The sequence below is a fragment of the Chenopodium album genome, chromosome 6, assembly GCF_948465745.1.
Source record: "Chenopodium album chromosome 6, dcCheAlbu1.1, whole genome shotgun sequence".
Lineage (NCBI taxonomy): Eukaryota > Viridiplantae > Streptophyta > Magnoliopsida > Caryophyllales > Amaranthaceae > Chenopodium > Chenopodium album.
This window is the reverse complement of record NC_137839.1, coordinates 32687921-32760009: the sequence shown is the minus strand read 5'-3', so window position 1 is coordinate 32760009 and position 72089 is coordinate 32687921. Positions and strand designations below refer to the sequence as shown.

General features: G+C 38.7%; 3 protein-coding genes across 3 annotated transcripts; all 3 read left to right on the top strand.

Moving 5' to 3' along the window:
• Positions 1-3971: 3971 nt before the first annotated feature.
• On the top strand, positions 3972-4493 carry LOC145636863 (protein FAR-RED IMPAIRED RESPONSE 1-like). The gene is made up of 2 exons (XM_081688401.1): positions 3972-4073; positions 4164-4493. Exons 1-2 carry the CDS (start codon positions 3972-3974, stop codon positions 4491-4493), a joined length of 432 nt encoding a protein of 143 aa, XP_081544527.1.
• A 20044-nt stretch (positions 4494-24537) lies between these two features.
• LOC145636861 (protein FAR1-RELATED SEQUENCE 5-like) lies at positions 24538-25922 on the top strand. The gene is made up of 3 exons (XM_081688400.1): positions 24538-24763; positions 25214-25457; positions 25565-25922. The coding sequence occupies exons 1-3, from the start codon at positions 24538-24540 to the stop codon at positions 25920-25922; spliced, it is 828 nt and encodes a 275-aa protein (XP_081544526.1).
• Positions 25923-44106: 18184 nt separating this feature from the next.
• Positions 44107-54292, top strand: LOC145634811 (uncharacterized). Its single transcript, XM_081686178.1, has 9 exons — positions 44107-44258; positions 44396-44609; positions 44914-45002; positions 45087-45225; positions 48331-48405; positions 51025-51146; positions 51251-51326; positions 52091-52150; positions 53943-54292. The coding sequence occupies exons 2-9, from the start codon at positions 44472-44474 to the stop codon at positions 54069-54071; spliced, it is 828 nt and encodes a 275-aa protein (XP_081542304.1). The 5' UTR covers positions 44107-44258; positions 44396-44471; the 3' UTR covers positions 54072-54292.
• Positions 54293-72089: the final 17797 nt, after the last annotated feature.

Here is a 72089-nt window from a genome sequence, read left to right as displayed (position 1 = left end):
CGACTGTTTGTCTTTCGCACGATATTGTGGTAAGATTCGATTTCATATTTTTATTAAATTCTAAATCTTCCGCAAGCGCATCACTAGCAGTTGCGCTGGGCGTTGCACGCAACCTAGTGCGTTGCGCATGCCAAACCTGCGTGACTCATTGAGATGCTCGCGAATTTATTTGCGACAGCATTAATTTTAACCTAGGCGCCTCTAAATCCATCATTTTTAAGGTTTAAGCTTTGGCTTAAGCCTAATTATTATTGGGCTTAGTTGATTGGACCTTAATGCTGTGGTTTTGGGTTAGGCTAGCTTATTTTTATGTTCATGCAATTCAATCAGTTATCCATAAGTGTTCCTCATGGGAATATTTCAAGCATCCCACACTTGAGCCCCACTGTGATCATACACTTAAGCATGGTGGCGTCCAAAGGGAAAGAAGCTAGAGGAAAATAGTCGCCAACAAGTTTTAGAAACTTGTAAACCGTTCACAAGGTGAAGGTTACACCCCTTCACGATCCATGAGATCGCTAACTCCATAGTGTTTTGGAACCATGACTGGATATTTAGGGATGAAGGTACAAATTCAACCTAAAAGAGATTAAACCTGCCCTAAAATAGGCCTCTACTTTATTCTTCTCATATCCATGTGCGCTTTCTGACTGACATACAATCAATATATTAACCCTAAACCTGTTTATCTATGTTGGTTGAATATTAATGCACAAACAAATCTATTATTGACGATCACTTGAATTATAATCATATTAGCCTAAACAAGATTATTAATTATCCTATTAAGCGTGATTGCAAGTACAAATTCTCTTTAATCATGCATCAAAGGCGTGATCAAGCAATAACAATAATAACATCAAGCAACATAATAATCACAATCATTATAATATTCTCTATCTCAATAAAGCATAATAATATTATTAGCAAGATCCTAGGCAATATACTAACAAGCTTAATAACAAACCCTAGCATGTCACTAAACAATAAAGATCAAAGCTTTATCCCTAACATGATAGAAGGAAAGAATAGGAAGCATCATAGAAACATACATGATATTATAAATCTTAGTGATTACCCTAAACATGATACTAGGAACATAAAGATATCCTTACATGATACTAGGAATTAAAATAATTAAAGCATGATTTCTATATCAAAAGAATAATTAAAACAACTTACGTGGATGCCTCGTATCTCTTTCTAATAACAAAATACATGCGTTAGTAACTTCAAGGAAAATAATAAATCAAACAATTAATTCAAATAGTTATTGAAACAGAGATTTGGGATCAAACCCTCATAAATTATCAACCTTTCACGTCTAGGGCGAAGGCAACTTCGAACTTGGCTAGGTGTGTCTAGAACTAATGTATGTGGAATTTTGTAAAAGTGAAGGTTTAGAAAAAGAATAGAGAGAGAATAAGCTTCTAGCTTTTAGAGAGAGATAAATTGTTGGTGATTGTCAATGAGTAAAATGGAGGTCTAGGACCTTATTTATAGAAAAAAATAGTCCGGAAATGATTGAAAATACTCCAAGTTCTATACAGAATAAAACTGGCATCTTTCGTCCGGCAACAGACGTTAGCGCCCGGCGACAGACGTTAGCGCCCGGGGACAGACGTTAGTGCCAGGCGACAGACGTTAGCGCCCGGCAACAGACATTAGCGCCAGGAGACAGACTTTATCGTCTGGTGACAAACTCTGTCGTTTGGCGCTAATTAAAAGATAAAACGCGCTTTGTACGCGTAATCCTCTTCTTAATATGATTAAGCAGCGAATCCGTGTTTATCAAATTAAAATCGGATTTATCATAAAACACTTATTTTATTCCAAATAAAACTCTTTAAAATATAATTATCAATTCTAATGCTATTAGAATTTAAAAGAACCTTTTTTTATTATTCTAGAAGATTAAAGTCAATCCTAATAACTTTAAAAAATAATAATTAATAGCCCTCCTCTAGATCATTGGGCCGCATATAAAATTCATTTCAGGCTCAATTAAGTATTTTGGCCATAACTTCCTCATTATTCATCGGAATTGGGCTTATAATGTATCGTTGGAAAGCTCTTTTCGAGCCCGATCCAACTACACTATTATTGAACCCTTATCTGGACCAAAATAAATTGGACTGGCCGTTTTCCATAAATAGAGTAAGAAAATAAATATTTTCAAAAAAGAAAGTATTTTAATTAAAACAACCGCATCACAAGACTTTTCACATTTTACCTTGTTCGATCATAAAATAACGTGAAAGGTATTCAACACTGGGTTTGGTTTTGGGGAGACACATTTGGGTGTTTACAGGAATGACACGTGTCAAATGGAGATTGGTTCCATTTGGACTAATCTAAGTCTGACATGTGTCTGCACCTGGTTGGCCCACGTGGCATGGGTAAAATTACCTAAAACACCACTAGTTATTTGAATACCATTACAACTACTATTATACCATTGAACTCCCATGGCACAATTTCACAATCTAGTGGTACATAAATTAGCTTCAAGAGTATATCATTGTAACAATCTTTAGTATAATTTTAACAATTTACAATATTACTATAATAACAATGATACATCTCACATCTCATTAGTACTAATGTTAATTTTTAAAAAATTTACCAATTGTCATGTTATGTACCAATAAATACATAACAATCCTCCATTTATACTTCATAAAATTTGAGGAACGAACTAGAAATGGAGGAAAGTTAGGCATTTAGAAATGCCTAACATAGGAAACGGGGTGGGTAAATAACGAGGGGGGACCCAAGAAAGCATAAGAGGTTAAGAAAAAGTGGGAAAAAAGGAAAATTAAAGGTATTTGGTTAAAGGGTATAATACTTGTATACGTAGAAGAAAAACACTTTTTGACTGCTTCTTTTTTACTTCCACGGTTAGGTTTTGTTCCTTATTCCCTTCAATTTTTCCCCCTATTTTTGAGAAATTGAAAGTAAAATTCTTTATGTTTCGAAATGGCAAGGAAGATGTTACTCTTAGATGATCCGTTTTGACAAAATTGTATAGAGGTTGAATCTGGTTTAGTAGGGGGACTTTGGGCATGTGGTGTCGGAGTCAGGGAAGAGGTTGCAGCTGAAAACGAGGACGTTGCGTAGGATATCAGAGGTTTAGTGGAGAAAGACGTTGATGTCGGAGATGCAGCGGAGGAAGTCGTGAATGTCGGAGGTTTAGTGGAGGAAGACGTGGATGAGGAAGAAGAGGCTCAGGCAGCAGCAATTGAAGAATTGCTAAAGGAGGTCACTTTCTCGACCTTTTTATTTGATTTATTTCGTTCGTAAGTATATAAATTTGTTGGAGGTGTTTTTTGTTGTCTAAATTTTAAAATGTCTGAAATTAGGGCTTTGATTTTTATGCACATTGGGGTTTGATTTTTATGTAATCTGTTGATTAGCGTGTAAGCATGCAAATCTGCATTGTGGTGTAATAAATTTCAGGTGTTGTTAATAGATATAATAATGATGTAATTATGTGTTTATTACCCCATTAAGTATCGATTAATCTATTGGAAATGATGTTGAATGGTTATTTTTTAATCAGTGTTTGGAAATGATGTTGATATTATTATAATCATGACAGTAATTATTATATTCACTTCATGTAATTATTGTATTGAATCTAGGTGAATGTTGGGGAGGAGTCCTATAAAACTCCTACAAAAGGAAAGAGTAATGTGTCTATTAGTGTGGAGATTGAAGAGTTTGCGAATGTGGAGGTTTCACTCCCCCCTCCCCCGGCTGTGGAGAAAATTGACGAGTAGTTTAGGAATTATGGGAAACAAGAGGGTTTTGGTGTAGTGTGGTCGTGTGGAGCAACAATTGGGAAAGGATCTAATGCAAGGGATAAGAGGAATGTCACATGGACATGTGAATGTTATGGGTTGACAGGTAGAAAGAGGAAGAAAACGGGTTTGACTTTTGTTTCTGATTCACATATATGTGATGAAGTAATGGTTAAGCGGAAGAGTAAAAAAGTTGGATGTGGTGTGAATTTGAATGCAATAGTGAATAAGGCTGGTGAGTGGTTGATTAAGAGGGTGCATCTGGAACATGTTGGTCACAATCCTACTTTGAGCAAGTAAAAAGACATTACTAAGTTTAGGAAGAAGTTCCTTAATGACAACCCCCACCTTGTGCAACAGTTGTTGAATGATCGGAGAGCTGGAGTTCCTGTAGCTCAGTTTTTTAACTGTATGGCTCGTCAAAGAAATGGCAGGGAACAGACGCAATTCACTCAACATGATTTGCATGAAGAAGTGGCGAAACAAAGAAAGGTGACATTTCAGGAGGGTGATACGGAGGCTATGTTTGATTACTTTAAGCGGATGGTAGATGACAATTCTAATTTTTTCCACACCGATCGTGTGGATGAGATGGGTCGATTACAAGATGTATTGTGGGTTGATGCTAGGAGTAGGGTGGCGTATGAGGAATTTGGTGATGTCGTGTGTTTTGATTCTACATACCTGTAGACACCCATTTGTATCTCCCCAAAAACAAACCCAGTAATGAGTACCTTTCACGTCGATTCATAATCGAATGAAGTGAAAGTGTGAAAACTTTAGTGTTGCGGATAGTTTTAATTTCTTTTCTCTTCTCTCTGTTTTTGAAAACTTATTTTAAGAAAACAGTCAATCCAGTTTGTTTGGTCCATGATATGGGTCCAATAGTAGTGTATTTGGATGGGGCTTGGCAAGAGCTTTCCAACGATATATTATAAGCCCAATTCCGATGAATATTGAGGAAGTTATGGCCAATTTACTAAACTGGGCCCGTTTTGAGCCTTATATGCGGCCCAATGATCTAGGGGAGGGCCTAATATAGATTTATCATTCCTAATGCAATTAGGAATGGTTTTAGTCTTTTAGATTCTTCTAGAAGGTTCTTTTCATTCCTAATTCAATTAGCATTGATAAATTGGCTTTTGTTGACTTTTCAGAGTTTTAATTAAAATCAAAGAGCATTTTTGAGGGAAATACAATTTTATCCTCCTGTACGGCAATTTTTATCTGATTTTAAGAAAACGCGTGAATTTCTGAAAACAGCACTAAACGCCAGCTATAGCGCCTGGCGCCAACAGCCAGCATTGGCGCTGGTTCAGTTTTGTGTGCGCCAGACTCTGTTTTGATATTTTATCTTTTTGGCTGATTTTCTCTATAAATAACGTATTAAAAACTCCGTTTTCGATAATCAGTTTTCATCTAAAAACCAGTTTTAACGAGTTTTCTCTCTTCGATTCACCAACTCTCATCAAGATTCTCTTGATTACTCTCTCTCTCTCTCTTTTTCTAAACTAGCTTTTCTCAAATACAAAATTCCGCATTCATTAGATTTAGATACACCTAGCCATATTCGAAGTTGTCTTCGCCCTAAACGTGAAAGGTTTAATTTCTGAGGGTTCGGTCCCAAATCTCTATTTCCTTCATTTAATTTAATTGTTGATTATTATTTTCCTTGAAGTTACTAACGTGTGTATTTTGTTATTAGAAAGAGGTACAAGGCATCCAAGTAAGTGCTTTAATGGTTTTTATTGATGTTATTATGTAGAAATCATGCTTAGATTGTTATTATGATTCCTAGTATCATGTCTAGGGTAACTTTAAAATCAAGTATGATTAAAAGTATGATGCTTCCTATGTTCTTCCTAATATTTATGATTGTTAGTATCATGTTAGGGTTAAAGATTTGATCTTTATTGCTTAGTGACATGCTAGGGTTTGTTATTAATCTTGTTAGTATCATGCCTAGGAACTTGCTATTATTATGCTTTAACATTATTATGATTATTCTTTATGATTTATGATTATGAATATTATTATTTTGATTATTATTATGTTGCTTGATTATATATTGTTATTGCTTGATCACGCCTTTTATGCATGTTTAAAGGGAATTTGGTACTTGTAATCACGCTTAAAAAGATAATTACTAATCTTATTTAAGGTTATATGATTATAATTCAAGTGATCGCCAATATTAGATTTATTTGTGCATTAAATTCAACCAACATAGATAAACAGGTTTAGGGTTAAACCTATTGATTGCATGTTAGTCAAAAAGCGCACATGAATACGATCAGAATAAAGTAGAGGCCTATTATTAGGGCAGGTTCAATCTCTTTTAGGTTGGATATGTACCTTCATCCCCGAACCCTTATTTAGTTCAAGACCTTATGGAGTTGACGATCTCTTGGATTGTTAAGGGGTGTAACCTTCACCCTGTGAACGGTTTACAAGTTCCTAAAACTTGTTGGCGACTCTTTTGCTCTATCTTCTTCCCTTTTGGACGCCACCGTACTTTAGTATATGATCACAGTGGGGTTCAAGCTAGGGGATTAACACTTGAAATTATTCCCTACAGTTTTTGGCGACTCCACTGGGGAGGATTTCTATTTTAATTCCTGAATTTGTTTCGATAATGATTTAGAATGAGTGGATGAGACTCGAAACATTCTAAGTATTTCATGTGCGTAATTTTGATTAACATTATTGTCATATGCATAAAAAAGATCTCATTGGAAAGACCATCTGTAATGAGTTAAAATATAGGATTTTACACGTAGGAAATTTGAGAAATATCTTTCACAACTAGGACCGAAATAGCACTGCGCGAAACTGGAAAATTTTATCGAGCACAGAAAGCTGCTGAGGCATGTAGGAATTAGCGCCAGGGGCCAGAGCATTGGCACCAGAATTATAACTGTAGCGCCAGATGCCAGCATTGGCGCCAGGCGCTACAGCTAAAACCTGGCGCCAAACTCTGTTTCAAGGCGCCAAATTCCTCCAATACCGAGCCAGAAATATGCGTTCTAATTTCGACCAGTTTTTCGTATTGTTTGCTTGATCCTACTTCCTAATTGAGTTTTTCTCACTTTTCTGAAACCCATATGTGTTCTACCTATGGACGTAACCCTCTGGGAATTCATGCTCCATCTACCTGATTGAACGCTCTGAGCAACAAGGGGTACATTCGAGAATGTTGAATTCACCAAACCATGGAAGCGAGTTTTTTCTAAAACTCGCAGTGTCCCATCCACTCGCGCCAACCCTTCACGGTTAGGCTTCCGCGCGGTGCATCCGGACAATTAACCATGGACCCTCTATTGACTAAACCATATCCCAAACTTTAGAGAACCAGAGCCATGGTTAGGTTGCAAACTCATTGCATCATATTGTGCCTACTTGACTAATTGTGCATTATTTGTTGTGCATATACTATGTTTTCTTAACCGTTTGTTTGACTTGTGTTGAGATTAAATGAATTAATGACTTAAAGAACTTTTCCTAATTAATTAATTAATTTGAGTCAATTAAGTCTAATATTTTAATCAGAATTAACTTAGTACGACTTTAGGCATACCCCTGTTGATTAATAACACCGAAAACAGTCTCAGATCGAAGCTCCAGCATTGGCGCCAAAGTCTGGACTGTAACGCCACTCTGTGAAGTGTGGCGCCTGGCGACAGCTCTGTCGTCTGGCGCTACACTACACAGTGCGACGCCAATCCTGCCGCTTTGCCGACAGTTCGGATTATTGATTGAGTCATCACCTAGTGTCTAATTAACCAGTTTGCTAATTAATTCGGTTAATTTTCGTTGTCAATAACACCTTGTCGAGTCATTAATTGAGTCTAGTCACATAGTCTAGCCACATGGTCATGACACGAGTCTTAACATGTCACCTATACTCACTAGTCTTAGCACACACTTCGAGTATACGTCACCATGACCATGTCTTAGGTTCATGCATGAGTCGGTTTTTTCCGTCGTTTAAGTTGGGGGTACATTCTACTCCTAATTCTTCATATCCCTCCATCTATATCATTCTTCTTCACATTTTGTTCCATCTTTCTTCACTTCCTCCATCCATTGCATGTTGAATAAAGGTTGAGTCAAATAATTAACAATAAATATCCCCAAATTCCTTTTCCACAGTACTTGGTCGAGGAGAGAAGGGCGATTAATCAAGGGGACAACCTCTTTATTCAAGTTTCACTTTTTGATAAACCAATTCGTCAAAAGAGGAAGGCTAAAAAGATAATGGCAAGTCAAGAAAAGGTCAATGAACTTATGAGTCAATTGAATGACGTGACTGAGGTGTTAAAGGCTTTAACCCTCAAAATTGATGACCCTGTGAAGCAACAACAAATGAACCTCATGCAAGAAAGTTTGAGAAAGCTATCTAGTGACTATAAATTTCAGGGCATGAGTTCACAAGGGGTCTCGCTGGAAAAAAGAACTTCTTCCGCATAAGTTCAACGCCACTGACATCCCAAAATTCAAGGCAACAGATAACCCTTATTTCCATCTAAGAGCTTTCGAAACCATAATGAGTATTAAGGGTATCGATAAGAAGGTTTTTCCCTCTCTGTTCTCATTATCTCTTGAAACCGTTTGCCAACAATGGTTCTTCTCCCTTGACAAAGAGAAAACCTCTACCTGGGAATCGATAGTAAACGCTTTCATTGATAGGTACAAGTGCAATATTCAAGTTGAAACCGATCATAGACAACTTGAGATGCTAAGACAAAAAGAGAATGAAGGCTTTACTTCTTTCTTTAATAAATGGAGAGAAACTTCCGCTAAGATGTTTGAGGTGCCCACTGAAAAAGAATTTGTGAGGACGTTTATCAAGAATCTCCAAGAGAAGTATTCGAAGCATTTAAAATATCAACACAATCTGAATACTTTCAAGGCCGTTTATGACATCGGAATTGAAATCGAAGATGACCTCTGTAGGGAATAATTTCAAGCTTTAATCCCACTAGCTTGAACCCCACTGTGATCATACACTAAAGTACGGTGGCGTCCAAAAGGGAAGAAGATAGAGCAAAAGAGTCGCCAACAAGTTTTTTAGGAACTTGTAAACCGTTCACGAGGTGAAGGTTACACCCCTTAACGATCCAAGAGATCGTCAACTCCATAAGGTCTAGAACCAAATAAGGGTTCGGGGATGAAGGTACAAATCCAACCTAAAAGAGATTGAACCTGCCCTAATAATAGGCCTCTACTTTATTCTGCTCGTATTCATGTGCGCTTTTTAACTAACATGCAATCAATAGGATTAACCCTAAACCTATTTAATCTATGTTGGTTGAACATTAATGCACAAATAAACTATTATTGGCGATCACTTGAATTATAATCACAGTTAACCTAAACAAGATTATTAATTATCTTATTAAGCGCGATTACAAGTACCAAATTCCCTTTAAACATGCAATAAAGGTGTGATCAAGCAATAAATATCAAGCAACATAATAAATAATCATAACAATAATTATAATCGTTATCAAAATAATAATATTCATAATCATCATAAATTATAACAATTATAATCATAATCATGTTCATGTTAATATTAAAGCATAACAAAAGCAAGATCCTAGGCATGATACTAACAAGGTTAATAACAAACCCTAGCATGTCACTAAGCAATAAAAATCAAATCTTTAACCCTAACATGATACTAACAATCATAAATATTAGGAAGAATATAGGAAGCATCGTACTAATCATACTTAATATTAAAATTACCCTAGACATGATACTAGGAATATCATAATAATAATATAAACATGAATTCTACATCATAACATCAATAAATCAATTAAAGTACTTACTTTGATGCCTCGTACCTCTTTCTAATAACAAAATACACACGTTAGTAACTTCAAGGAAAATAATAAATCAAACAATTAAATTAAATAATTGAAAGAGAGATTTGGGACCAAACCCTCATAAATTAAACCTTTCACGTCTAGGGCGAAGGCAACTTCGAATATGGCTAGGTGTTTCTAGATCTTGCGAATACGGAATTTTGTATGAAAACAAGGTTTAGAAGAAGAAAGAGAGAGATGAAAGATTAAAGAATGCTAATTAAAAACTGATTATAGATGAGAACTCATGAATGAGGAGAATTGGTGAGAATTCGTGAATGAAAACGGAGTTTTTAATACGATCTTTATAGAGAAAATCAGCCAAAAAAGATAAATTAACAAAACAGAGTTTGATGCTCAGGAAACAGAACTGGCGCCAACCCTGGCTAGCTGGCGCCAGGCACCAATGGCTAGCGCCTAGCCAAGCCTGGTTCCAGGCGCCAAGGCCTGGGGTTGGACGCCAAGCTTGATTTCGACGCGTTTTCGAAAATCTGATAAATTTACCGTACTGGAGGATAAAATAATATAATTTCTTCGAAAATGCTATTTGATTTTGATTAAAACTCTGAAAAGTCAACAAAGTCAACTTATCAATGCTAATTGAATTAGGAATGAAAAGAACCTTCTAGAAGATTCTAGAAGACTAAAACCATTCCTAATTACATTAGGAATGATAAATCATATTAGGCCCTCCCCAAGATCATTGGGCCGTACATAAAGCTCAAACCGGGCCCAGTTTAGTAAATTGGCCATAACTTCCTCAATATTCATCGGAATTGAGCTTATAATATATCGTTGGAAAGGTCTTTGCAAGCCCCATCCAACTACACCACTATTGGACCCATATCATGGACCAACCAAACTGGATTGACTGTTTTCTTAAAATAAAGTTTTCAAAAACAGGGAGAAGAGAAAAGAAATAAAAACTTTCCGCAACACTAGGCCTTCCACACTTTCGTTTCATTCGATTATGATTCGACGTGAAAGGTACTCATCACTGGGTTTGGTTTTGGGGAGACACAAATGGGTGTCTACAGAAGCCCCCACTTTGACTGAGTTTGGAGAAACGCATGTTTCGAAAACAAAAGTCAAAGTATCGATAGGGACGGAGAATGATTTAGAACATTCTGCGATCCTAAATCAATCTTGTAACGCCGATACCTGCAAAACTAGCATTAGTTAAACAGATAAAAGAGTTAAGAAACACGTATCTTGCACCGTCGAGCACACGTCTATGAAAGTAACTGATTGTTTTGATGACCTCCACAAGCTAGAGAATGCCATCCCGCTTGAAAACCGCTACGCCCGTAACTGCTTCCAAATTAGAAGATTGCTTCGCCTGAAACTATCCTCCTCCACAATGATAATAATTCCACATCCTAGGGAATACTATCGAAGATTGCTTCTCTTGAAACAATCTCCATCAGCATTGATAATATTCCGCGTCCAAGGGAATACTATCGAAGATTGCTTCTCTTGAAACAATCCTCAGTTGTTTGTGACAACTCTTCATAATCCAGGGAACACCACCTTGCTGTTTCGATGTTCACTCGTCTCTGAACAAAGAGCTTCCTTTTGATATGTTCACGCGCCTCTGAACAAAGAGCTTCTTTTTGATATGATCTTCTAAATGATGTGTCCAAGCGTCTCTGAGCAAAAGAGCTTGAAAATAGGAAATGTCCACGTGTCTCTGAACAAAAGAGCTTGAAAATAGGAGATCTTTGATGATATGTCCACGCGCCTCTGAACAAAAGAGCTTTTGAATGATATGCCCACGCGTCTCTGGAGCAATAGAGCTTGAAAGAAATGTCCACGCGTCTCTGAACAAAAGAGCTCGATTTATATGCCCACGCGTCTCTGGAGCAATAGAGCTTGAAAGAAATGTCCACGCGTCTCTGAACAAAAGAGCTTCGGTGCTTGAATGTTTGTTGCGATAATGTTCTGAAGAAAAATTTCCGAAGACCAACGTTTGTCGATCTCTAAAGCTTGTCTGAATTTTATTTCTGCTAAAACCAGTATGCCGGTGTTTCCGTGATGAGCCAATTCTTAGGCGCTTCAAGCTAAGTGAGACGATCTTTCATCAGGTCGGCCACTTATTGTGATTGTAATCAAACTGACTACTTAATCATGTCAAATTGCTTATAGGGGCTAACTGGCGCACCAAGGAACCCGAAATTGCTGCATGAGGTCAAAATCACCTTTCTGAGAGGCTTCGAGCTCTGTCGTTGCTGAGATATTTCTAGCGCCAAGAATTGATTTTGTCGCCGAACGCTGTGATAGGGTCTTCCCTGTTCTGCTACACCTGTATTTATTTTGACTATAGAACTTTGCCAATCTCTTTAATTATCTTAGGGTTGACCTAAGGTTTAGCGTTGCTTGACTCATCGACTTGACACGACTCAAGGTATAAACTTGACTCTCTGTGATCGACTGACTCGAGGTTGACTCGACTCAAAGTGAAATGACACGTGTGAATCATGACCCGTGTGTGCATAGTGTTGATTATGCGACTCGAAAATGCAAAAAAGCAAAAAATTTCTGTCATTTTTGTGGAGGGTACCGCTTTCTCCCGAAAAAGAAAGACGCGAAAAAAGAATCGAAGTGTTGAAGATGCATGTTGAATGAGCATAGTCAAATGTCATTTGATACTGTCTCTCAAGGTGCAAGGATTAATCCATCCTAAGCTATCTCAATGGTTGACTCAATGATGAAAGTATTTGGGTAACTTAGGCACGGAGGCTAAGCACTTCATACTTCGTGATGCAATGATAATTATGATTGATGAGAGAATTTTGATATGACAAGGCATGCTTCAGCATTAAGATTTCATGACAAAGGGTTCCTAGGGGAAGTATATTTTGTCATGTATCTGTGCAGTGTGTGATAGTGATTCTAAAGCTAAGCCACAAGAGCTAAGTGTGTGGAAAAAATATTATTTGTTAAAAGAGTCAAATGGTGGTGACTCTTAGGCTAGGTAAGCTAATGATGTAGGGATCAAGCCCCCAAGTCTAGCTCTACATGAATAGGGATGAGAATTGGAGATCCCTTGATACGATCATGGTGTAAGTGTGTGAATGTGAATATGAATGCATATTTATTACGGCCGCACCTCGATGTGAGGTTGCCTACGTATCCGTTAGGAATCAGGCCGAACGTAGCTCTAGCCGAACCTCGCACAAGTGTGTATACCTCAAAAAGGTCTTTTTAAGGGTTGTAATGTGGTTAGGCTAAAGGTTATAGAAAAAAGGGATAAAGGCTCAAGACCCTAGATAAGCCCCCAAGGTGTGCAACCTCGCTTTCGAATCTTTATATTTTTATGCTTGAGTATCTACTCTTTTTTAGCTCTCTTTTATCTTTTGCTTTAGCATTTATTTTAATTTTGCAAGTGCGGGCAATCCCGATCATGCGGTCTATCACTCACTTGGCATTCATGTTTCTCGAGCACTCGATAAAAGACGCAATCTGAGACGTGTTCATATCGAAGATATTTTCATATCAAAGACATTGGAACACTTGCCCTTTTGTACATTTTTATTTATTTTTTTGCTTTTGCTTATTTTTACTATTTTTTGAATTTCTGAAATCACTCAAGCTTTGTTCTTTGAAAATTGCATAAGTTGCACACCATCCCATCCCAAGGTTAGATAGATGTAGGTTGAAAAAAGAAAGGTCTATCGTTAGACGAGGCTCAAAGTGGTTTATGAAGAAAGGATTTGTAAATTAGAAAGGCGAAAGGAGATATGATATGGCTACAAGGGGTGCCTCAAATCATTGGTATACCTTGTGCTTAATTTGACATGGATTTTTTTTCTTTTTTTTTATTTATTTTTTATTATATTTGATGCAATATAATGAAATGATCATATATAAGGAAATAATTGCTCATTTTATTAAAAAGGGAAAAGAAAAGAAAAACTACAAAAATAATCTAAAGGAAAAGAAAAGGTGCCTATGCTAGACTTATTGGGGAAAGGAAAAAATGAAAAAGAAATAGAAAAATAGGTCATGAAATCTTGTCATTGAAGTTCGCCTCTTGTCTTGTGTTGTTTGCTCCGACATCATCCAGTCTTCTCGCTAGCTAGAGGCGATGGGATCTTATTTGCCTCTATGAGATCTTGAATGAGGTTTTGAAACCTGTAGCATTCATCAGTAGTATGACCGCGCCCTCGATGGTACTTGCAATAGGAGTTTGGATTCCATCTCGAAGATCGATTTTCTGGTGTTGGATCCTCGGTAGGGCCAATAGGTTTTATTAATCCTCGATCATAGAGACGATCGAAAGCAGCATCGTAGGTCATTCTAATGGGTGTGAACTCAAGCCTGGGTTTCCTTTTAGATCCTTGATTGTCCATGGCTAAGACAGCATTATGGTCAAAGGTACTAACATTATTACTAGAGTGGGCGTTTTCGGAAGAAGAAGGATTGACGTTCTTCTTTCCTTTCCAGCCACCGTGGTTACTATTGTTAGTAGCTTTTTGCTTTGCAAGGTCGTCTTCGATTTCAATTCCGATGTCATAAACGGCCTTGAAAGTATTCAAGTTGTGTTGATATTTTAAGTGCTTTGAATACTTTTCTTGGAGATTCTTGATAAACATCCTCACAGACTCCTTTTCGGTGGGGACCTCGATCATCTTGGCGGAGATTTCCTTCCACTTATTAGAGAAAGAAGTAAAACCTTCATTCTCTTTTTGTCTTAGCATCTCAAGTTGTTTATGGTCGGTCTCAACTTGGATATTGCACTTGTACCTATCAACGAAAGCGTTTACTATCGATTCCCAAGTAGAGGTTTTCTCCTTGTCAAGGGAGAAGAACCATTGTTGGCAAACGGTTTCGAGAGATAGTGAGAACAGAGAGGGGAAAACCTTCTTATCGATACTCTTAATACTCATTATGGTTTCAAAAGCTCTTAGATGGAAGTAAGGGTTATTGGTTGCCTTGAATTTAGGGATGTCATTGGCGTTGAACTTATGCGGAAGAAGTTCCTTGTCCAGCGAGACCCCTTGTGAACTCATGCCCTGAAATTTATAGTCACTAGATAACTTCCTCAAACTTTCTTGCATGAGGTTCATTTGTTGTTGCTTCACGGGATCGTCGACCTTAAGTGTGAGAAGATTCAGTGTTTCAGTCATGGTAACCAGTTGGTTCCTAAGCTCATTGACTTCTTCTTGAGTTGCCATTATCTTTTTAGCCTTCCTCTTTTGACGAATCGGTTTATCAAAAAGTGAGACTTGAATAAAGAGGTTGTCCTTGATTAATCGCCTTTCTTTCCTTGACCAAGTACTGTGGAAAAGGAATTTGGGGATATTTATTGTTAATTATTTGACTCAAGCTTTATTCAACATGCAATGGATGGAGGAGGTGAAGAAAGATGGAAGAATGTGAAGAAAAATTGGAATAGAATGTGAAAGAAGATTTAGATGGAGGGATATGAAGAATTAGGAATAGAATGTACTCCCCCAACTCAAATGACGAAAAGACCGACTCATTCATGGACCTAAGACATGGCCATGGTGATGTACTCAACGTGTGTGCTAAGACTAGTGAGTGTAGATGGTACGTTAAGACTCGTGTCATGACCATGTGGCTAGACTATGTGACCAAGACTCGATTAATGACTCGACAAGGTGTTATTGACAGCGGAAATTAACCGAATTAATTAGCAAACTGGTTAATTAGACCTTAGGTGATGACTCGGCCAATAATCTGAACTGTCGGCCAAGCGACAGGACTGGCGTCACACTGTGGAGCTTGGCGCCAGACAACAGAACTGTCGTCAGGCGCTACACTCCATAGTGTGGCGCTACAGCTCAGACTTTGGCGCCAATATTGGAGCTTCGGTCTGGGACTGTTTTCGGTGTTATTAGTCAACAGGGGTATGCCTAAAGTCGTACTAGGTCAATTCCAATTAAAATATTAGACTTTATTGACTCAAATTAAATAATTAATTAATTAATTAATTAGGCAAAGTTTTTTAAGTCATTAATTTATTTAATTTCAACACAAGTCAACAAACGGTTAAGGGAAACATAGAATATATATGCACAACAAATAATGCACAATTAGTCCAGTAGGCACAATATGATGCAATGAGTTTGCAACCTAACCATGGCTCTAGTTCTCTAAAGTTCGGGATATGGTTTAGTCAATAGAGGGTCCATGGTTAATTGTCCGGATGCACCGCGCGGAAGCCTAACCGTGAAGGGTTGGCGCGAGTGGATGGGACACCGCGAGCTTTAGAAAAAACTCGCTTCCATGGTTTGGTGAATTCAACATCTCGGATGTACCCTTTGTTGCACGGAGCGTTCAATCGGGTAGATGGAGTATGAATTCCCAGAGGGTTATGTCCATATGTAGAACACATATGGGTTTCAGAAAAGTGAGAAGAAATTCAATCAGGAAGTAGGATCGAGCAAACAATACGAAAAACCGGTCGAAATTAGAACGCATATTTCTAGCTCGGTATTGGGGGAAATTGGTGCCAGCAAACAGAGACTGGCGCCAACTTTTAACTGTAGCGCCTAGCGCCAATACTGGCGTCTGGCGCTACGGCTAAAAGTGTGGCGCCAAGCTCTGGCCCCTGACGCTACTTCCCACATGCCTCAGCAGCTTTCTGTGCTCGATAAAATCTTCCAGTTTCGCGCGGTGTTATTTCAGTCATAGTTGTGAAAGACATTCCTCAAATTTCCTACGTGTAAAATCCTATGTTTTTAACTCATTACGGATGGTCTTTCCAATGAGATCTTTTTTATGCATATGACAATAATGTTAATCAAAATTACGCACATGAAATACTTAGAACTTTTCGAGTCTCATCCACTCATTCTAAATCATTGCCGAAACAAATTCAGGAATTAAAATAGAAATCCTCCCCAGTGGAGTCGCCAAAAACTGTAGGGAATAATTTCAAGCTTTAATCCCACTAGCTTGAACCCCACTGTGATCATACACTAAAGTACGGTGGCGTGCAAAAGGGAAGAAGATAGAGCAAAAGAGTCGCCAACAAGTTTTTTAGGAACTTGTAAACCGTTCACGAGGTGAAGGTTACACCCCTTAACGATCCAAGAGATCGTCAACTCCATAAGGTCTAGAACCAAATAAGGGTTCGGGGATGAAGGTACAAATCCAACCTAAAAGAGATTGAACCTGCCCTAATAATAGGCCTCTACTTTATTCTGCTCGTATTCATGTGCGCTTTTTAACTAACATGCAATCAATAGGATTAACCCTAAACCTGTTTAATCTATGTTGGTTGAACATTAATGCACAAATAAACTATTATTGGCGATCACTTGAATTATAATCACAGTTAACCTAAACAAGATTATTAATTATCTTATTAAGCGCGATTACAAGTACCAAATTCCCTTTAAACATGCAATAAAGGTGTGATCAAGCAATTAATATCAAGCAACATAATAAATAATCATAACAATAATTATAATCTTTATCAAAATAATAACATCATAATCATCATAAATTATAACAATTATAATCATAATCATGTTCATGTTAATATTAAAGCATAACAAAAGCAAGATCCTAGGCATGATACTAACAAGGTTAATAACAAACCCTAGCAATCATAAATATTAGGAAGAATATAGGAAGCATCGTACTAATCATACTTAATATTAAAATTACCCTAGACATGATACTAGGAATATCATAATAATAATATAAACATGAATTCTACATCATAACATCAATAAATCAATTAAAGTACTTACTTTGATGCCTCGTACCTCTTTCTAATAACAAAATACACACGTTAGTAACTTCAAGGAAAATAATAAATCAAACAATTAAATTAAATAATTGAAAGAGAGATTTGGGACCAAACCCTCAGAAATTAAACCTTTCACGTCTAGGGCGAAGGCAACTTCGAATATGGCTAGGTGTTTCTAGATCTTGCGAATGCGGAATTTTGTATGAAAACAAGGTTTAGAAGAAGAAAGAGAGAGATGAAAGATTAAAGAATGCTAATTAAAAACTGATTGTAGATGAGAAATCATGAATGGGGAGAATTGGAGAGAATTCGTGAATGAAAACGGAGTTTTTAATACGATCTTTATCGAGAAAATCAGCCAAAAAAGATAAATTAACAAAACAGAGTTTGACGCTCAGGAAACAGAGCTGGCGCCAACCCTGGCTAGCTGGCGCCAGGCACCAATGGCTAGCGCCTGGCGCCAAGCCTGGTTCCAGGCGCCAAGGCCTGGGGTTGGACGCCAAGCTTGATTTCGACGCGTTTTCGAAAATCTGATAAATTTACCGTACTGGAGGATAAAATAATATAATTTCTTCGAAAATGCTATTTGATTTTGATTAAAACTCTGAAAAGTCAACAAAGTCAATTTATCAATGCTAATTGAATTAGGAATGAAAAGAACCTTCTAGAAGAATCTAGAAGACTAAAACCATTCCTAATTGCATTAGGAATGATAAATCATATTAGGCCCTCCCCAAGATCATTGGGCCGTACATAAAGCTCAAACCGGGCCCAGTTTAGTAAATTGGCCATAACTTCCTCAATATTCATCGGAATTGGTCTTATAATATATCGTTGGAAAGGTCTTTGCTAGCCCCATACAACTACACCACTATTGGACTCATATCATGGACCAACCAAACTGGATTGACTGTTTTCTTAAAATAAAGTTTTCAAAAACAGAGAGAAGAGAAAAGAAATAAAAACTTTCCGCAACACTAGGCCTTCCACACTTTCATTCGATTATGATTCGACGTGAAAGGTACTCATCACTGGGTTTGGTTTTGGGGAGACACAAATGGGTGTCTACAACCTCGCAAAACAAAAAGCTACGAACAATAGTAACCACAGTGGCTGGAAAGGAAAGAAGAACGACAATCCTTATTCTTTCGAAAACGCCCACTCTAGTATGTTAGTACCTTTGACCATAATGGTGTCTTAGCCATGGACAATCAAGGATCTAAAAGGGAACCCAGGAGAGAATTCACTCCCATTGGAATGACCTACGATGCTGCTTTCGATCGTCTCTTTGAACGAGGATTAATCAAACCTATTGGCCCTACCGAGGATCCAACGCCAGAAAATCAATCTTCGAGATGGAATCCCAACTCCTATTGCAAGTACCATCGAGGAAACGGTCATACCACAGATGAATGCTACAGGTTTCAAAATCTCATTCAAGATCTCATAGAAGTAAACAAGATCCCATTGCCTCTAGCTAGCGAGAAGACTGGGTGATAATGAAGCGAATGACACAAGACAAGAGGCGAGCTTTAACGGCAAGATTTCATGACCTCTTTTTCTATTTCTTTTTCATTTTTTCCTTTCCCCAATAAGTCTAGCATAGGCACCTTTCTTTTCTCTTTAGATTTATTTTGTAGGATCATTATTTATTTTCCCTTTTAATAAAATGAGCATTTATTTTCTTGCATATGATCATTTCATTACGTTGCATTCAAAAAAAAATTCCATGTCGAATTAAGCACAAGGTATACCAATGATTTGAGGCACCCCTTGTAGCCACATCATATCTCCTTTCACCTTTCAAATATACATCCTTTCTTCATAACCACTTTGAGCCTCGTCTAACGATAAACCTTTCTTTTTTCAACCCACATCTACCTAACCTTGGGATGGGATGGTGTGTAACTTATGCAATCTCAAAAGCTTGAGTGATTTCAAAAGATCAAAATAAAAAACAATAAGCAAAAGCAAAAAAATAATAATAAAAGTGTGCAAAAGGGCAAGTGTTCCAATGTCTTTGATAAGAACACGTCTCAGATTGCGTTTCTTATCGAGTGCTCGGTACCGTGCTTGAGAAACATGAATGCCAAGTGAGTGATAGACCGCATGATCGGGATTGCCCACACTTATAAAAATGAAATAAATGCTAAAGCAAAAGAAAGAGCTAAAAAAGAGTAGAAAACCTCAAACATGAAAATACAAATATTCAAAAGCAAAGTTGCACACTTTGGGGGCTTATCTAAGGTCTTGAGCCTTTATCCCTTCTTCTATAAACTTTAGCCTAACCACGTTACAACCCTTAAAAAGACCTTTTTGAGGTATACATACTTGTGCGAGGTTCGGCTAGAGCTACGTTCGGCCTGATTCCTAACGGATACGTAAGCAACCTCACATCGAGGTGCGACCGTAATAAACATGCATTCATATTTACATTCATAATTGATCATATCAAGGGATCTCCTGTGCTCATCCCTATTCATTTAGAGCTAGACTTGGGGGGGCTTGATCCCTATATCATTAGCTTACCTAGCCTAAGAGTCACCACCATTTGACTATTTTCAATAATATTTTACCACACACTTAGCCCTTGCGGCCTAACCTTAGTGTCACTTACACACACATCACAGATACATGACCAAATATACTCCCCTTAGGAACCCTTTGTCATGAAATCTTAACACAATGCTGAAGCATGCCTTGTCATATCAATCATAATCATCATTGCATCACAAAGTATGAAGTGCTTAGCCTCCGTGCCTAAGTTACCCAAATACTTTCATCATGGAGTAAACAATTGAGATAACCTAGGATGAATTAATCCATTGCAAAACATTCGACTAAGCTCATTCAACATGCACCTTCAAAACTTCGCTTCTTTCTTTTTCGCGTCTTTCTTTTTCGGGAGAAAGTCGGTACCCTCCACAAAAATGACGGAAAATTTTGCTTTTTTTGCATTTTCGAGTCGCACAATCATAATACAATGCACACGGGTCATGAGTCACACGTGTTATTTCACTTCGAGTCGATTCAACCTCGAGTCAATCACAGAGAGTCAAGTTTATACCTTGAGTCGTGTCAAGTCAATGAGTCAAGCGACGTTAAACCTTAGGTCAACCCTAAGATAATTAAAGAAATTGGCAAAGTTCTATAGTAAAAAATAAATACAGGTGTAGCAGAACAGGGAAGACCCTATTCCAGTGCCGGACGAAAACATTTAGCGTCTGGAAATAGATTTCAGCGCTTGGCGCTAGATCACAGCGTCTGGCGGCAGAGTCAATTCTTGGCGCCAGAGATATTTTAGCAGCGACAGAGCTCGAAGCCTCTCTGAACGGCTATTTCGACCTCATACAGCAATTTCGGGTTCCTTGGTACGCCAATTAGCCCCTATAAGCAATTTGACATGATTAAGTAGTCGGTTTGATTACAGTCTAAGTGATCGACCTAACGAAAGATCGTCTCACTTAGCTTAAGCGCCTAAAACACTGGCTCATTACAAGCACCAATGTATTGGTTTAAAAGCAAGCATTTAAACGACAATATTTCCAAATGTGGATTGTCGCACATTCTTCTTAAACGACAATTTTTCCAAAAATTGGATTGTCATCCCCAACTGACAATATTTCCGAAAATGGATTGTCGTGCATCTTCTTCAACGACAATTTTTCCAAGATTGGATTGTCATCTCTTGCAAAGTTTCCAAGCGTGGATTGTCGTACTCCTTCTTTGTTTGGCTAGTTTTTCCAAGTTCGGATTGTCATACATTCATCGACTCATTGGCAAGTTTTCCGAGATTGGATTGTCATATACCCAATTCCCTATGGCAAAATTTCCCATTGGATTGTTGTAGGTCTCTATTCATCATAAATTTCGGCAAAGGTTCCTCAACGTGGATTATCATTCATTTCAGTAAGTGGCAAATTTTCCCGAAGTGGATTGTCGATCAACTCTTTTTTGCAAATGTTCCAAGACGCGGATTGTCACATAGCATTGGCAAATTTCCAAGGTGGATTGCTTTCAAGAGTTATATTTCAAGATGTGGATTTTCGATCGTAGCAAAATTCTTATGACAGATTGTTACGAAGTATTGGCAACTTTTCCCAAAAATTGGATTTTGGCAAATTTTCCGAGATACGGATTGTCGCTTCATCGTAGCAAAATTTCCAAGGATGGATTGTTACGAAGCATTGGCAACTATTCCCAAGTAAAAGAGGATTGTCATCACAGCAAAAGCACGGACATAATGGTTCAAAACAGCAAAAGTGCCGACGTACAGGCATAACGGAAGCAAATTTCAAGCGAGCTTTTAAAGATCGACAAGCGGAGATCTTTGGTAATTTCCTTTGGGAAATTATCGCAACAAATGAGGATAGCTTCAAGAAAGGATATCTTCGACGACATTCCCTAGCTTGTGGAGAGTTGTCATAAACAACTGAAGATAATTTCAAGCGAAGTTGTCTTCGACCATGTTCCGTTAGACGTGGAAGATGGTCATAAACGGAAGAAGATTGTTTCAAGCGAAGCAATCTTCGATAGTATTCCCTTGGACGTGGAATATTATCAATGCGGATGGGGATTGTTTCAAGCGAAACAATCTTTGATGGTATTCCCTTGGACGTGGAATATTATCAATGCGGAAGAGGATTGTTTCAAGAGAAACAATCTTCGATAGTATTCCCTTGGACGTGAAATATTATCAAATCAGGAGAGGATCGTTTCAAGCGAAGCAGTCTTCTATATTGGAAGCAGTTACAAGCGTAGCAGTTTTCAAGCGGGATGACATTCTCTTGGCAGGAGGTCATCAAAATAACAGTAATGCAGCAGCAAATCGGTTACTTTCAGAGATGTGTGCTCGACGGTGCCAGATACGCGTTTCTTAAATCTTTTATCTGTTTAACTACCGCTAGTTTACAGGTATCGGCGTTACAAGAATGACTTAGAATCGCAGAACGTTCTGAATCATTTTCCGTCCCTATCGCTACTTTGACTTTTGTTTTCGAAACTTGCGTTTCTCCAAACTCAGTCAAAGTGGGGGCTTATGTAGACACCCATTTGTGTCTCCCCAAAACCAAACCCAGTGATGAGTACCTTTCACGTCGAATCATAATCGAATGAAGTGAAAGTGTGGAAAGTTTAGTGTTGCGGATAGTTTTAATTTCTTTTCTCTTCTCTCTGTTTTTGAAAACTTATTTTAAGAAAACAGCCAATCCATTTTGGTTGGTCCATGATATGGGTCCAATAGTAGTGTAGTTGGATGGGGCTTAGAAAGAGCTTTCCAACGATATATTATAAGCCCAATTCCGATGAATATTGAGGAAGTTATGGCCCATTTACTAAACTGGTCCCGTTTTGAGCCTTATATGCAGCCCAATGATCTAGGGGAGGGCCTAATATAGATTTATCATTCCTAATGAAATTAGGAATGGTTTTAGTCTTCTAGATTCTTCTAGAAGGTTCTTTTCATTCCTAATTCAATTAGCATTGATAAATTGACTTTTGTTGACTTTTCAGAGTTTTAATTAAAATCAAAGAGCATTTTTGAGGGAAATACGATTTTATCCTCCTGTACGGAAATTTTTATCTGATTTTAAGAAAACGCATGAATTTCTGAAATCAGCGCCAAACGCCAGCTGTAGCGCCTGGCGCTAGTGTTGGCGCTTGGCGCCAACAGCCAGCGCTGGTTCAGTTTTATGTGCGCCAGACTCTGTTTTGATATTTTATCTTTTTGGCTGATTTTCTCTATAAATAACGTATTAAAAACTCTGTTTTCGATAACCAGTTTTCATCTAAAAACCAGTTTTAACGAGTTTTCTCTCTTCGATTCACCAACTCTCATCAAGATTCTCTTGATTACTCTCTCTCTCTTTTTCTAAACTAGCTTTTCTCAAATACAAAATTCCGCATTCATTAGATTTAGATACACCTAGCCATATTCGAAGTTGCCTTCGCCCTAGACGTGAAAGGTTTAATTTCTGAGGGTTCGGTCCCAAATCTCTATTTCCATTATTTAATTTAATTGTTGATTATTATTTTCCTTGAAGTTACTAACGTGTGTATTTTATTTTTAGAAAGAGGTACGAGGCATCCAAGTAAGTGCTTTAATGGTTTTTATCGATGTTATTATGTAGAAATCATGCTTAGATTGTTATTATGATTCCTAGTATCATGTCTAGGGTAACTTTAATATCAAGTATGATTAAAAGTATGATGCTTCCTATGTTCTTCCTAATATTTATGATTGTTAGTATCATGTTAGGGTTAAAGATTTGATCTTTATTGCTTAGTGACATGCTAGGGTTTGTTATTAATCTTGTTAGTATCATGCCTAGGATCTTGCTATTATTATGCTTTAACATTATTATGATTATTCTATAATTTATGATTATGAATAGTATTATTTTGATTATTATTATGTTGCTTGATTATATATTGTTATTGCTTGATCACGCCTTTTATGCATGTTTAAAGGGAATTTGGTACTTGTAATCACGCTTAATAAGATAATTAATAATCTTGTTTAAGGTTAATATGATTATAATTCAAGTGATCGCCAATAATAGATTTATTTGTGCATTAAATTCAACCAACATAGATAAACAGGTTTAGGGTTAAACCTATTGATTGCATGTTAGTCAAAAAGCGCACATGAATACGATCAGAATAAAGTAGAGGCCTATAATTAGGGCAGGTTCAATCTCTTTTAGGTTGGATTTGTACCTTCATCCCCGAACCCTTATTTGGTTCAAGACCTTATGGAGTTGACGATCTCTTGGATCGTTAAGGGGTGTAACCTTCACCCTGTGAACGGTTTACAAGTTCCTAAAACTTGTTGGCGACTCTTTTGCTCTATCTTCTTCCCTTTTGGACGCCACCGTACTTTAGTGTATGATCACAGTGGGGTTCAAGCTAGGGGATTAACGCTTGAAATTATTCCCTACAATACCTTAAAAAGGAATATTAGTTACCGTTTTGTAATTTTGTTGGGGTTAATCATCACGGGCAAACCATTTTGTTTGGTTGTGCACTAGTATCTCGTGAGACTTCGAAAACATTTGAGTGGGTTTTCTCTAACTGGTTGCGGTGTATGGGTGAAAAACAACCCATTGGGATTCTAACGGATCAGGACCCGGCAATGAGGAAAGCGTTAAAGCTGGCCATGAAAGGAAGCACTCACCGATGGTGCATTTGGCACATTAATCAGAAATTGGGTAAGAAATTGGGCAAGCTCTCTGATTATCCAGTTATTCATGATGACCTCAAGAATGCAATTTATGACAATTTAGACTGTGAAGAGTTTGAGAGTAATTGGCAAGCGGTCATCCAGAAGCACGAATTAGAAGATGATGAATGGCTAACAGGTTTGTGAGTTTATGTATTTAATTGGCTGTATGGGTGGGTATTGTTGTTTATTATATGTCCCCTATATGGGTATTATTGTTTATTATATGTCCCCTGTTGGGGTGTTTAGTATTTGATTACCTTTTTGCTAGTATGTGCCCTATTGACTGGGAACTGGTGTTGTTTACTTCTTTGTGTGTGTTTTGCCTTGTGTGTTCTGATGTGGGTGTGTCTATTGGATGTGGAGGACCTTGTGGTTTTGAGTTTTGCTAACTAGGCATACAAACATGATGATGAATACTAGCAAAATCTACCGGCAGGGTTGTATGAGGAGCGTCAGATGTGGGTGGCTGCCTATTTGAAGCACTTGTGTTTGGGCTAGCATGAAAACATCGCAGCGTGTTGAGAGTATTCATAGGTTTTTTTTAATGGATACTTGAGCAAGCACACATTGTTATCTAAGTTTGTAGAGCGGTATGTCGATGCGTTGGAGGTTAGATCAACTAGTGAGAAAAGGGCTTATGACAATAATGAGAGGTATGTTCGACAAGCATACAGTGATTTTCCAACTGAATTGGTTTTCCAGAAGGTATACACGAATGCCAATTTCAAGGAAATGCAAAGAGAGTGCAGTCGCGTAATGTATGTGAGTGAGACAAGTAGAAACAAACTTTCTGATAATGTGACTGAACAAGTTGTAGAGGATCGAGTGTGGTATGAGCCAAAAAAATATAGGAAGGAGCTGAGAACCCTTCAAACAGAAAGAGGGAGTATAAGCTTTTGTATGATAGTTCAACTAAAGAAGTTTCGTGTGACTGTAGGTTGTTTGATTGTACTGGCATTATTTGTCGCCACATGATAAAGGTGTATGAGAAGAGTAATTGCTATGAAATACCTTATAAATACATTTTACGGAGGTGGAGGAAAGATGTCATAAGAAAGTACACAAGGGTGAAGGTTTGTTACCATGACCCTAACAAAATAGCAGAGGTTTGTAGGTTTGACAAAATAATGGTCAAGTTTGGTTCGCTGTGTTCCAAGGCATTGGCTTACCCTAAATCAACTACAGTGGTCTTGCAAGCATTACAGCTTCTAGATCTACAAGTAGATGAGAAGATCGTAGTGGCTACCAAGAAGGGGTTAGTTGGAACACCTTCATCTGTCTGCAGGGAAAAATGAAATGATTGTACACCTTCGACGCAAAGACAAGGTAGTTGTGACCCCCAAAATGGTGAAGATCCGATAATACCTAAAGACCCTCCCCTTCCTAAAAGGCCTGCTCATCACACCACTGATTCAAGATATAAGTCGTGTCTTGAGAAACCTAGAAAGACCGCGAAAACGTCGAAGACCACACAAGGAAAAAAGAATAAAGAGTCACAGGCAGCCTTTACTACTCCGAGTTCATCAACCATGCATGTAATCTGCTTTGCCTTTGTTTTAATTATTATTCCAGACTTAGTTCAATTCCATATATTAGTTGACTTTTGACACCATATGTATGTAGGCAACTCCCTCCGCTCCAATATGGTTCAGCACCACCCTTATTATCAATACAGCCCACATTCTGCTGGAGGTATACAAATGGTCGATATGGATGGGTCAATTGGGTACTTTACTTCCGTTGGTGGTGGTGTTCAGCAATTTAATGGTTCCCATATATATCCGAGGGTGGCTACCTTCCTTATCCGCAAATTCCATTTGTGAGGGGTCCTTATCCAATCCCCGTATGTGGGTGGAGAAGCCCGTTGTCTCCTACATCAGCTGCATCTAGGCAAGGTGGTTTCGTCCCCATACTTTCACGTCCAAAGCTGCCTACTACTCCACCACCAACTCCGACCGCAGCACAAAGGAGTTAGCGTATTGTTTTGAACGGTTGTCTGACCATGATCTTAGCGTCAATTAGTGTACTTACCCTTTTAAGAATTAATTGGTATTTTTTGTAATACTCTTAACACATTCCTCCATCATTTGACAAATGATCTCTAACAACATCGATTGGAATGTTACTTTTAACAGTTAACCCAACGATTAAATCATGTTTCTGTAATTACTATCATGCAACACTACAATATTTAGTATGTTTAGGGTCATTAAAACATGTTTGTGTATCATATTTAATGGAATTTTTTATACCAGTGATAATTAAAAGGGTTCCACTAACTTCTAGATTTTAAATACAAGTGGTTTTAGTGTCACTAAAAAATGTACACCACAGCGTACCACTGACATATAGAAGTGTACCACTGAAAGTAAGATTCATTATGATCTCGAAATATTTATTAGTGGTCAAGGGTTTAGGGTTTTAGGGTTACAATTTTAAAAAGGGGGGGATATAATAACCCGAAAAACCTAAAACCCGAACCGTTTTGAATATTAGAAATTTTGGTTATCGGTTAACCCGTACCGTTCGATACGAATACCTATCCCATGCTCACCCCCTACAACCGATTTAGTATATATATAGGTACTCTTCTAGAAAAGTGTATATATAGGTACTCTTCTAGTTTACTTTGTTCAAATACGGGGATTTAGTGTTATTATACCACCTATAAGAGAAAAACAATATATTTAGTGTTAATATACCACGTAAAGAGAAAAACAATAGATTTAATGTAAGTTTAGATAAACTGTTATAAAGTTTGGATTAACTTCATACTTAACTTCATACCTACGAGATAGTCTTTCAATTGTTATAGGTGTTTCTTGTTATTCTGGACCAGCCTTACTTTGAGAGTGAAAGTACTTAGCTTTATTATGTGATTTGGGTGATAGAATAGGACAAGAATGGATTTAGTGTTTGTAGGGTACCACTAAATGGAAAAAGGGTGCCACTTTGCATATGGATACACAATTATCTATATCAAAGGTTCCACTCACATATGTTAAAGAATGGTTTAGGGTACCACCAAAGTAATGACGGGTACCACTATGGTAATTAAAAAACTGCTATGTATGCTTCAATGGACAATTTCGTAGCTAAATGGGAATAAATGACCTTGTAATGATATTGTGAATTTATAAAATTACCAATCACAACCTATGACTACAAATGCAATCACTAGTAGAAAAAGATAAATGCGCACCGACAAATACGCACTGGTTATTGAAAACCGGTGCCAAAAATGCAAGTCTAGACCACAAAAATAAAATAGGCGAAAATGTCACCGGTTAACCGGTGCCTTTTTCCCAAATATTTTCTAAATTTGAACACGCTCTCTCTCCTCACTCTTTCCTCTCTATCTCTCGCTCTCTCTCCTCTGTTCCTTTGTCCCTCTCTCCTCTCAAACTCTCTGTCTCCTCTCTTTTCACGCTCCACCGCAACCACCACCAGCGCAACCATCCTCTCTCTCCTCTTTCTCCATCCTAGCTTCCCACCGCAGTCATCACCAGCGCAACCCTCCCCTCCCTCCATCCTAGCTTCCCACCACCAGCCACCACCACCACAGTCATCACTAATGGCGCAAGCCCCTAAAAAACTAGGAGAACGATACCTAGATCTGTAATGGCGACACTGCTCCTCACAAGGTTTATCCATCCTTTGTTTTGTTAATTTTGTATAATTTAGGTTAGGGTTTTGATTTCATTTAGTTTTTGGGTTTTGATTTTGGATTTTGTGATTTGGTTGTTGTTTTTGAGTTTGAATTTGTATGTGATGTTTGATTTTGAGTTTGATTTTGTCCTTCTTGTTATGATTATTATCGTAATTTGTATGTATGTTTCATTTCGATTTTGACTTTGATTTTGTCCCCCTTTTTGATTTTTCTTGTAATTTTGATATTCAATTGTTTTTACTTAGTTTAGATTATGGGTTTAATTGGGTTTTAGTAGCCTTATCACTTAACAGACTTTATATTATGTTTTGGGGTTTTGTTAATTTGTTTTATAAGTAAAATTGTAGAAATCTCCCATATATTAGTTATGTTCAATTTAATTGCCTTAAATTAAAAATGTCAGACGATGTGAAACCCGAAGAGCTTTACATCTTGTTAGTCTGTTCTTGAGATCAATGCATGCATGTATTGGAAGGTTTGATCATAAAGGTAAAGGGGTTTCACTTAAAGGGCATAATGCATCATTGGTTGTATTAGGGACTTTTTTTTATTGTGGTTCGGGTGGTACGGGTTTAACCAGGGTTCGTTTTTTACCATTACGAAGGCGTATAGCGAAAGTGGGGCGGTGTATGGGCAGTGGAGTGCCGTAGGGAGGACTGCTGTTACTACAACTCTTGCGGGTGCAACGACTGCCCTCACTACTTTGTTTGGAAAAAGGCAATTTTCAAAATTTTTGAGGTGTTTTTATTTTTGGACTTTTGTTTTCGTGCATATATTAAATTTACATGAAGAAACACAATTATCAAGGAAATTTGGTGCCAAATTATTCCGTGTATTTCTTGAATTGTGATTAAATAATACTACAAATACAACAATATAATAATTATGCAATCAAACTTTATAAGGTAGCAATGTACGGAGTAGCGTATAATATAATGCATATTACATCCTAATTTGAGGCATGAAATAAATGCATTTTGGCTGGAAAACTTCAATTATCTGGCTGGACAACTTATGTTTAAACCTTACAACTATATATATAAGTTTGTCTAAAATGAAAGTGTAAATTAGAATATGATGCAGAAAAGTCAAAACTTTACTCTTGTAGTTTGCATATTTTCAATTGAGATCAATGTCTACTGAGAAATGAACTAGGGAAAGACTGTGGTACCTTTAAGTCATTGACCTTGGACTTATCTTTATTTGGTTATTTGCATTTCTTTTATTCTTCATTTTGTTTCTTTTGTCTCTGTCAGGCAAACTTGTCAACTTCTAAACATAATCATTTGATGCCACCCCCAAATTTCCATCCTTTTTGTATGTTGCTCCATGTTTGTTTGTCATACAAAAGTAATGAAAACAAATTATTTTAGGCGACGAGTACACTAAAGAATGAGACTTGCTGATCCAAGAAGGGGGAAAAATCTTACTATATGACTTTGTATCATTCTTTTTCATTTTCATTATCTGTGCATGAATTATATGGGGTTCCTTATTCTATTTTTCGATTACCCTAGACTCATGCATATATGAACATGTCTTTAGTTATATGTAAGAGAATGGGATGGATATTTTACTCTCTTTTTGTGTGTGTGGATTGGCTCGATTGGTGAAATTCTTGCTAGACAGTATAAGTGATCCATGGTTTTCATTGGTACTTTGACTATAAACTAAGATGCCTTTTCTTATTTGTGGTATATATGGGAGATCACAGTCATCCATCTGAATTTTCATTGGAGAGTTTGCTTGTGATTCTTTTATGCTATATTTAATTGCTCTTTTAGTGTATATGATGTTTGTTCAGGTTTTTAATATTAATAATAGTGTAGTAGAAGTTGCATTAGTACTCTTATTGTTATTTTCTTTTAAGTGATATAAACTTTTTAGCAAGTAATATGAATAGCCTGACATTAGTAAAATATTTCTATTACTACTGAATCTTATGCTCCAACTCTATCAAAGTTAATATGCATACTTTCATGAAAGTTATTGATTTGTTAGCAATATGTTGGTTTGTTAGCAGGAGAATAATAGATTATTTGTTAGCAGGAAAATAATAGATTATTTGATTTAAACGAAGATATGAAGTGATTAATCCTCTGCTTTAGGGGATTAGTAATTTTAGTCATTTTTTTATTGATAGAGATCCAAAATTTAATGATGATTGCTTATTTATTATATTGAACAGGGAGAATAATTGGTGAAGACTCATATATAGTGATGATCATATAGGTGAATTTCTGAAGTAGAATTGTCTTTAATGCCTGCTGCTGCTTTTGCTATTCTGCTACTATGCTCCTGTTGCTCTGCTACTGTGCTCTAGCTCTTGTCTCAACATCAAGTTTTCCCACATTGGTAGAAAGGGTAACCAGACTGCTCATAAACTAGCACAGATTAGTAAATAAATTTATTGCCTTAGGGTATGGATTGAGGAGGTGCCACCTGAAGCCCTCATTTTTGTATCAAGTGACTGCTATTTTGATTAATTAATTTACGTTGTGATTTCCTTAAAAAAAATCCAGTTGTATATTTTTTTGTATTTTTTTTTTTTTTGCAAGTGTAAAATTACTGATTGTTAATGAAAATTATGAGTTTTAAGTATATTATGTATATATATAGCAGTTTGGTGATAAATTCAAGATTAAAAAAAAAATGGGCCATAAAAGGCACCAGTTTTGGACTAGAACCGGTGCCAAAAACCTCTTTTTTGCCACCGGTTTTGAACTAGAACCGGTGCCAAAAATCCTTTTTGCCACCTGTTCAAATCGGTGCCTTTTTCATGCACTTATTGGCACCCCCCACATTGGCATCGGTTCAAAACCGGTGGCATTTAGGGATTTTGAACCGGTGCCAATTTTGTTTTTTCACCTAGTGAATAATAGACTTATATTTCAAGGTTATGATAAAATATATGGTTGTAATTTAATGTACAAGAGGTTCTCATCAATATGGACCATTATTGGGTAAGTAATTGATTAAAAGTAGTGTAAGGGACAATTATCTTCATTAATTTCATGTGTCTCAATACTTTGAACAGAAATGTATTGTAAGTGTAACGGGGTAACTGTGTCTTGTTAAATAGTACATGTAGTGCTTGTGTAATTCCTTGAATTGTAATTTTTTATCAATTATAAGTTAGGCAATAACCATTTTCCTGGTTTATGGAAAAAAAAAGGTTCTTAAGCAACAATTTCAAGGAAATTACTTTTAAAGTAATCTCTTAAAAGTGAAAAGGTCCACTGAATATTGTAACTGTCAGTTTGACTAATAATTTAGTTGCACTGACATGTAGAATGGTTTCATTAGCTGAATCTATATTCAGAAGAGGACTAGTCACATATTCTAGCTAGGTCTGATTTTATGTCTTCTCCAGTGTTGCTATATTATGGAAATGGTCTACTGAAACATAGGTTGTTCTTCTGTTGTTCGAAGGAGGAGAAAATTTTAAATTTTAAATTTTATTGGGCTGGATTTTTCATTTATATTTTCCGCCAAAACCTAGATTGTTAAAGGCATATATATATAGCTCTAGCCTCCCCACCCCCCTCCAAATTGCCCCCCAAAGGAAAAATAAACAAAATTAATTAAGAGTAGAAAAAGAACAAAGAAAAAGAAACAACTTCAAGAACCACAAATTATGAGTTCCAGTTCTGCATCTCTTGTCAGGGGAAACACATTTCAATACTCAAGCACTAACATAATATGGATTGCTGGGAAGAGATGCAACTGCGGAGGGGATGTGTTAGCTTAATTTTGAATTTCCCTTTCAGAGGCTGACCCAATAAGGTCTTACTACAAATGTAGATCCTGCAATTTCTGGCAATGGGCAAGGGAGGAGGACCTCCTTCAAACTAACAGCAGCACTAGATTCGACAATTTATGGCATAGGGTTGACAAGTTGGAGAAAATGATTGTCAAATTTATCAAGATGTCTCTGACTATTGTGGTGTTTGTACTTTAGGGGTTAATTAGCTTCGACAGGTTAATTAGGGGTTAATCTGTTTGTAACATAGTATTATGCTTCTTCTTATATGACTTGTAGTAATGAATGAAAATATCTAAATTTCAAGGATTATGCTTCTTCTAACAACAATTGAATACATAATAATTGTGCCAATTGATGTCATGAACATTGTAAATGCCATTTTATACATCTATACTTATAAACCTAAACTTGTAAATGCCTTCTAATACTTCTATATAGCAAAATGGCAATATCTCAACTTCTATGAATAAGTTGAGAGATTAGATTTTGGATTGTTGTTGTTCTTCTCTTAAGATAATTGTTACTCGTATTATTTATCTTGAAATTGCCAAACAATATCACCCATACTTTAATTAAAACAACTATTTTTTGATTTGAGAGTGGTATATACTCCAAAAATATTCCCAGTAATAAAAATAATCTAACGGAACCTTATAAAAGTTTAATGGTGTTGTTACTTCTCTTAGTTAAACCCTAAAGAAAGGTATAGAGTTTAATAATTTCTTTCAATTGTATATTTTAAGTGTGTCCTCAAATGATCCAACGGAAGCTTATAAAAGTTTAATGGTACTGTCACTTGCTGTTGTCAAACCCTAAAGAAAGGTTAATGGTACCGTTACTTGTTGTGGTCAAACCCTAAACAAAGGTATAGAGTGTAATAAATTATTCGCCTCTTGCATGATGGTTTTCTTATCTTGGTCTCTAGTCTTGTTGATGCTTGTTGCTAGTCTCATGAGTCTGTTTTGCAATTGTTGTTGTGATGATTTCCTTGTGATGAGGTTGATTGTTTCTTGTTCCCTTATATCCAAAACCCTTGAATCCAAATCCCTTTGAATCCAAATCTTGTAGTTTAGTGCCTTTTAGTTAGTTAGTTGTTTAGTTGTTTACTTAGTTTTTCTTTACTTTCCGTTTTGGTTTTTGTTAGCCTAGTTTTGCTCAGTTGTTTAGTCTTTTTGTTAGCTTCGTTTAGTTTTACTTTTTAGTATCTTTTTCTTTTGTTTTGAAGTTACTAACATTTTTCTTTGTTTATAGCTTCTTTTACTTTTCTTGTTCTCACATGGCTTTTTGATGATGCTTACGATTTTGGAACGCGACGATGGTGGTTCTTTCTATCACCTTTGTTTATTATGCTAAGCATGGATAGCGCGGTGAGACCTTTCTAATTTTTCTCTCTATTTTTCTTTGGATGCATAGATTAGGTTTAGTTTAGGGGAAGTTGAACAGTTCGAGGATGATTGCTTGATAACACGTAATGTGTTTGGGATCGCTGACGATGTTGTCATTCGATCACTTGTATGTCGATTGGGATAAATGTGTTTAACTTGCTTTCTAGTTCCTTTCTCAATTTTTCCTATTCTTTCTTTATCTATGGCTCTCCTTTTCTTTTCTTTTCTTTTTATTTTTCTTTTCCCTTTTTTTTACTTTGTTCTTGTCTTGGTATATGGTATGCTTTTGAGGCTTATTTTTCATTTTTGTTTTCCTTATGAATTGGACTTTGTACATTAGACTTTGTCTTTTGCATGAATTTCTTCCTAGGTAGTAAAGGTATGCACGGTTTGAGACTATGCTTGGTTAACTCTAGGATAGGTGTATGCTAGGGTAGTTGGTTTGAACTAGGAGGACCATGAAGCCGGATTCTACTTCTTTGTGGCATGTTGGTAGTTGCTCCCTATAGTCGATTTGACACCACTAGTGAGTTTTTGCTGCATCCATGTGAGGTTCATCGTTTTTCAAGCCTTCAACCTATTTTGTATGAGCGGCATGGATCCTTGACTATTGCAAACCTAATCCATAAAGCTTGATTTATGATTCTTAAACCCGAGACCGAGCTATCTAGGGAGGACAAAGGCACCTTTTTCGGGGTGGTATTTTTCATTTTTAGGATAGTTTGTTTAATATTAGTTTTTGGGTTTACATTTGCCTTATTGCAACCATTTGAGCCTATTTCCTTCTTTTCAAGCCACGTCTTTAGATCTTTAGCCTTTTGTTTCATTTTCTTTCTTTTCTTGTTTTTGTGAAACAATTGATCATTCTTGATGGAGTTTGTGGTGATATAGTTGGGATATGTGGTTCCATTGATGCAAGCTTGTGATTATGTTTTCTTTGTGAATAATGGCAAATGAGTACGAGTAAAAGCCGTCCTACATTAAAATAGGCATGGACAAATAAGTGCAATATAAAAAAAGCCGTCCGAATTTAGAAAAAGGCAAGGACAAAGCAAAGCTTTACAAAAAAAAAAAAAAAAAAAAAAAAAAAAAAAAAAAAAAACCCAAAATTTGGAAAAGTGAAAAATTCAAAAACATTTTGATGTATTCTTTTCTCCTTCTAAGCATTGAGGACAATGCTTCATTTAAGCTTGGGGGAGAAGCGTTTACGCTTTTTGTACATATTCTTGTGAGTTTAGCTTTGAATAAGCTTGGGGGCGTTGTCATTTTTGTTTGGTGATTTCTTTATCGTGATATTGAGAAAAGATCGCCCAGGACATCATTTATGGCACTCATTTGGCCTCCTTTAGGATGATTTTCATGCTATTTTATAGCCCTTTTCCTTAGTTTTGTTCTTTATTTCGTTAGTTTGTGCTTTCCATAGTTAGTTTCCTTGTTTTATGCATTTCTTTGTTTATTTGTTCTTTTTCGTTTGTTTTTAGGTTATGATCGTGTTTCCAAGGATTCCCAAGCCTTCCTCTCATATTTCTCATTAATTTGGATGCCTCATGTTCGCCTTTTGGAACTTCAAGTTTGAAGGAACGCAAAGAGCAAGTCAAGAGATCGGTGCACGTATGCGGTGGGGGCGTCATATTTGCCATGAACCCGCCAAAATGGCCCTTTCAAGACTGCCTACCTTGTGTTCATCATCATCATAAAGACAAGCGCACGAGGATGAGCTTGGACGAAGAAGAGGGGGGGCTCCCTTGCTGCCAGGTGCCGGCGCACACGAGGGTGGTGCGGCTGCGCACCTGGGTGGCGCGGGCGCGCCTAGTGCGGGTGCGGGCGCGCCTGCTAGGGCCCATGTTCCGTACCCTTTTTCCCGCGGCCGCGCCTCTCCTCTGATGCGACCGCGCCTTCCGGGGTTTCTTTTGGGACGATCTAACTAACTCTTCTTTTGTATCTTTCCTATATATAGTTTTTCCTTCTATTTTAGAAAAGAGACAATGAGAATAGAATTAGAATCAGTTTTAGATCAAAAAATTAGAGAGATTTTTAGAGAGAGAAACTCTAGAATTTTAGAGAGAGAATTTCATGGTGGATTGTTGATGATTGAAGATTTCTCCATTTCCTTTGATTTTGATCAAGTTCATAAGGATTCCTTTTCTTTAATGCAATCTTTAGTTTGATCTTTAGTTTGATTTGAATTGTTTGTTGAATGTTCAAGTTTGATTGAAGTTTGATTGATTTGTGTTTGATTTTAGCTTGTTTGATTTGATCATGATTAATTTGTTGCTTAGTGTTGTTTTAATTTTGATTTCAATGGCTAGTGAGTAGATTGCTTGCTAGGGTAATGGTGAAGCATGTATGAGTAATGGATTAAAGCTAATTGGGGAAAATTGATGGAGTTGACTAGCTATGTGATTAAATTTGTTGATGATCATGTGCATGTGTGTGATTAATTAAAAAGTAGCTAACTTTGATTGTTGCACTAGATTGCATTGTAAGTTCGCATTGATACGGACCATTGATTTGTGGCTTGCAATTATCGATTGAGGTGTCTTGTGATGTTTCCTAGCTAGAGTTTATCGTAGTTGACGCTAGTTAGACCTCCAAGAGAATAGCTTGATATGCTCTCTTGGTTGCATGATTGATTTCCCCTCACATTGCTTGACTTAGTCAATTTGACCTCCCAATTAGTTGAATCCGTTATGATTACATGTGGATCCTAGCCCTAGTGTTTATTACATTTGATTTCTTCTCGTTTATTAGTCGTCTTTGTCCTAGCATAACATTCACACCCAATCATTACATTTCGGAATATCTTGACCATAGACAATAGATAATCGCTCACCATTCCTTTGGGTTCGACCCTCAACTTACCATTATACTTGTGTAGGGGTGTGTTGAGTGTTTACAAGTTTTGTTTGGCCTCGGGTAGGGGTTAGTTTCAACGACCTAGTCTCGACCCACGTCATCAGCTTCCCTCAAGAGTCGGACATTGAAATCGTCATTTGCCTTACCAAACTGAACCTTCCAGGTTTGATAATCAGCTGACGGTTGCACAACTGCCCAGGCCGCACGCATGATGGCTTCGTTGTCAGCCATCATTTGTTTGACCAGGGTCTGTTTTTCCTCCTTCATTCAGAGACCTATACTTGGTCCGGAGTTGTGTTTCTTGGTTCTGCAGCCGCCCTCTGAGTCTCTTAACCGTCTCTCCAAGGTTATCTGCCTTTGTTTGCGCCTCTTGGAGGGGCTCCAGCCTCTCCTTGAGGGCCTTGACCTCATCCTTGAGTTCCTTGACCCGCCGCCTCGCTGCGCCCAAGTTCTGCTGGACTTGCAGATTTGCCGACGCCTGGGAATACAACATATCAAGTGTTAGAATCTCATTTTGAGCAATCTCAAACTGAGCTTTGTCCAAGGAAGAGGCGGCCCGAGCATTTGCTGCCTTTTACCTCTTTGGTCTTGTTGTTTAGTGGCTTTTTAAGACCACTCACGCGCAGCATAGCCTACAGTCGGCCAAAACAAAAGAACACAACAGAAATCATTCGATAAAGACATCAATCAAGTCAAAAGACAAAGTCTTACCTCGCAGAGAAGCGCTAGTATGACGTCAAGGTCAAAGGTGCCGACTACTTTGACAGCCGCCTTATCATCAAGATCAAGCGTCCTAAGAATTTTCTTGGCCATCTGAAGGAAAGTCGGCCTCGCTGGAGCATCTGTTAATACAAGTACAATAAACTAAGAACTTTGAAAATATAGTGGCATTTCTTAAACATTGAAGAGTATGGTCGGATGCCCAAATGAGTTACCTTCCTCTCCCCCTACGGCTTCACTGCCGCCTGCTGTGCCAACAACAGTGATGAGTGGCTGCTTGCCACTCTTTGACACTCTTGGTGAGCGTCCGGCTTGGATGGAGTGTTAGTAGGGGAAGAGGCGCCCGTTCCCTTTTTCAGCTTGGTTGCGACGTGCTTCTTGCGGCTTTGAGAAACATCGTCCGCCGACTCCTTACGCATCTTGGGATTCGGCTGTGAGGTGGGGGCAGCCTTTAATGAGCCACACTGCAAAGAGTTCACATGTAAGATCTTGTGAAAAATTCCTTAAGTGGAAATTCATTGGAAAAATTCCAAGTTAAACAAATTGTTACCTAAGGAGTGTCTCCTGGCGGCTGCTCATCAGAGCGTTTGAGGTTCGCACGGTTGAAGGCAGTAGAGATATCCGACTTCTTGTGTCCAGGAAGCTTTTCCATTGCTATGTCTGCACAAAACAACAATAAGAGTTAGAAACGTAGATAAACAAAATCAATATGGGTAGCAAAGCTAATAAATTCAAGCGGCTAGCTACCTCTCGGCTTTTCAGTACTAAGGCCACAGGCGGCCAAGCACGTCTCGTCCGAGAGCCACTTGAATTGGGGAATGTAACTTTGGGGGGTTACTTCCTTGACCCCCGTCTCTTCGTTTTTTCGGACGGCCACAATAAAAAGGCCCCGATAAAAAAACTCCTCCTGCGCCCGCTTGAGAAGAGGTGGAAGGGCTTTTTTCCCAGCCAGGAGGGGCGGTTCCTGAGTCCAGCGGTTTTACCGCCTGTTCTTTTGGAAATATGGGGAAGATATTATGTAAAACTTGGACCCCCAGTCCTTCCATTTGTTCTCCTTCCCCAGAGTCATCATATAACGCTTGTGACTGGTCAGAGTAAACCAGTCGATCCCGCTTGCATTCGGAGTCCTGCTCAAATAGTGCATATGAGAAAACTCCTTGAAGTTGGGCTCCACCTCCAGCATCTCACAGGCGACAACGTAGCCTAGAATGTTAACCCAAGAATTGGGGGCTAGTTGCTAGACACCCAGCTGGTATCAGTAAAAAATCCTCTCCACAACCGGATGGAGAGGGAAGCGCAACCCTTCCTGGATGGATGCTTCATAGCATCCGAAGCACCGGTCACCATAGCTGGCCATCTCAGGCTAAGTGATCGTGACCTCAGCATCCGGCACGGACAATAAGAAGCCATGTCCCATGACATGGTCGGAAATAAATTTTCCTAAGTCTTCCGTCATTTTTTCCCGTCTGCCTTCGGCAACGTGTAAGTAATAAGGAGCACGTTTATGTCGCCGTGAGGCAGACGGCTCCTCCCAGCCCTCTCCCTTCTCAACGGAGATGGACTCTCGGGCAACCTTAAGATTGGACTACGCCTCCTCCGAGTCAACGGAGGCGATGTCGGAGGATGATGACACAGAGTCATCATCAGAATTTTCCCCAGAGCTGGGGGCCTGCCGACTGGTGCCAGCAGTGGCCTCCCCCATCTCAACATCCGGTACCGATTCACTCGGCCCAGGGGTTCCATATTCCTCATCACACTCCTCTAAAAATGAGTCGCTTGGAGTGCTGTTGTTGCTAGGAGGGTCTTTACTAATCTAGGAGACAGGCAACCTAATGGATCCATCCAAGAAGACCGTCTCACTTTCTGAATGGTACCAAGAACCATCCGTCCTATATCTCCCGGTCGTCTGCTTGGTTCTAGCCATCGTGTCCTGCAGGGGCACATACACTGTCGGATTTGGAGGTGTACTCAAAGGGTAGTTCTCGAACGAGCATTCGACACTCCTAGTTCTAGATTTAGCCGTCCCCGGTGACCGGCTGATCGCTAATCTAGGTCGTGCGGGGTGCGTTTAGGAAACCATTTTTGAAAAGAAAAATACAGAGAAATAAGTAAAGAAAGGATCAGGCGGTTACCTTAGAAGAAGGTACTAAGAGGTGCTGGTAAGGGACGTTTATTGGAACAGGCGGACGAGCTGGCCGAGTGTCGGATGCTGAAGAAGTCAAAAGTCTTCGAAAGTTAGAAATTCAAAGATTCTCCCAAAGATTCACGCAAGTGTGAATCCAAGGGAGGTCAACCCTTCTATTTATAGTGGGGGTAAATGATCTGGGGTAAAAACCTTATATTCAGGTGAACAGTAAAAGTGATTTCTCGGCCAATCAGAGGCCGACACCTATCACAGGCGCCACGTGGCATGCCACGTGACACCTGTGAGGGGCAAATGATTTGGGGTATTTAATACCCCTAAGTGGACCAATGAGAGAGCAACATGTGTCGCGCTGGGAGGCGTCCAAATGGACCCTCCAGATGCATGACACGTGTCACTCAAATATCCCTCCTTTGAAATGGCGGCCTTCAAGGCCCAAACTTCAAGGGCGCCGCAAAACGGTGCTGCCCTAATCCCTAGGTCATCAAACCCTAGGGTAGGGAACACTTCCCAAAGTCCCTATAAATAGGGACATTCCTCCCATTTATGGGGGCACGTTCTAATCATTACTGAGCTATCGTTCTCAAGAAACAGGCAGCACCTAAGCTTTGAATCCGAGCAAATAGCTTTATTTTTGCACGTTTTATTCCGAATCCATACTAACTTAATCTTCGGAGGCGGACCACCGACCATCGGTATTCCATTTGTTTTGCAGGTACAGGCGTCCTTGCTGAATCCAGTCTTGAGCTGTAACTCTCCCGAGGGACACAAAAAACCCCGAAACAAGTAGGGTCCAACAGAATGCGTTTGCCAGGCAAACAGAATTCTATTTCACTCCATTCCTTTGTGTAAAGCACAGAGGCCATGCAGACATATTGATCGCCAAGCCGCGCTCTCCCTCCGACTAGCCGATAACAATCTCTTTGAGTAGCATCCATACCTTCGAACTCAATCAATGACGGTCCCGAGCTGCAAAAAAACACCCAATTCACCATTAAGACAAACATTTCTAAATTACTTACAACGATCAATGTTTGAGGTTAAAGTTTCTTACTAATTTTCATCCTTGTGGTCCTTCCAAGCCCTGACAAAAGCCACCAACCGTTTGTTAAAAGCAGATTGACGCGTGCGCTCAACAACATCTATTACTTTCGACTTTGGACCATTGTCCTCTTCATCGTTTATTTTATTATCATCTCTTATAACATCCTTCGTTACGCCCTTACTAAGGCTCCCATTTGTTCCGGTGTTCGTCTCATTGTTTCTGTTACCAACAACACCATCACTCACATAGGACCCACCACTACCACCACCGCCGCCGCCGCCCCCACCAAAAACTCCCAGGGCTTTCCCAACAATACCCTCAACAAGGGTAACACGTCTAGGAGCGAGACATGCCAAAACCTACAACACATAATTTTTGGACTAGACCTTACATTATTCCCAAGTTTCATAAATATTTTTAACCACATTTTAACTATAATTTTGGACATATTAATTGTACCTTGTCGACAACGTCATCTTGATCATGGACTTCATCTTCCCTTGGAATCTTGGGATGCTGCTCCCCATTATAAGCAATGTCTATGGGCTGCACAAAATTTCCATTCATTAACAATAGAGTCAAAATCAAAATTTACCAACTCACTAGTTAACTATACCATGCCTTACCATCAACTTTCCATAATTATCCCTTGACATTTGATCCTCAGCAACAGCTGCGCGAATTTCTTCCGTTGTCCAAACCTTGATCCTAGGATACACCCCCCACTACACTGGGACGCGTTGTATGTGATCAAGGTAGAAAATCTGAACATCACCAACCAAATAAGTCAATTTATGCAATCAGTCAATTTAAGCAACACCAACCACAAAGTTCATAAAAAAATTGAGCATCACCAACCACAAAGATTATAAACAATTTAATCACTCCACTTACCAGAAGGAACACAGGACACCCACCACAACCAGACCTAAAACCATCCTTTAAAAACTTCTTCTGAAATCGAGCAGCGGTATCACACAACCATGTCAAAGTAAAAGAACACCAATCATAATCAATTGCTCTTAAGGCAACTGTCACATCAGGTACTAGAGACCTGGCCATGTTTGAGCTATTTGTTGTTGTGCATATTAGTTTTCCAAGCACAACTATCATGAAAGCAGTCATGAAATCCTCTTCATCCTGCTCATCACCACCCCAAGGAAATATTTCACCAGAACTATCAAGTAGACACATTACTTTTGAAGCTGCAGCCAATGATATGGTGTCCTTCTTAGACCCGGCACCATACATGTCAATGATCCTATTAACCTTCTGCAACTCCTCCTCACACTCCATATTAACATTTGTGGGCACATGATTTGCTCCCATAGGAATACCAAGTATATACCAAACTTGTTTTGCACCCAAAGGCAACACTCCTCCATCACCAAAAACAACAGTTCCATCAACTCCTACCCTAGTCATCAACCAATAGCAAAATTACCATGGAATATTCTTCATATCTAAACTCAACAACCCTTCAAAACCCATCCTTTTAACTAATTATCGCCGGTCTTCATCAAACTTCTACACTGCAACACAAAATGACTCCTTTCTACAGACAATATTTGGCTGCTAGAGATTTACCAAAACAACACACATCACACAACACAATTACGAAATGAAATCATAAAAAATCAACACACCTAAATGCTAAATGAAATATGTATCTTTAACAGATCACACACTCAATATAAGATCATACCTTGCCAATATTCTCAAGGTGTGTCCTAATCACCTCACCCCTAGCACACAATCTATGTCCTTCACTTCTCCCAGACTCCTACCATCAACAAAAAAATCGGACTATCAATTTATTGACAAATATATGAATCATGTCATTTACTAGTTACACATATCACCATTACACAAAATAGAGGGAATCAACCAGAATAATACCTTATGCATTTTCATTGAACCTATATCATTATGTTTTGACTTCCTCTTCTTACTGTCTCTCTGTAAGAAATGAACCAACAATCCCTTCAACACTATAGAGCTTGATTATTCTTCTTCACCATCCTCATCAATATCAATAGATTGGGAATTACTTAAGGCATGGTAATCTTCATCCTCTGCATCACTATCAGTTTAATTGGAATTCATTTTCTTAGCTTTTGATTTGTTGTTAGGGGCAGCTACTTTAGAAGACCCTTGCCCCTTAGGTATTTTGGAAGACCCTTGCCCCTTTACGGGTCCTTTACAAGACTTTAAAGTGACCCAATACCAATACCAAACAAAATTTCATATCAACAATTTGCAAGGTTAATTAAACACAACACAAACCTTACACAAAACTTACCCCCTTTTGCCAACCTAAATTCCGAACTAGAGACTTTTTCTTCATAATTTACTTCTCACCTACAATTTCAACAAAGTAGCAATAAAAATTCTCAAAACCATTAAAATCAGCAAAACTTTCAACAATATTTACCAAATCCTAATAATTTGAACTACATCCCCAATCGTAACATATAGGCAAACTGTTACATGCTTACTCCATTACATAACAACCAGCACCACTCTGCGATTCACGCTCACAATCCAACCGATTTCTGGAAATCACTAAATTCACTCACAATTCAGTCCCTTACTCAAAACTGTAAAACCCTATATTTACATTCTTCCAATTGAATGACAAAAATCAAATACACAATTAATCGTTGCACAGTGAAAGGGAGTAAATAGGGGGCACAAAAAAAAACTACATTCAATTGATAGGGAGCAAATTGAAGAAAAACACAAACTACAAACAATTCATGACGAGTAAAATAAGGAAACAACACAAATTACGAACAATCGAAAAAACCATCATTAGAAGGGAACAACCCATAATCGATTTCATCAAAATCATAACAAAAAGTCAACTTAGGGTTCTACCAATTACGTTTTCAGCATCACACTTACTTGTTCGAAGGTTTGAGCTGCCCTACAAGTACTGTTCTTCAGCTCCAAGTCCCACCACAACGAAAATGGGAGAGCGATGTTTAATTTAAGAAGAACGAAGTCGGTGAGAAGGAGGACGGTGAGCAGTCAAAGAAAGAAGAAGAAATTCGACCTCAAAGGAGAGAGAGAGAATGAGAGAGAGGGAGCAATTTTAATTCGAATTCAGGAAAACAAAGGAACAAAGCTAGAAGTATCATACAAGATTAGTGCATATATACGAAAAGAAATACAACAAAAATACAAGCAAAAAGCATAACGGTGTCAGACAATTGTATAACGGGAACCCAGCTGGAAGTAAAAAATACCGCGCGAAATTACCTTCTTGCCCCTAATTAGGCATTTAGAAATGCCTAACATTCCTCCCTTTAAAATCCCTCCTAAAATTTCATATGCACCTAAATTTCCAATCGTACTTCTTCCTTTGATTGGTCTAGGTGCTTTCTAAAACTCAAAGGCAAGGAGTGTCATATCGTCATATGTCACTTTCTTTTTCTTATTTAGCCACGTGATCAATCAAATTGCCACATAAACGATTACATGTACATGTTAAATATGTGTACAATAAATTATATGATAAATTAATTAATTATATTATAGTATTGATTGTAAAATAATTAATTAAATCAGTTACAAAAAAAAAAAAAAAAATTTTCATCACCCAAATTAAGTTTTGTAGCCGATTGAGTTTATTTTGAGCGAACTTAGACTGATGAATAATTACAATAATTATAATTTTTTTACATAGCTTTGACCCACTTAATTTGTAACCGGTATGTATTAAATGTGATTTAATTATCGAAAGTTTTCCTATCAAAGTTTAAATATTTTTTAGTTGCGAAAATGTATCAAACCAACATTAAAAAAAAAAAAAAAAAAAAAAAAAATTATAAGTGATATCCACTATCTTCCATACAAAAAAAAAAAAAAAAAAAAAAAAAAAAAAAACACTTTCGTAGATTCGCATTTCCCATAATTTCCCTCAATTAGTAGATTCGCATTTAATAAATCTAACAAGTTCGAAATATTCCCCTAAAAAAATTAAAAAACACTTTATTAGGCAGTAAAATTTCTTCTTCAACAATATTCAGATCTGCTTCAAGGTAAACTACCCTCTTCTTGTTTTAGTCTGATTTTCAATTGTTCAATACAAATGAATTAATGGGCATTATTCAATTGCGTTTTAATGACTTTATTTTGAAAATGTGACTTTATTGTTTTGCTCTTATAATTTTTCCAGGAAGCTCAGTTTAATGGCAGAAATCTAAAGTGGTATTTTTTTTTGGTCGATTTGAGGGAGTTTCATCATTTGGTAAATGGCAGTTTCAAAGCAGACTGTTATGGCTATCAAGTCTTACCAAAATCAGGCTGAAAATCTGGTCAAGAATCATCTGTTGTCTGATCCTATAATTCCTTACACTTCAATTATTGCAGGCATTTTAGCCTGCAAAGTGGTATGTTCAGATTTTACTTCTCCCTTCCGTTTTCAGGGTATGATATGCTCGGCTTTAGATTAAGATATGAATATATATACTGAAATGGTATTAGTCTAGGAATGTATGAGAAAATAACAGGTTGATCCGGATTATTAATATTAAGTAAATGATTAATGCTTTTACTTGCTTATTTCATATTCAAGTTTGTTGGGTAGGTTGTAATCTTGCAATGCAGCAGAATTTGAAGTAATTTTTTGAAATTTCTATTTATGCTGAATGTTTGAATTTGATCATGGTGTGTGTTGATACTTTGTGTTTGTAGATCTATAATCTTACCCAGTTGTTTAGTGCCCTGTACTTCAAGAGTTATGCTGGTCTTAACAAAGTACAAAGGATCGAATGGAACAATCGGTTGGTCCCCAACTTCTCATTGAACCCTTTGTTTTCTGATTTTTTTGTTGCAATCTGTCTTATTTTGTATTGAATAATTTGCAGTGGTATCTCGACGGTTCATGCCCTTTTCATTGCAGCAATGTCGTTATATTTTGTTTACTGGTCAGACCTATATGCTGACTACCAGACCAACGGTTATGTTACTTTCCGTAGCTCAACACTTTCAACTTTTACCCTAGGAGTAAGTGTTTATGTTTTACCCATGGTTTCCTTATTATGTTCTTTCTAAGTTTCTACACAACACAAACATCACTTGTTAGTTGCCCTGAATGTAAGTTTTTGCTTAGGTTGTTATTGGAAGAATTTCTATTGGTATTTTAAATGTAAAGCTGTTGTCATTTGTTCTGTGCTGCAAATACTATACTCCTTTAATTTGACCCTAGAATTTATTTGTCAGAAAAGAAGCATCAGAGATCATATGATGATATACAATTAGTGCTGATAAGATATTCATTTTGACATGATTCAGGGATTGAGAAAACTGTGTGTTGTCTGTGCTGACATTTGAATTTTGATGTTTGAAGAGATAGGGTCTTATTTTTGGACATTTAGTGACTTGGTGTAGTATCAACTTATGTCTAGGGCGTTGGGCTGAGGAGCTTTGGAGGTTGCTCACTCTTTTCATCCAACTTTTCTTTATATGCCATGCAGATTGTAGAATTGTACCGAGTACAATAATTCAATTGCTTGTTTACCTTCTGATTATGGCTGCTCAACTGTTTGTATATCTAGTGGGAATGGAGAAAAATGCAGAAGCTGAAATTTTTCTCTCCTGAGATTTGTTTATGCCAATGTTTTCCAAACTTTATATTATTCTCTCCACTTTCCTTGTATTCTTTATATTTTGGTTTCACATTTTACATGTCCAATCTGAATTTTTGAAGACTTGTTTGTGCTTGATACTTGATGGGAAAGATTATGTCTGTATAAAAGTATAAAACCTTAACTACTTCTCCTTCAATCCCTAAATAATAGTCCATATGTAGAGCTATCAGTTCTAACCCGAATCGTTAAACTCGACTGTTTTGAACTAATTTGTAAAAAAAATTTAAAACCGAAAACTAACCCGACCCAATTTTCCCAATCCGAAACTAAATTGAAGCAAATTTATGCCAACGTTTACTGACCCGACCCGTTATCAAGCCCAACCGTTATAACCTGTAACTGAAAACAACCCGAATCGATTATGTATGAACTTGATAGTAACCAACCCTTTTAAAATCAAAAATCGTTTAAACCCAGCAAAAATCTAATAAACCTAAAAAGCTCCAACCCGTAACTCGTTGTGACCGAGCCGTTTATAGCTCGTTACATGCTGAGGACCAATTGTTTTCAAGCCGTAACCCATTGAGAGCGAATCATTTTCAACCCATAACCAGTAGCCGATTGGGATCGTATCGTTTACAACCCGCAACCTTTTATGATCGAGCCATTTACATTCCGTAACCTATCTGAGCCATTTCAACCCACTACTCATTAAGCCCAACTTATTTAATACTTAACTTGATTATAACCTGATGCGTTCCTACCATTATCTGATTAACCCAACTCGTTAATGATCCAACTCGATTTCAACCCGATTTGATTTGAACTGAACCCCACTTTAAATTGGGTAAATCCGTTTTCAAATTGACCCCACTCAATCCAAACCGATTATGACCTGAATTAATAATGACCCAACCCAATTTTACCCAATTTATATAGAATTGAAACCTATTTTCATGTCGATCTGGTTTAACCTAAACTGATTATGACCTAAACCGATTACAACTTGACCCGATTGGGACTTGAACGATTTTGAACCGAAACCTGCTTAAAACTGGCTAAACCCGTTTTCAAACACACCCGGCTCAATCCAAACTGATTACAAATTTTTTAACTGATTACAACGTGACCCGATAAGGACCCGATCCTAATAGAAACCTCAATAAAAAAAAGCCAAACCGAACTAACAATAATTTTTAAAATTGACTCAAACTAACTTGCTAATTGTTTCAACCCGTTATAAACCGACCTGTTATAACCCTAAATTGATAAACCGAACCCAAAACTGAACCGTTTACTCGAATTAATCATTTTTTGAAGATATTTTATTCATTCGTGGAGTCTTTATTTTGGGTTTTATAATCTTGAAATGAAAGTTATGGACTTTTGTTTTTATGGAACCTTTTCTTTTGAATTGTCATTAGCCATACTTATCATTTCAAGAAGCGCCAAAAAAATAAAAATAAGAATGACATATGCATACAACAAGCATGTGATTTTAATTTTTTTTCCTTATCAAGCCCAAGTTTATTTATATATTAATTTGTATAATCTCCTTTATTTTTTGGCTACCCCTGTGAATGTTTCAAAATTTTGGAGTTCCAAGTTTCATCACCAATGTGGAGCTTTGTATGGGCGCTCTGTTTTCAATTACTTCTTCCTTATCTGAGTTTTGCACGATCATCTGAATTTAAGAGCTGGGTTGGTGGTTTGTTTGCGTTATTTTTTGTTTTGGGGGTTCAATGTTGTTTCCTTATGCATCTAGACTTCTAGAGTTCTTTCTTGGTGTGGGATTTGGTTTGATGGGATGGAAAGGATTTACTTACATGTTGCCTTTACCATGTACAGTTTCCAAATCAACACTTTATTGGGCTGATAATAACCAAAGTTGTAACTGCCAAACCATGGGGGGTACCCTTATGTCTTTGAAGTTAGAGTGCTTACCAGTTTGTATGCTACTCAAAAATGTTAAAGATGCTAAAAAATTGTAACAGAGTTTTGAATTACAACTTAAAATCAAAGGGCTTACTGTGTTAGGCTGAATGAATCATGGCATGGCATGCAATCTATCTAACTCACCCAACCATGGGGTGCTCTTAAACTTCTCAATTTCTGACCTGTTATCCATCCTATCCGTGGCAGGTACTGTTGGTGTTTGCTTTTAAAGTCTTGTTTACCATCTTGTTGTTTGTAGTTATAGTTAATTTATTTTCTTTGTTCCGTGCTTCCTCTGATATATCTGTTCCGTTTTTTCCAGACTATTCCTCATGACAGTTCATGTTAGCTGACCCTAGTTTATTTTGGGACTATGGCTTTGTTGTTGCTGTTGCTGTTGCTGTCTTAAAATTAAGAAGTTGAAAAAGAATGCAGTCTAGAATCTGTATTAATATGGGTTATAATAATTCGTATGCTACAGGATTCTTAGCTTGTTGTCAGCATGATTATGGAAATTAGTTTAATTTACTCATCTTCTTGTAATATATAATGTAATTTGTGGTAACTCAGATGTGAAATTTGACAGGTATCTGTGGGGTACTTTATTGCAGACCTTGCAATGATCATGTGGCTCTTTCCTTCTTTGGGTGGAATAGAGTATGTAAGTCTCTCTCTCTCTCTCTCTCTCTCTCTCACATATATCCATGCATTTTTTGTTAATTTCCAACTGTCAAGATTACTAATTACAAGGCTATAAGCCTATAACAATTAACAATCCCCGTAACCTGGAAATATGTTTTGCAGCCTAGTATATTTTCATAGGCACATCTTACCTCTTCATGAAAAGTTGGGTTTTTTTTTTTTATTTTTATTTTTAAATTACTGGTCATGGCATTAATTAAGAGTGATGATTAATGGTCACTTTGTTAAAAACTTATGGTTAATTATGATAAAATAACTAACCCAGACAACTTGTTTTCTAACCATTTACTCAATATATCTTTTTGCTTTTGAAATTCCTCATATACACATTGTCCTCCCTCTAACCAATGTATAAAAAGCTCAGGGCATGCTTAAGCGAGAGGGGTTTTGCTGCGCCTAGGTGTACCTCTTTAAAGTGAGGCACCCTATATGAACGATTAAAAAAAATTGGCTGAACTTCAGATGGGCCTCATGTGCACCTCGAGTGCTCTTTTGATGCACCTCATGCACCTAACCACAAACGCCTCCTCAGACCAAGTTACGCGCTTACCCCTAGTGCCTTGCGCATCAGCGCAATAACTTTTGCGTGCAATATTAGGAAGGTGAGTAAAAAAAGAAGAAAGCGGGTTCAGTCGATTTGAGGTGAATTGAAAAAATAAGATAGTGGAGATTGTTTGAAAAAAGTGAATAAAAAACGGTTTGTTTTTGTTCAATTTGAGCTGAAAATAAAAAATAAAAACAAAAGTGGAGAAATGATACTTTTATTTAGAGAATTTTGTTGGTGATTTAATTTTTTATTCAGGGATTGAGAGAGTTTATAAAACTTTAGATCCTTGTATACACAATTTATTTGCATTATGAAATTTCAGATGTCTCTACCAACTTGAGGTGATTGTGATGAGGTTGCTTTCCACCGTAGTATCTACCTGCTAGCTTAAAATTTTAAATGATAGTATTGCAGAATTCCGTTGCTTATCACAGCCTTTTTGACTACACAGCTATGGAAACTGGTTATTTGAGCCTAAGCCTTGGTTGGAGTTAGAATCTATAAACTTAGGAGGTTGGCTTTCAAGCATGTGCCAATTCTTTGACTGCTTACATCTATTTGCTTGCCTTTAAGAGCTTTGGTTTCTCCTGGGATGATGTTGCCAATATTATTCCAATCTAAGGTTGCCTGGATTGTGGATTCGTCTACATTGGACAGATATCTTACTGGTGTTTGCCTTTTCTCAATATAGGCTTAATTATGTAATTTGCTAATGGAAAACCAATGTATCACTTCCTAATCTGTTCATAGCGGTAAAGGAGAAAAAATCATGGTAAAGTCTCATATGAGTGGCTGGGAGTATTATCTTCTTAAGCTTATAAAAAATATTAAAACATTGTTGCAAATGAGTATTCACACTAAAATCTATGGCCTACTATATGCCTGCTCAGTGGAGTTACACCCTAAAATTTGAATTTGAGATACAGTCTACTAGATTTGGCCAAAAAAGAGAACTTTCTTGCTCATTTTCCACTCAGTCAAAACATAATTTCTTTAGGATTCAAAGTGGCTTATATGACCTTGTACACTTGGTTTACTCTATTAATAAGCTTAGAAGATAGAATTATTTATTTGCAACTTCTAATGTTAAGAGATGACCTTTTATTGATGCTGATCGTAATTCCTGCTTGTTTTAAGGAGCTGTAATTAATTTTATTCTTTCCTCCAATTCAAGGTATTTCATTGCTTACGTCTAGAGGCAAAAATTGATTTGATGACAAATTCCTCTATTCCTTTTGTACCGTGGAAATATGTTCAGTGATACAGAATTAAGGGCTAGAATAGTTTTATGCTTTATTAAGTTAATTTCAACTCTCGAGATTATATCACTACAACTTTTTTGGATCTTTGTGCCTCATGTTATGATCCATTGTTTTAGAATTTGTAGTAAATAAGGTTCAGTTTTCTGAGTTAGGCAGTCCTCTTCCTTGACTTTTTGGCTTGCTTGCTTCTCTATAAGCATGTAGAAACACACATGGTCTATGTATATGTACAAGAACTAGATTCTTGCTGACTGAATTCAATCAAGAGTTTTTGTTTTCTGTCTATCCCTCTCTAACTTTTCTATGTCCTCCCCCTCTGTCTCTCTGTCATATCAGTACCACTTTTCTATGTCCTTTTCTACGGGGAGCAAGAGACTATCTCCACGGAATCTCCCTGCCTATTATTTGCTTGAGCTCACTGCTTCTTTTCATAGTTTCCAAATCTTTCAGCCCTATGCTCTCCTTTTCTTTGCGGGAGTATTTTTATTGATATATAGCTTCTTTATAGAAAAACAGCGGTAAATTAAATTCAGATAAGAGATAAAAAGAAAGATAAAGTAAAGGTAAAGTGGAAGGCTCATTGATCTATCATGTATTGGGTATTGAATCCTCTAGGTTTTATGACTATAGGGTAAAGTCTAAACAACTTTGACAATCCAAGTCAGTGTAGATAATGACAAGGGTACCACATTGAACCTCCTACACCCCTCAATATTACTTGGTTCATTTTATTGCCATTCTTGTCTCACATGCTGACCACTTTGCCCAGGTTATACATCATTCTCTCTCAGGAATTGCTGTTGCTTATGCTATGTTTTCTGGGGAAGGGCAACTTTACACCTTCATGGTCCTTATTTCTGAGGTGACAACACCTGAAATTAATATGCGATGGTAAGCTCTTTACAAAGCTGATTTTTTTTTTTTTTTTTTTTTTTTTTTTTTTTTTTTTTGTTAATGCTGCTCAGTGCTCACTGTTTTTTTGTTTTACTATGAAGGTTTCTTGATACTGCTGGATTGAAAAGATCTCATGCATATCTGATTAATGGAATTGTGATTTTTTTTGCGTGGTTGGTGAGTACATGGCTCTTTGAGGGATATTATCTTTTCGTCGTTCATTTCTAGGGATGGCAACGGGTCGGACTCGGAGCGGATTATGCTAAATCCGACTCCGACCCGACAGAAAGTCGGAGGTTAAATCCGACATCCGACTCCGACTCCGACATCCGACTTCGACATCCGACTCCGACTCCGACTCCAATCCGACCCGACTCCGAGTTTTTTTTCATTATTCAATATACTTTGAGATGTTGGGCTATTTGGGCCTTTACAACCCACACCCAATGCCACCATGACCCACGCAAAAATCCACTATCTATTGGAGTCGGAGTCGGATAATCCGTTAAAGTCGAACATTTGTCGGAGTCGGATTTTTTTCTGGATTTTTTATAGGATCCGAGTCCGACCCTCCTCCGACTCGGAGTCGGATTATTTTAACGGAGTCGAACTCGGATTACTTTTTTCTCGGACTCGAAGCGGATATTTTACCTCGGATCGGGGCAGAGTAGGGTCGGATCCGGACTAGATTGCCATCCCTATTCATTTCTTGCTTCTGGCTTTTTAATTTAATTAAGACGATGAACAAATGCTTGAAACTAAAGCTGTATACATTTGTGTTAGAGTAAGAATGTATAAGTTGTTTTGAGTGAAGTAATTTAAATGCATGTTCTAACCACAGAAATTGTCTGGCTATAAATCAAAGTTAGAAGTGTGACTAATACTTATGAATGTGTTGCTTTTATTTTGTAACCTGACTTGTAGTGTGATGTGCAATGCAGGTTGCAAGAATTCTGCTTTTTGTTTACATGTTCTATCATGTTTACCTTCACTATGAACAGGTAACTGCCTTAGATTCTTCCTGCTGTATATGTGGTGACATCCTTGTATAATTAATGTTTGTGACCCGTCCTCTGTACTGCAGGAAAGTCTTGTAGAGTACTTTTATTCATTAGCATCTGTATTGTGCATGTAGTTGCTTCGTTGAAATTTCTAAATCGCCATCATATGTAAAAAACTTAAATTCTGAAAGTGGTTTACATTTGAGTATAGCTTTTGGAGTAGTATCCAATGATAACGGTGTGCGAGGATCAAACCTGAGAAATGTAGGTTTAAAGAAAACATCGCATATTAAGTTTCTAATCCTCATTTGGAATTTCTTAGGTAGGACTTTACCTGAAATTCTAGATGTTTCTGCTAAAAAACTCGAATGGCCTGACTTATCATGTTTGGAGTTTGTGCATACAAATCTGCAGATTTTGGACTTCACTCAACAATAATTAGAGGGGGTTTTAATTTAAAGATTGTTTAGAATGTAATCAGTTTCAATGCCTTGAAGTGAAACAAAACTAGTGCAATTACTTTTGCAAGGGAAAACTGAGTACAACTGCCATTGTATAAGCTTATTGACTAATTGCACCCACTAAAAATTACTATTTATGTTGCACATGACTCCTACTCCAAGAATATATTTGTATTCCGAGACTGACCAAACTGTTTGGGATTTAGACAAAACAGTGAAGATAAAGCATAACCAAGGAAAACTGTATGCAAAGATTTACAACTATGTTATGACCACTAGATAATTACACTAACATTCTAATTAACTCCTTGTATCTTCCGTGCACTAAAACATGCTTAGCCAATTCTGTTATGGAGTTGTCCTTTACGTAAACTTAAATAACATCTAGCCCATAAATTGTCATCAAAAGTCATCCATTCAAGAACCAAATGCCCATCATTGAATGTTTTGATCAAAATTCATTTCTGATTTTGGCATTTGAAATAAGGATGATAGCATCTTGAAGCATAATATCATTATCAGTCAAAATTTATCAAGAACTACTATAAATTTATAGATGGGTCATGTAAAAACTTAAATTTGATAATTAGTTGTGGATTGGCTTGATGCAATCATTAGGATGGAACTGGTCTGTCTTTATCCCTTATCGTTTTGGTTATTTCTTCTCCCTTGGGTATGCTTACCTTAATGGAGGGGTTACTATATAAGACACAAAAGTGAAATATCAAACCTGGAAATTCGGTAAGCGTTTACTTCTAGTAAGTATTGGTACTTGTCTTGAATGTTGGAATTAGATCATAAGATTATTATCCAAACAAGTACTCGGTACAAAGTTGAGATTGTGTTAGCAACTTAGCATAATAAATTAATGTTTGGATTCGTCATATTTGCATAATACTACTGCAATATTGTTTCAAGACTACTGCTTTCTTGTTAATATTACTCATAAGAAAAGGGACAAAAAAGACCATAGTAACGCTGCCTATGTTTTGTCTGTTTCACTAACTACCCCTGGTTGTATTTTATTTTGTTCATATGCGGAATCGTACATTTACGAGTCCTATTTTGTTTATGCGGCAAGAAATATATATGACATTTAGGTTAAAGGTAATGTGTAGTTGCATCCATATTAAAAAGGTAAAGCTATTTCATTACTTCGTAATACAAACCAAAATTGGATGTGTACTTTTGCTAAACGGCTTCTATCTAGTTTCTTAGTTGAATTTTTCATCAATAAAATGCCAACATTCAATCTGTTTTCTTGATGATATAGCCACCAACATAACTATAGGTGCTGAACTTCTGTTTTTTCTATCAAATTATAACTGTAGGTAATGCAAATGCATGTATTTGGCTTCTTTTTGGTGTTTGTTGTGCCGTCTGTGCTTGCTGCAATGAACTTGATGTGGTTCGGGAAGATACTCAGAGGATTGAAGAAGACGTTAGCAAAGAGACAATGACAGACTCCGTAATGGAATTGCATGGTATTTTCTTAGAAACTTGTTTCTTCGGTGTAAAAATGGTGGAATGGAAATGTGGAGAAGGCAAAGAGAACTTTAATTAACTTGGCTTACGATAGGATTTGTTGTAAATAGCTGAACCTTCACACTTAGGTACTATGTATTTGCGGCAAACAATGAAATTATTGTTCAAATTACACCAGAGTTACTGTGTTTATCTAGCTACAGTATCACACACTCTTCAGTCTGCCCAGACTTTCAGGTTCTCTGAGATTTTCTCCATTGTGACAATCTTGGCCACAACCATCTCCAACGTCGCCAAATCAATTTCAATTCGAATTGAAGACGATGTTGTTATGTTTCGGAAACAAATCAATTTCAATTCAAACCAATCGTTCAAGTTGGTGTATGGCAATTTGAGAATTTAGATAACAAAACAAATTTCTGGGCTGTCATTGTGTTTGTTTGCATAAGCAACCAAAACTTTTTGATCTGTTTGGATATCAGTATTTCACATGTTCAAATTACAAGTCTACTTCTTATTTTATTCATTGGTCTTTTGTTTGATATTAATTATTTTTTTTTATAACTAATATATAAATCTAAACTTTTAGCCAGGTCACGAGACAGCGACACTTGGCATTTCAACTTTTTGCCAAGTGTCATAAAAAAATAGTTTAGATTCCATTTGGATAGAATTTTAGGATAAAATTGTTAGTTAAAAGTTTTATTTTCGATAAAATACCAATTTTTTAAATGTACAAATTGAATTATATTTTATTCAAAAAAAAATTATTAGATTATAATTCTAAAAAATTATCATATAAATTTACTTTTTTATATCATAATATTTTTTTAGAGCGAAGGAAGTACTTCAAGGAGTAAAACATACATTTATAATATATACTAACCGGTTAAAATAATATAGTTCACAATCTAATATAATTTTATAACTATGTAGACTTGTCAATTAGGGTCGGGTCATGAGTAATCTCGGATTGAGTCACTTCAGGTTACGAGTCAAAACTTATCAACCCTTGCCCAAAGTTTTGGGTTCGAATCAATCCAACGGGGTTTGAACATTTATTTAATTTAATTTATTTTTTGCTAATTTTTTTATTTTTTTTATGTATTAAATCGAACATTTCCACTAATATTATTAGGCATTACATGTCAACTAATCGTCACAAAAGCACATCAATTCCTAACTAATTTTATATCAATTATATATTTTAAAATTTGATATATATATAGAATAAAAATTTATCTTTAAATTTAATAAACAACCCGGGCATCGCACGGGGCACGATACTAGTCAATATATAAAGCTAAACTTTTAGCCAGGTCATGAGACAATGACACTTGACATCCTAACTTTTTGGCAAGTGTTGCGCGTTAGATAGATTTAAGGGTTTGTTCTCTTACGTTGAAATTCAGTTCAGTTCAGTTCAGTTCAGTTCAGCTCAGTTCAGTTCAGCTCAGTTCAGTTCAGTTCAGCTCAGTTCAGTTCAGCTCAGTTCAGTTCAGTTTAGTTCAGCTCCTAATTTCCTTCTCTTATAAAATATTCAGTTAAGTTCAGTTCAGTTCAGTTCAGCTCAATTCAGTTCAGTTCGGTTCAGTTCAGCTGAGTTCAGTCAATGAGAACATGCCCTAAATAGAATTCATAAAATGAAAAAAAAAAATAGTTTACAATTCTATTTAGATAGAATTTTAGGATAAAATTGTTTGTTTAAAGTTTTATTTTCGATACAATACCAATGGGTAAGTCTTGTATGTGGCTAGTCACACGGTGTGGCACATTAAATTATAAGAGTAATCTTCATTATGTACAAGTAACCTTATTTTTTCATAAGAGTAATCCCATATTGTTCAGAAAAGTAACTTAAACTTATTATACGAGTAAAATCAAGTCATTTAGAAATAAGTAATCCCATTTGTTCATTCGAGTAACCCCTATTATTTAGTTTTAAAAAATAAAAGAATAATTCCATTTATTTAAGAAAGTAACCCCTTTTTCTCACTTAATTAATCAACATATACGTTAGGGCAATCTCATTTGCACATCAGCGTGACCCGTATTACTCAATTAATTGTCTTATGTGTGATTATATGAAGTGGTCACACCATGTGGCTAGCCCACATATAAGAACTAGCTTTTTGACCCGTTCAATGCACGGGTTGTTACTTGGGTTAATTAATTGAACTTTATTTTATTATGGTGGAAATGAAACACTTCACTTTCTTAATTGAATTTGCAAGTTGTAGAATGTATAAATACTTACATATAAATATTAACAGAGGTGACATGTGGCATATGGTGTAATGAGTGACTTATGATGCCATGTGTCATTTGAAAAAGTTGGGGTTTGTGTTTTTAAATACTAAGTATAGAAGTATAGTGTTTCGGGGGTTTTTGTCCCTTGGGAGAGTTACAACACTGAGACTGGATTCAGCAAAGGACGCCTGTACCTGCAAAGCAAACGGACCGCCGGATGGTCGGTGGTCCGCCTCCGAAGATTAAGTTAGTAAACGTTCGGTAATAAAACGTGCGGAAGTAAAGTTTATCAGCTCGGATTCCAAGCTCAGGTAAAGTGCTGTGTGTTCCTTGAAAACGACAGCTCTGTGATAAGTGACGTGTTGTCTCGTATTGCGTGTATATTCTCTGTCTTGTCATAAATGTAAGAATGTCCCTATTTATAGGGTCCTTTTGGAAAGTGTGCCCTCCCTAGGATCTGGTGACCTAGGGATTAGGGCACGCCGTTTTTGAGGGCCCCTTGGGATTTGGACCTTGAAAGCCGCCATTCCCAGGGGGCAATATCTGCTCGACACGTGTCGCCATCTGGATGGTCCAACTAAGTGCCCCTTCCAGTGACACGTGTCATGCTCTGATTGGGCCACTTGGCAGGGTATAAAATACCCAAATCATTTGCCCCTCACAGGGGTCACGTGTATTGCACGTGGCACCTGTGACAGGTGTCAGTATCCGAGTGGTCGGATTCAAAAAATTACTGTTGGAGGGAAATTTTTAGGGTTTTACTCCCCTATAAATAGTAAGGTTTGACCCCCCCCTTAGATTCACACCTTTGCGAATCTCTGGAGAATCTTGGACTTTTTGACTTAAAGAATCTCAAAATTCCCTAAGTGTTTTAACTTTTCAAGCATCCGACACTCGGCCAACTGTCCGACCGTTCTTCAGCCAACCAAGCGTCTTTCACCCTTCTTCTAAAGGTAACGCCTGTTTTTTCTTTTACTCTTCATTTTTTCTTTGTTTTCGAAAAAATGGTTCCCCAATCGCATGCGGCACGACATAGGATAGTGATTAGCCGGTCACCGGGGACGGCTGAATCTAGAACTAGCAGTGCCGAATGCTTGGCCAAAGACCCTGCTTTGCGAACTTCTCCGAATCCGACCGTTTCCGTGTCTGTGCAGGACATTATGGCCAGAACCAAAAGAACAGCAAGACAATGTAGCTCCGATGGAATTTTCTACCATTCGGATGGATCGACTGTTTATTCAGACGACTCAATAAGGGTGCCTCGAAGTGAGGTGTCGGAGCATCCTGACAGCCCTTCTTATCTTCCTCCAATCCCCACCTATTACCATTCGCCCACATCTAGTGGTACTCCCAGTGATGGAATCCTGGAGGAGGCGGATGAACAATATCAACCCAGGCCTTCTGGACAGGCGCCGGAAGAGAGTCTGGGGGAGGACCCCGCTGGCACCAGTCGGCGGTCCCCTAGCTCTGATGAGAGCTCTGATGACGAGTCGGCCTCGTCATCTTCTTCAGAGAACGCCTCCATAACTTCAGAGGAGGCAAGAACGAAAATAGATTCTGCCAGGGAGTCCCTGGCAGTGGATAAGGGGGAAAGCTGGGCCGAGCCGAGCGCTTCCAGGCGCTTAGAGAGAGCCCCTTACTATCATCATGTTCCGCCCAGCAGGCGGAGCTCCATGGCATCCGGCCTTGCCAATTTTAGGCGCAAGGTCGTTCTAGGCTATGGCTATACTTTGTCGGTCCCTAACGAGGGCGACACCATTACCTGGTCGAGCCTGGCCAGCTATCAGGACAGAGCATTCGGCTGCTATGAAGCGGCCTTCCAAGCTGGCCTCCGCTTCCCTCTCCATCCGGCCGTGGAGAGGATCTTGGATGGATACCAACTGGGTATCTGGCAACTTGTACCCAACTCCTGGATTAATATTCTGGGGTACGTCGCCGCCTGTGAGATGCTGCAGGTGGAGGCGAGCTTTGAAGCGTTCGCCCACATGCACTATCTGAGCAGGGCGCCTGCTAGGGGCGGTGAGGGCTGGTACACCTTGACCACTTGCAAGGGGTACATGATGGCTGTTGGCAAAGAGAACAAGTGGAAAGACTGGAGGACTAAGTTTTACATAGTCAAGTCTGCCGACAGCCGCCTGAACCAAAAGTATAACAGGTGGAATAAGAATCCACCTCTCCTAGCAGGCAGGAGTGCATTGCCGCCTCTTCCTAGGCGGGTAAAGGAGGAGATCATGGACAAGGGGTTGTTTACCGTGTCCGTGAGGACGAATGATGAGGGGGACAAGGAGGTCACCCCTCAATTCTATCTCCCTTTGTACAAATGGTTTGAAGAGGGAACGTTCTTAGCCGCCTGTGGGCTAAGCTCTGAAATGCCGAGAGGTAGTCGGCCGTCTGTTTTATATGCAATTTCATTTTGCTTTTCAATACTTGTTTGATGGTGCTAGCACTTGTTCATTTTTGTAGACAAGGCAATGGAGAAGCTCTCGGCCTCAAGGAAGCCGGCTGTATCTGCTGCTCGATACAGATCAAATGTCCTAAATAGAGCAGAGGCAACCACCCACACCAAGGTGGATGAACAGAAAACTGGCGGCACCCCCAAGGTGAGAACTCGTTATACTTATCATTTCTGACCAATGTTAAATTTGTCCGAATGATTTCTAACTTGTTTTATCTTGTGTTGATGTAGGGTGCCCCTACCAAATCTCCCTCAAAACCATCCGACCCTAAAATCCAAAAGACAAGGGCGGGTGATGTGAGCGCATCCGGCAAGGGCGGCCGGAAGCACATTGCTCACAAGCCCAAGAAAGGCCCAGACGCCTCTTCTCTCGAAGCTGATAGGGAGATCAGCAAACCGGATGTCCAGAGGACATCAAAGGGTGGCTTCAAGCAACCCACCACTATTGTCGGCTCAGCAGGAGAGAGGAGGAGTCTGGGGAAAGAGGAGGAACCACGGGACGACGGTAAAAACCATTCGCCTGTCTTGTTCTTCTATTTAAATATACTTGTGTTATTTTTCTAACTCTCTTTCCTTCTCAGTCCCTGTGCAGAGGCCGACTGTAATCCAAATGTCCAAGTCCATGCTGAGGGCGGTTGATCCTGAGGACAAAGCGTCTGTCAGAGGAGTCGGCACCCTGGACTTGGATGGCATCTTGGGGAACCTCTGCGAGGTATGAGTTTTAACTTGAGCAATTTAATTCTTTTTTTTTTTTTTTTTTTTTTTGCTCAAGTCTTTATCCGCCTGGTTTTAACCATTCGGCTCTTTTTGCAGGCCATGCTGCGCGTCCAAGGGCTCAGGCAACCCCTCAAGGACAAGTCCAAAGAGGTAACAGCCGCTAAAACTCGGGCCGAGTCCGCCTTGGATCGAGCTCAATTTGATATTGCTCAGAATGAGTTTCTGACGCTTGATATGATGTATTCGCAAGCGGAAGCCAATATGCAGGTGAAGAAGGACCTGGACTCGGCCTGCCTGCGCATCAATTCCCTTAAGAAAGAAATCACAAATCTTAAGGAGAAGCTCGAGCCTCTTCAGGATGCCAAGGAAGAGGCCGAGAGAGCCAAGCAGAAGGTGGGCCGCCTAGAGCAGCGCCTCTCCAACCAGGAGCATCAGCTGAAGACCAAGTTTGAGTCCGTAGCTGAACAAGAGAGAGAAGCTCTTGTTAAGCAAATGATGAGCGACTATGATGCCATCATGCGGGACACTTGGGCGGCTGTGCAGCCGGACTCGGATTATCAGACTTGGAAATCCAAATTCGATGAAGCCATCAGAGCATTCGACGCTCGCCTTCTTGACGAGGCTGAGAATGAAGCTAAGGCTGCTGCTGAGGCCGAGGAAAGCTCTGGGTCCGACTCTTCTGGGGAGTCGTCCTCTGGTGGTGAGGAGGAAGATCAGGTGGAGGGACAAGAGAAAAATGATGAAGAGTAGCCGAAGGACAACAGGCCGGCTGCCAATGAAGAGGCTCTTCCCTGATCACTTAAGCTTTTTATTTTTTCTGCGGCCGAATGGCCATGTACCTGTTTTTCCGGCCTGCGTGCCGAGTATTGGTGTATCTTTACCGACCAAGGGGTCGGGTACTTTAACAATTTCTCTGGCTTTGCCAGAAAACAATCTTAACCAGTCGTCTGATGGCGATTGGTCTTTTTAATTTATATCATTCAACCATTTGGCTGAGTTTATTCATACTGTTGTCCTTTGCATTTTTGAATTTTTCATTGCATGTTTTTGGCTAAGTATTATAACCTGTATACCATGCGAATGTTCTTGCCCCTGGACGGATGTCGAGTGGTTTCGGTTTATTGGATTGATTGACTTAGAAATTATTGATACTTAGAAGAGTATTCATGGTTTCTAAGTCAATCAATCACTATGGTGATTGCCCCAAACCACTCGGCAGACGTCCATCCAGAATTGGCAACTTAAAGTTTCCATTCGGCCATTGGCTCAAACAAAACTCAAATTTCCAACTTAGCAAATTTTGCTAGGGGAAAACTTCCGCCTGTTTTGCCCCGTGAGCTAAAAACAGGCGCATCCGGCCATAGGCCTCTTTGAGATAAGATAAGTTTATAACTTAGCAAATGGTCTTTAAAAAGAATTGTCCGCCTGTCTTGCCTCAAAAGCAAAGAACAGGCGTCATCCGGTCAAAAGCCTTATTAGGTGCTGATATGTCTATTTTATATAGTGTTTTGTCCCCGTCCCTTGGTCGTTATTAGTAGTGTTTTTGGCTCTTTCGGGCCACTTTTATTACTAATTTGTGTGTTCTAGTGTTTTCGTAGTTTTAGTTGTATTTTACAGGAAATTGCACTCTTGGAGCATTTTCCCGGGCTTTATTGGATCGACTACGGAAGCTAGAAGCACACGACCACTTTTGGAGCCCAAGATAGGTGAGAGCCGGTGATTTAGGGCTCGGTAATTTGGATCACGAGGCATTTGGACCAAGTATTCGAGACCCGAGAGGAAATCCGGATTGGGCCGAGAAATCTAGCCCAATCGAAGTTCAAGCCTCGAAGAAGAAGACCGGGCCCGATCGGGCAAGCATACGCCCGATCGGGCGGCTGCGCGCATAAGGGCCTTCAAGGAAGAGACGCGCCCGATCGGGTGAGCTAAGCTCGATCGGGCGCGGCACATCAGTAAAGGGCATTGTAAAAAAGGCGGGCCCGATCGGGCGGCCCTTCGCCCGATCGGGCGCGTGTTTTCTTAGAAGCTGATTAGTTTAGTTTTAATTCTTGTTTTATGAAAGGTTTAAATACGATTATGTACGGAATTATTAGTTTACTTCTTTCCTTAGACTTTCTCTCTCAACTTAGTATTTTTCTCTCTCTTAAATTCTCTCTAAACTTTTGTTCTTAATACTTCCTTTAATTCCAGATTTATTCTTGGTACAATTTCTTCTCTTTTAATTTCAGCTATTTTAATTGCTTTCTTGATTATGCTTTTAATTATTTATTTTGATTGGCTTAGTTATGATGATTAGTGAGTAGTTCCATTCTAGGGTTTATGGGGATCCATAATTAATGTGAAGGGATAGTTTGTTATTATTGATTATTGATATTGCATGATAATTTCCTATTGAATTGTTTTAATTCTTTGCAATTAGATTATGAATCGAGCAGATGTAATTTGATTGTGAATGTTTAACAATATTGAATTGATGAATCGAGCAGATGTTGATTTAATATTAAAGGCTATTTTTAATAGGAACTTAGGTCTAGTAAATTGCGAGAGCCTGTTAGATCTATGTTGATTAATAAATTGTGAGAGCCTGTTAATCATGTTATCCGTGCATTGTTAATTATTAATTACTTCGTTCTATCCCGGAATATTAATTATTGGTGAACCTGTGACCCTAGGTTTCCTTATTATTGATTCTTTTCTCCCTAAACTTATTCTTCGTAGTATAGAATTCATACCTAAAAATATTGTTACTTGGATAATTTAGAGTATAATAATTAATTAGAATTAAAAAGACCTGTTTTCCTGTGGAGTTCGACCCTACTTCCCTATCTACCTTAGTTAGTGATTTAGGTACTTATTTTTAATTAGGGGATACGACTTTACCCTGTCAAAATTTGGTACCGTTGTCGGGGAAAATGCTCCAAGAGTGCAATTTCCTGTAAAATACAACTAAAACTACGAAAACACTAGAACACACAAATTAGTAATAAAAGTGGCCCGAAAGAGCCAAAAACACTACTAATAACGACCAAGGGACGGGGATAAAACACTATATAAAATAGACATATCAAACTCCCCCAAGCCAAACCTTTGCTTGTCCCTAAGCAAAGAGCTCATCAATGAACATATAAAACATACTTCACCCTATGGTGGACATCATGGCCCCACTAAAACGGTGGCTAAGATTAATGAGTCAGGCTTCTTTTGGCCTACTATGTTTAAAGATGCTAACACTTTTGTGCAGGCTTGTGACTCTTGCCAGAGGACTGGCAACATTTCGCGGAGGCATGAGATGCCCCAAACTGGGATTCTCGAAGTTGAAATATTTGATGTTTGGGGTATCGATTATATGGGGCCGTTCCCATCTTCCAATGGGAATTGTTACATACTTGTAGCCGTAGATTATGTGTCCAAGTGGGTAGAAGCCATAACTTCACCAACAAACGATTCTAAGGTAGTCATCAAGCTCTTCAAGAAGATCATATTTCCTAGGTTTGGTGTTCCACGAGCCATTATTAGTGATGGGGGTACCCACTTCCATGAAAAACAATTGGATAACCTCCTTAAGAAGTACGGCGTATATCACAGAACAGGGCTTAGTTACCACCCTCAAACTAGTGGTCAAGTTGAGGTCTCTAATAGGGAAATCAAGGCGATCCTAGAAAAGGTAGTAGCCAAGTCAAGGAAAGATTGGAGCATGAAGCTTGATGACACACTTTGGGCATACCGAACAACATTTAAGACACCGATTGGTACCTCACCTTATAGATTGGTTTATGGTAAGGCATGTCATCTTCCCGTAGAATTGGAGTACAAAGCCTTTTGGGCGATCAAAGAGCTTAATATGGATTCTAAGGCCGCGGGCAAGAAGAGACTTCTTCAACTCAATGAGTTGGATGAGTTTAGATTGTCGGCATATGATAGTGCGCGGATCTACAAGGAGAAGACCAAGAAGTGGCATGACAAGAGGATCTTACCAAGAGAGTTAGCACCGGGTGATAAGGTTCTTCTCTTTAATTCTAGATTGAAGATTTTCCCAGGAAAGTTGAAGTCTAGGTGGTCCGGTCCCTTCACTGTCACAAAGTTGAACAAATTTGGTTCGGTGGAGTTGGTGAATGACAAAGGTGAAGAGTTCAAGGTAAATGGCCAAAGGTTGAAAGTGTATCATGAAGGTGCTACCATTAGAGATGTGGAGGAGACTCTCCTAACTCCACTTCCAACATGAGCTTCAAGGTGGTAAGAAGGTCGTGCGGGACCTAGATAAACCAGCGCTTTGCGGGAGGCAACCCGTATTTCATGCTTTCTAAGCTAGTTTTTCCCTTTATTTATTTTCTTTTTGAGAGGCGAGGAGAGTGTAATTTTACCGTTTACAAGTGTTTTTGTACAGGTATAGGTTAAAGAGATCGAAAGACTTAGAAAAAAAATTTGAAGACGAAGAAGAGCTAAGAAAGCGACTAGGCACGGGCCCGATCGGGCGCGCAAGAGAAAGTTTTATCCAGCCTTTAATTCGCCCGATCGGGCGCGAGAGGAGAGCTGGAAACGAGCTTTTCTTTTCGCCCGATCGGGCGAAGCTGCCCGATCGGGCGCGCAAGTTCAGTCACAAACTCGAGCAAATTTCGCCCGATCGGGCGCAAATCGAGTGAAGGAAAAGATATGTCGGGCGAACCAAAGGGCGAATTTTTCGTTCGTGTTCGTGCCCGATCGGGCGGAGCTCGCCCGATCGGGCACGCAACTGAGATTCCGGAATAACAATTATTCGCTCGATCGGGCGAGGCTTGCCCGATCGGGTGCGCCTATTTTCGGTCGTCCCTTATATTTTTCTTCTCCTTTCTTTCCTCATTTCCTTCTTACTTCATCTTCTTCTAATTTACTTTCTCTCTCTAAAACCTCCATTTTTATACCTTAAAACCACTTATTCTTCAAGATCCTCTCCAATCCTTCCACCAAAACTCAAATTTTTTTACATATTTCTAATCCTTTCACCTTTATCTGCAATCTAAACCCAATTTCTACCATTTTCTCTCAACTTTTTCTAAACCCTAAGAGAGAGAAACCACTCAATTCCTATTCTTTACACCATCAATGGCTTTCAAGAGGTCAAGAACGGTGAGGGGCGAAGGCTCAAGGAACCAAGAGGCGAGAATTGACCCGGACTTGCAAATTCCGGGATGGGAGAGGGTGGTCATCACCACCCAAGAGCAAAAACAGAGGATGCTTAACCTCATTACGAGGCAGGTAATTCCCACTCGTTTCATTCATCACCCTACTCTTATTAGACTAGGTATTGATAAACATGTAGAAAAATTATTTAAAGGAGTTGGCATGAGCGGTTTCTTTGACATGCATTACGATACTTATGATTATTTAACCTTAGAATTCATTTCTAGTTTTAATGTCATAAAATCAAATGCCTTAATTTCTCATGTTCAATTTCGGTTATTCAATAATGATATTAGATTGACTTTGAAAGAGTTTGGTAAAATTTTTGAGTTGAAATCGGATAGGCCTCTTGAACCACCCCAAGACAACATTGCCGTTGTCTATCAATCCCTTACGGGGGATCCTAACTTGAACCTCCAACATGCTAAAGGTACTTGGATACAACATCCCGTGCCAAAGATTTGGCAACGGTTTGTTGGCCTTACCATTTTTGGTAGGCATGAACCCGCCAATGTTAGGCGGGATGAGCTTGAATTACTAGGGTCATACATGGTCCCTAGGAGTGAAAAGCTCAATATAGTCCACAAAATGGCCAACCACTTCCAACGGGTGGCCAATGCGGCCGAGGCGGGTAGGTCTAGGGTACCCATTTACTTTGGTGGCCTAGTTACACATATAGCGGTCAAACACCTTAGCTTTGTCCCTAACGATGATGGTAAGGTAGCCGGCCCAACTCTTATGGACCTACCCTATCTAGGTAGCCTTAATTGGGTTAATGTCATAGGAGGGGATACTTGGTGTGTGATTCAACGGGAATCGGGTAGGAGGGATAATGCTTTCACTTTACCCCACCCCACCTTGACCAAATTTGAGAAGGGGAAGCCTTCTTACACTTTTGCGCTTGACGGTCAAGGTGAGGTGCAACCACCTCACCCTTCACCCCAACCCCATCATTCCCCAATTGACCACTCACCTCCTCACCATTCACCACATTATCCACCACCTCAACCCTTTACATACGATATCCCCACTTCCTCTACCAACTACAACATAGACCCTAACGCCCCTTATGACTTCTCGGCTTTTAGAAGCCAATTGGATAGGATTGAGACGGGGCAAGGGAGAGTTGAGGGTTTGGTTCGGGATTTGGATGCTAGAGTAGGGTCTCTAGATAGACGGGTAGGCCATGTGGAGAGGAACCTAGGGAGGGGTTTATACCCCATGTATGATGACTACGCCCGTCTGGGGGCTATTCCCCCCGATTCACTTGTCCCTGATTGGTTCCAATATCCGCAGGGTGGATATACGAACCCAAATGCCTTTGGTACCTACGTCGACTACTCATCGGTCCATGGTTATGGGACCGATGTACCTTTTGGTGGGCTTGGGGGGAATATGGACCCTAACTACTTTGCAGGTGGTTCGGGGTATGGAGGTGGTGGCTCTAGCCATGGAGGAGCCGGTTCTAGCCACGGCGGGGGCTATTCGAGGATGGATGAGGATGAGGAGTAGGCTACTCTCCCAAGTCAATGAGGGCATTGCTTGATTTGGCTTGGGGGGGTGTTCTTTCACTTGGTAATTCTCTTCCTTTTCTCTCTTTATTTGCTTTCTAGTATAGTTTTTATTTGCTTTCCTAGTGTAGTTTTTTATTGCTTTCTTATATATGAAAAATACAAAAAAAATTGAAAAATAAAAAAAATTCAAAAATACGTTCCAATGAATTGTAAATCATGCTTCCCTGTGCCCCGTACTTGAGAAAAATTGTTTTGATTCTTGGCTATTGATGATAAATATTGTGGATTAGTTGATCATGATTTGATGTTTGATTGCCTTGAAACCTTAACATGCGTCAATTTTGTCCAACTACTTGTGAATATAGTTCTTGACTAGTTGATTTGGTTAGGAAATGTGTGATAGTTCCATAATTCCTGGTATGTAAATGAATTTGAGTATTGATTTGCAACTATGAGTAGTGTTTCATGACTTATTATTATGCACATGAGGAGGACGAAGGCGTTCATTCTTTTAGGTAGCCTTCAGAGTATTAGATACATCTGTTCCCTTCTTGTTACCCATGTTGTTGCTTATGCCCTTTTATTGTTTATTTAACCACATTACAAGCCTACATGAGCCCCATTGGTTACCAGTCCCAAGCTTGGCTTGGGGGAGCTATTAGTGAGTGAGGTGAGGGAGTTTGTAGTGTGCACATTATTTGCACAATTTGGGTGGGTTTTGAGAAGTAATTCATTCTTGATCATATTTTTGTTTTGTTGAGTTTAAAAGTTGTATATTTTTGAGAAAAATAAAAGTGTGATGAAAAAAAAAGAAGTTCAAAAAAAAAAGTGAGAAATTTGAAAAAAAAAGGTGAACTTCTAAGAAAGATAAAAAAGAAAAAAATGTTTGATGTTCAAATTTTCTAAGTGAAGGTTAATCAAAAGAAAAGAAAGAAAAAGAATAAGTGGTTCAAAGTTTGTTTCAATTCACTCTATTCCATATTATTATATTCTTATGAGTGAAATTGTAAGTGTTGGGATTGTTTATATTGTTTGGAGTATATTTGGTGGATTGTTGTTTGGAGTGGGTTATGTTGGAGATGTGTATGATCATTATTTTTTATCATGGGTTTATTAGGATTTGGCTCCCTTTTAGCATAGCTTTTCTCTCACATAATCCCAAATTTATCCTACCTTTACCCTAGCCTTACATTACAAGCTTAAAAGACCTTCCGACCTTGTGCATAGAAGTTATGTAAATGTGAAAGTGTTGTTTATCAATGCAAGTTATGACTTGGCATATTTCGAGTCGACTAGTAGGATGAGCGTTTAATGTTTTTATACACACGAGAGTGTGAGTTGGGAGGGCATTGTTCACATTAAAGGGGTTGGTTGGAGAGCAATCGAGTACATTATTTATTCACCAAATAAATGAGAGTTGAGTGTGTGAGCACTAGTCTTGAATTCTATATGCTCTTGTGGTTTGCTCTACTTGACAATTGTTGGGGAGGAAGGGTGATTAGATGAATAAGATTGATTGATGTTGAAGCGTATTCACTAGTTTTGCCTTGAATCGTTGGTTTTTGATTTGATTATTGGGGTGAAGTATGTTTTATATGTTCATTGATGAGCTCTTTGCTTAGGGACAAGCAAAGGTTTGGCTTGGGGGAGTTTGATATGTCTATTTTATATAGTGTTTTATCCCCGTCCCTTGGTCGTTATTAGTAGTGTTTTTGGCTCTTTCGGGCCACTTTTATTACTAATTTGTGTGTTCTAGTGTTTTCGTAGTTTTAGTTGTATTTTACAGGAAATTGCACTCTTGGAGCATTTTCTCGGGCTTTATTGGATCGACTACAGAAGCTAGAAGGACACGACCACTTTTGGAGCCCAAGATAGGTGAGAGCCGGTAATTTAGGGCTCGGTAATTTGGATCACGAGGCATTTGGACCAAGTATTCGAGACCCGAGAGGAAATCCGGATTGGGCCGAGAAATCTAGCCCAATCGAAGTTCAAGCCTCGAAGAAGAAGACCGGGCCCGATCGGGCAAGCATACGCCTGATCGGGCGGCTGCGCGCATAAGGGCCTTCAAGGAAGAGACGCGCCCGATCGGGTGAGCTAAGCTCGATCGGGCGCGGCACATCAGTAAAGGGCATTGTAAAAAAGGCGGGCCCGATCGGGCGGCCCTTCGCCCGATCGGGCGCGTGTTTTCTTAGAAGCTGATTAGTTTAGTTTTAATTCTTGTTTTAGGAAAGGTTTAAATACGATTATGTACGGAATTATTAGTTTACTTCTTTCCTTAGACTTTCTCTCTCAACTTAGTATTTTTCTCTCTCTTAAATTCTCTCTAAACTTTTGTTCTTAATACTTCCTTTAATTCCAGATTTATTCTTGGTACAATTTCTTCTCTTTTAGTTTCAGCTATTTTAATTGCTTTCTTGATTATGCTTTTAATTATTTATTTTGATTGGCTTAGTTATGATGATTAGTGAGTAGTTCCATTCTAGGGTTTATGGGGATCCATATCTAATGTGAAGGGATAGTTTGTTATTATTGATTATTGATATTGCATGATAATTTCCTATTGAATTGTTTTAATTCTTTGCAATTAGATTATGAATCGAGCAGATGTAATTTGATTGTGAATGTTTAGCAATATTGAATTGATGAATCGAGCAGATGTTGATTTAATATTAAAGGCTATTTTTAATAGGAACTTAGGTCTAGTAAATTGCGAGTGCCTGTTAGATCTATGTTGATTAATAAATTGTGAGAGCCTGTTAATCATGTTATCCGTGCATTGTTAATTATTAATTACTTCGTTCTATCCCGGAATATTAATTATTGGTGGACCTGTGACCCTAGGTTTCCTTATTATTGATTCTTTTCTCCCTAAACTTATTCTTCGTAGTATAGAATTCATACCTAAAAATATTGGTTACTTGGATAATTTAGAGTATAATAATTAATTAGAATTAAAAAGACCTGTTTTCCTGTGGAGTTCGACCCTACTTCCCTATCTACCTTAGTTAGTGATTTAGGTAATTATTTTTGATTAGGGGATACGACTTTACCCTGTCAGGTGCTTAAGTAGTTAACTTGTATATTAACAAGAATGTTTTGCCTGCTTTGCCCGTGGGCAAAAACAGGCGCATCCGGCTTAATGCCTCTACTTGTGAAACAGTGACCATTTTCGAGATGTGCTAGAACAGTTAGAAAATTCAGGCCTTTTAGATTTCACTTTCGATTAAAACAAATGACTGTGAATGCTGCCTTAGCATTCGGTAGGGCCGCTTGTTATATTTGTAGAGCAATGTGCCACCCAAATGGGAGATGCTTCTTCTCGACGAATTCGCTCGAATGGACGTCGCCGGTTATCTGACTCATGTTGGAGCAGACGATCATACTCATGTTGGAGTAGACTGTGACCATTCGGTCTCTTGTTGTTTATTAATATCCGGCCATGGGCCTCATCATGATTTTATCTGGCCTTAGGCCTCTTAAATGGTTGGGTAAATATTCGTTAAGTGTCGATATTAACTTAATGAATTTCGTAGGAACGACTGTTCTAAAGCAATCGGCTCCTTCAGAAGGATTGGGGCGTCTGCTGTTGGGACAGACACTTTCCAAACGCATTGGCCGTCTGTATTTTGTACAGGCGACACTAAGAAACTTAAATAAAAAGACAAGTTGGGAAATGAAGGCATATTCTCATTAACAAAACTTGAGATAACAAAATTGAGGTCTTTACATTCGTACTTAGAAGTAGTACTTTTTCAAGTTGTCTACATTCAAAGTTCTAGGCAGCTGCCTGCCGTCTGGGTCTTCCAAGCGGTAGGTGCCGTCTCTTAATTCCTTATAGATTCGGTAGGGGCCTTCCCAATTTGGGGTTAGCTTTCCCTGCTCATTCGCCCTACCGACTGCCTCCATTTTCCGTAGCACAAAGTCCCCCACTTTGAGAGGACGCTTGTGTACTCTTTTGTTGTAAGCCCGAGTCATTCTCAGACGGTATATCTCATGACGCAAGGCAGCATTGCCCCTGCGCTCTGGAAGTGAGTCCAATGCTAGGCGCATGGCCTCCCAGTTCGCCTCTTCATCATACAACATGATTCGAATAGTCGGCTCATAGTGCTCAATGGGCAGAATAGCTTCTGCTCCATACACCATAAGGAATGGGGTTTCTCCAGTTGCCCCTTTAGCAGTCGTTCTGATGGACCAGAGGACGTGTGGTAATTCATCCGCCCAAAGGCCACCAGCCCGTTCAATTTTCTTCTTAATCCCGTCTGAGATTAACTTGTTGAAGGCTTCGACTTGGCCGTTTGCTTGAGGCCGGTCGACTGATGCAAAGAAGCTTGAGACCCCCTGGTCTCCCAGCCAAGTCTTGAGTTGAGGCGTCTCAAATTGAGGACCATTGTCAAAAACCATAGACATGGGCACCCCGAAACGAGTGATTATGTTCCTCCAGATGAAGGAAATGACATCTTTTGTCTAGATGTTTTTTACTGCCTCCGCCTCTACCTACTTGGTAAAGTAATCCACAGCCACCAGTATATAGCGCTTGCCGTCTGGTGCAGCTGTATATGGCCCCAGAATGTCCATGCCCCATTTGGCAAAAGGTATTGGGCTGTGGATGGCCGTCAGGTCTGTAGCCGGACGATGGATGAGCTTGCCAAATTTTTGGCACTTGTCACATTTTTTTTACCATTTCCATTGCATCCGACTCCAGAGTTGGCCAGAAGTAAAGCCGCCTGGCCTTGGCAGTGAGGGATCTGCCGCCTATATGGGAGGCGCAGAACCCCGAATGCAACTCTTCGAGGACTTCCTTACCCTTCTCAGGGGTAACACACTTCAACAGAGGTTTCAGAAAACCAGCCCTGAAGAGTTCTCCTTGTCGCAACTCGAAGTTAGCTGCTCGTTTTTTTAGAACAGCCGCCTCCTGTGGTGAGTTAGGGAGCGTGCCGTCTGCAAGATAGGCCCGGATGCTGTCCATCCAGGTTGAGCTTCGGTCAAGAATTCCAATGGGGTCTTCCTCAGATATACTTCTTCTTTCCATGACCTCCCAGAAAACTGACCGAGGTGCTTCAATGGAGGCGGATGATGCCAGCTTGGACAGAGCATCCGCCTGATTGTTTGAAGACCTGGGCACTTGACTTAGATTGAATTCTTCAAGTGTCCCAACTTCATCCTTGACCGCCTGCAAGTATTTAATCATGGCCGGATGAGTGGCCTCGTACGTCCCATTGACTTGGAGTATGACCAGTTGTGAATCCGAGCAGGCGTCAATTTTCTTTGCCCCTGCTGCCTTACAGTACCGAATGCCAGCAAGCAGGGCTTCATACTCGGCCTCATTGTTAGAGACCTGAAACTTGAACCGTAGTGCATACTCGTATTTGTCTCCTTCAGGAGACTGACAGATAATTCCTGCACCACAGTCGTTCGTAGTGGAGCTCCCATCCACATACACTTTCCAAACCTGACTAGTATCATCCGGAGCAACCGGCCTTGTCATTTCCACAATAAAGTCGGCGAATGCTTGCCCCTTTATTGCTTTCCTTGGTTCGTAAGTGATTTCCAATCCTTGCATTTCAATCGCCCATTTGAGCATTCGTCCAGAAGACTCCAAGGTTGTGAGTGGCCGTTTGATCGGTTGGTCAGTATAGACTTCTACCGCATGCGCCAAGAAGTAGGGTTTAAGCTTTTTGATGGCCATGTAAAGGGCAAGGCCGAATTTCTCAACCATGGGGTACCGAAGCTCCGCATTTCTCAGAACATGGATAATGAAATACACCGGGAGCTGGATGCTGTCTCTTTCAGCTAAGAGAACGGCACTGAGGGCATGATCAGAGACGGCTAAGTACATGAAGAGCTTCTCTTTGGGCAAAGGGCTGACAAGCCTTGGCAAAGAGTGCAGATGAGTTTTCAGC

What these genes read in the sequence shown, in the direction of transcription:
- LOC145634811 (XM_081686178.1), top strand. Translation starts at nt 44,472, where the DNA reads ATGGCAGTTTCAAAGCAGACTGTTATGGCTATCAAGTCTTACCAAAAT. An exon ending in GCATTTTAGCCTGCAAAGTG is followed by an intron (nt 44,610 to 44,913) that starts GTATGTTCAGAT and finishes TTGTGTTTGTAG; the next exon opens with ATCTATAATCTTACCCAGTT. An exon ending in TGATTTTTTTTGCGTGGTTG is followed by an intron (nt 51,327 to 52,090) that starts GTGAGTACATGG and finishes TGTGCAATGCAG; the next exon opens with GTTGCAAGAATTCTGCTTTT.
- LOC145636861 (XM_081688400.1), top strand. Translation starts at nt 24,538, where the DNA reads ATGAGGAAAGCGTTAAAGCTGGCCATGAAAGGAAGCACTCACCGATGG. An exon ending in AGATGATGAATGGCTAACAG is followed by an intron (nt 24,764 to 25,213) that starts GTTTGTGAGTTT and finishes CTAAGTTTGTAG; the next exon opens with AGCGGTATGTCGATGCGTTG. An exon ending in GTTGTAGAGGATCGAGTGTG is followed by an intron (nt 25,458 to 25,564) that starts GTATGAGCCAAA and finishes GTGTGACTGTAG; the next exon opens with GTTGTTTGATTGTACTGGCA.
- LOC145636863 (XM_081688401.1), top strand. Translation starts at nt 3,972, where the DNA reads ATGGTTAAGCGGAAGAGTAAAAAAGTTGGATGTGGTGTGAATTTGAAT. An exon ending in AGAGGGTGCATCTGGAACAT is followed by an intron (nt 4,074 to 4,163) that starts GTTGGTCACAAT and finishes CTTGTGCAACAG; the next exon opens with TTGTTGAATGATCGGAGAGC.